The 72,089-nt window shown below is 37.0% G+C and overlaps 2 protein-coding genes across 2 annotated transcripts in view; both read right to left on the reverse strand.

The window, feature by feature from the left end:
• Nucleotides 1-4,226: 4,226 nt before the first annotated feature.
• On the reverse strand, nt 4,227-11,320 carry LOC132630769 (thylakoid ADP,ATP carrier protein, chloroplastic-like). Its single transcript, XM_060346357.1, has 10 exons — nt 10,875-11,320; nt 8,490-8,546; nt 7,441-7,503; nt 7,289-7,345; nt 7,123-7,206; nt 6,816-6,884; nt 6,636-6,748; nt 6,366-6,535; nt 5,282-5,360; nt 4,227-4,679 (listed from the first exon to the last, which is right to left on the reverse strand). Exons 1-10 carry the CDS (start codon nt 11,199-11,201, stop codon nt 4,577-4,579), a joined length of 1,122 nt encoding a protein of 373 aa, XP_060202340.1. The 5' UTR covers nt 11,202-11,320; the 3' UTR covers nt 4,227-4,576.
• Nucleotides 11,321-67,971: 56,651 nt separating this feature from the next.
• LOC132630770 (vacuolar cation/proton exchanger 3-like) overlaps nt 67,972-72,089 on the reverse strand; it is a 7,423-nt gene continuing 3,305 nt past the window's right edge. The window contains exons 5-11 of the mRNA XM_060346358.1: nt 71,104-71,322; nt 70,293-70,424; nt 70,064-70,180; nt 69,907-69,960; nt 69,109-69,225; nt 68,894-68,984; nt 67,972-68,328 (exon numbers count right to left, since the gene is read on the reverse strand). Coding sequence (XP_060202341.1) covers nt 68,273-68,328; nt 68,894-68,984; nt 69,109-69,225; nt 69,907-69,960; nt 70,064-70,180; nt 70,293-70,424; nt 71,104-71,322 — 786 coding nt within the window. The 3' untranslated portion in view covers nt 67,972-68,272. The remainder of the gene's footprint in view (nt 68,329-68,893; nt 68,985-69,108; nt 69,226-69,906; nt 69,961-70,063; nt 70,181-70,292; nt 70,425-71,103; nt 71,323-72,089) is intronic.

Here is a 72,089-nt window from a genome sequence, read left to right on the forward strand (position 1 = left end):
GCTGTGTCAACCGAAATCATGCCAGCTTCAGTCGTGCAGAATCCTGACAGTTGGAACCTTACTTTCTTGATCAAGAACCCTACCAATGATCATACTTTCTTCTATGATGACTTTGATGCTAAGATTATCTACAATGACACAATTCTCTGGCAAGCTAATGTTTCTGCTAAGTTTTATCAAGATGGAAATGCTCAAAACTTTATTGATGCAACTTTTGGTGCTTTGCCTGAGATTTATGGTGATTGGATGGTTGATACTACACTTACTGATCTTGCTTCTGGCCATCCCACAAAATTTTCACTAAGTTTATATGGAAAAGTGCAAATAAGCCATCATGATGCACAACATGGCTTAAACTGTGGAGAACTACACGTCTTTTGTGAAGGTCTAGAAGTCGAGTTCTCACGACACACCAAGTTTGGAATGTTAGCAGTTTCTTCAAATACATGCGAGCTAATTTTGCGGAAATTAAGTTGTTGAAAGAAGTTTGGGGCTATGAAGACATGGATAGAATTCGTGTTTTAGATAATTTTTTTGTTTACTTTCAATTAAGGATAATATATATATTTTTTTTTAATTGCGAAGTTTAAGAAAATATGTATATTCTCTTTTGTTCAAGTTCTTGTTTGCTTCTTTTGCTATGATTTGCAAATTCTAACTACACAAAGATGGTCACATTTTTTAAATGCATACGCCATTTAGCAAATCTGTGGTGTCTCTCTTTCTTTTTTTTGTCTAATGTTTGAAGTCACATATCTAATTTTAAATGTATGACAGAATATTTTAACATGTGTAAACAAAAAGGATTTAAACCAAGAGCATGATGTTTCAAAACTTCGTATACCATTCCGTTGTAAATAATCGATCCTATCATAGGTCCATTGGGTCAACGGGTACTGAGAACTACATGAATATGGATTGTTTGTCAAAATTCACAATGTAAAATTAACTACTAAAATTTAAGCAAAATTTGCATATAGCCAAAAGTGTCAAGTTAATCTGCTGCGATTTTGTTTGGGGAACAAAGGTCTAAAGTTTCATTCCACGTTTGAGATTTCTGAAGTTTATCTATGAATAGTGTCTAACGAAAGTTTGTCACCGGATGTAACAAAAAATTACTTGTTTAAATTATAGCACTGTGAATGTAAAGATTCAGTCCAAAAAGTTACAGTAGGTTATTATCTTATTTTTCAAGTTATCATATTAGGATTGATATAAAAATTTACTTATATTATATATATCGTAAATAAGTCTTAGAAAATTATATGCCGTAAAGTAAAAGTGTTACTACATGACTAGATTTCCAACTAATGGATATTTGCTTATATGGATTTTTTTCTTTTATTGTACTTATCTTTCACGAAGTTTACATTTACCACAGAAAATTATAAGTTATTCTTCAATACAACTTCCTTTTAAGTGGTTTTAGGTCTATCTTGTCCCTTTACACACAATCACTCATCATGATTTCACATCTACAAACCGATGCATTTGGTTGTCGATGTAGGACATGTCCAAAATATCTCAAACAACCTTTTATTATTTTATACTTTATATATGTGTGCTACTTGAACCTTTTCGAAATGTGGTCATTCATAATGTCGTCTAGTATTGTATGAGCACACATCCATCTTAGCATCCGTATCTTTGAGACACTCATTTTGTACATATGTCGGACTTTGAAGGTCCACCATTCACTCCAATATAAAGTTGTTGGTCTTATAACTATTCTATATAACTTACCTTTCACTTTGGTAGGAACTTTTCTATCACATAACACCTATATAGCACTTCACCTTTTCAACATTCATTTTGATTATATGTGTAACATCTTCACCTGCCATTCCATTCTCTTAAAACGAGTTGATATCTAAATTGTTTACATTTAGACACCACAATTCCGTCTAATCTCACATAGATTTTGCTCCTCTTGTGTTGACTAAACTTGCAACATATATATCCATTCTCTTATAACGAGCCTTGATATCTAAATTTTTTACATTAGACACCACAATTCCATCTAATCTCACATAGATTTTGCTCCTCTTGTGTTGACTAAACTTGCAACACATATATTCGATCTTACTTTGTCCTAAAATCCTTACTCTAAAATGCTTCTCAATAGTATAAACTTTTGATTAACACTCTCGCTGGCTTCATCAATTATTTGTTGTGCATATATTGTGTAAACATTCTTTACGCTATATTATTACTATATATAAGGGAGAATTCCCAACTTTTGTAGTCCTCGCGTGATTTTTTTTCATTTTATCCCAAATTTAAGTTTTATTTACCTTGTAAGTTCTCACGTATTTTGGTAATTAAATAGCTATATGGGCTTTTTAAATTGTACAAGGAGTGGTGATGTAGAAAAGATGATAGTGACACTATAAAAAATCTATTTATTCAACCAAATTTAATTTGATCCAAAAGTTTGTTGTCTTTCTTTTTGTGGAAATGATTATTAAACTTGTTTCAACCAGACAAGTCAAAAATTATCGTGACATTCTCTTTCTACCTTGGTACATGCTTATATTAAATTAAAAATTATTTTTTATATATAGCTAAAATATTTGAAATGAGTAATTAAAGAAAATATGGTTTAACTCTCCAATAAAAAAAATACTAAATAATTGCAAACAAGAGTGATATTTTGGATATCGAAATATTTTACAAGAGAGGAGATATATAATTTAGGACAAATGGTTAGTTAAATATGAAATACTAAAAAATACATACACGTTTAAGAAATTACAATATATTTTTTTTAAATTAAAAAACAAATAATTTCATTAACTTTTGAATTCCTTTTGTACGATTTAATTTAAAGGAACATCTAAACTTTTATTTATTTAATTTTAAATGTTATCTTTATTAATAAGTTAACTTCGTTGACGTCATCATACGACAATTTGTAGCACCAAATATTTTTTATATTAATTGTATACCGTAATATTATTTTTTCAAACTTGGGTTAGTCAATATAAGTTTAATTGAGAAAAAAATAACTAAGTTAATCCAACATAAGACAAAACTCAATTTGAACCATTAAAGACTTTAACCCCAAATCAGTATAATGAAAAGGAGAAGAACTTTGGTGCATGCATTTGTTTGAAAATAATAATGAAGTCTCTAAGAAAATTGTTGTTTTCTAACTTACAAATTTTTTATATATGAATTTTAGAAGCATTGAGAATTTATCGAACTACCTTAACAACTGATATAGTGTTACAAATACAAAACAAAAAGCAAGAGTAGCAAAAAAGCACACAAAAAAGATTGTAAATATAAATTCTAAAATAGTTTGGACCTGGGCTTAGCACAGGCCAAATGACATTAATATGAAACGACGACTTAATAATACTATTTAAGACTTTATATTACAAAATATAAAAATATTTTTCCTTATTTACAAAATATAACTGATACTTTTCCTTATTTACAAAATACAACGGATCTTCATCTTTCATACTTTAATTTATTTATTTTTCAATTTTTAATTTATTTTATTATTATTTAAAAAAAAATGTTTTCACTCAAAGCTTAAAAGTTCACTCGATTTTTGTGTAACAAAATTGTATGACATGTGTATATGTGAGCGAATTTTTTAATACAGTTTTCATATACAAAACTGTGAGCGAATTTTTAAGCCTTGAATATTATATAAAAGTTGTATATAATGTTGTTGTAGTAATATTAATTTTCAGAAACCTAACATGAATTTTATATACTAAAAATGTGAGAAATTATAAGCCTTGAGCGAGCTATACATATTTCATATCGTTTTCATACACAAAATTTTGAGCAAACTTTTTAAGCCTTGAATGAGATATGCACATTTCATACACTAAATTGTGAGCAAACTTTTTAGGCTTTGAGCTAGATATACACATTTTATACATGTTTTATATAAATTTTATACACAAAATTTTGAGCGAAAAAACTAAAAAAAAATAAAAAATGTTTTTTAAAAGAAAATATATTTGAGAAAATAATTTTTTTTTTTTTTAAAATGACTTGAGCGACAATTTCATATATGTTTTGCAAAAAACCTATAGGTATGTTTGATAAAATAAAAAATATCGTCATACTTTGTAAATTTATCATATTCTCATGTATATATAGTTCATTCTCCAGACATAAACTCGCATTTTATTGATCCTTAAGGGTGTGAAAAGGACGCAAGTTCAAATTGGTTCCAATTTGTTGATAGATCAGTGATCAACTCATTATAACTAATAGTTTATTGCCATTCCAAAGTGGAAACAAAACAAGGATGAAGGAGACTGCAAGTCGCTTCAAATAGTACAATAATAAGGACACAAATGAATGAAGTAATTCTACATTCAACTGAGCTTAAAAAACAGAGATACTGCCACAAGGAAGCCAACCTAACTACTCTGGCAACTAATCCCCGTTTTACAAAATTGGAGGAGCTCTAGGTAATAAACTAGATTACTGGCAGCTCTTTTCTTGCTCGTCGAACCAATGCTTCAAAATGACATGAATAATGAGGATATTAATTATCTTCAATGAATCATGCAGTCATCAGATCTATTTGGTGCAGCAGCTAGGATTATTCTGCCTTTTGCCTGCGGTTTTCCTCCATAATTTTCTGGAACTCTTTCTCACTTCTTGCTATCAAACGCTTAACAGTGTCAAAAGTGGTAAGCCTAATGCTGCACCAGAAAATGAAGACAGACAGAGAACGGCATGTTAAGCTGGATGTTAAATATCATCAATGATCATTCCATGGTAATAATAGTAGTAATCTCTTTCATACGGTTCCCTTGGAGAGCGATAAGAAGAAGAAAGTCATAAGGCATAGTTTCTTTTTTCTTTTTTCCTTTTTTTTTTTGGTGGGGGAGGGGGGTCAGCAACACAGATATGATAGTCCAAGTGAAGTCTCTGGATATATAATTGGTCTAAAAAGTACGTGAACCTAGCTCGAGACAGAATTGGTAGGATAATGTTCAGTGCACTCATCTCATGGAGCAAAAATGACACACACTGATGAATCAACAATATGAATATGTTGCAGATGGCAATTATAACAGGTCTGCTCAGTATTTTTTCAAGCAGTTTGTTAAGCAAACATAGCATAAAAACTTGGCCAAGACTTAAAAACGTGCAAGCCTGACTATATCACTCAAATCAACTAATTTATAATGCCAAGAACCACCATGGAAACTCTGAGGCATAACTAACGCCTAAAAAATTTTTTGCAGAAAAAGGAGTGAAAAGAGACCAAAAAATGACAATAGAAATGAGGAAAATGCACCTGCTATTAGGGAGAGTTTTCAGTGCATTGGGAACAAAACCCCTGTACAATCCAACTATACCATCACGTGCCACTATACCTGAAAAAGAAAAGGGTGACTTAAACAATTAGAAAGAGTATTAGATTGAACATTCTTCTCAGTTTAGGATAACTCAAATCCCCTCTTGAGGTTTTTCTTTTCTTTTTCGATAACCAAGAAATCCCCGAAGGCCAGTGGCGCATGGTTCCAAACTCAGTGGGAATGGGTCCAGCCCTCCACCAGTTTCCAGTTAAATACCAGGCTTTTGTTTGCGGCAACGTTCGAACCCGTGACGTGCGCCCCTAACCCACACATCACATGCTGCACTCTTACCAATATAACAAAGCCCTGGGAGCAATCCCTCTCAAGCTTGTTAAATGTTTCTTTTTTTCTTCCCAAAGAAGCGAACTTCAAAGTCAACAAGTTTGAGGAATTGACATCTTGAAATCATATGTGATCTAACTTTTGACATTTTATACGTCTTGATACTTTAACCTTAAAGGATTTGAAGCACACATAACATCATAAAATGGAAAACTGTTTTGTTAAAACTGCTCTACAACCGTACGTGCAGCTATTTTCTTTTTCTTGCTCATACCATTTATTACGACCTATGTTGACTAGAGTTTAAGAGAAAACTGATTTATTATATCTAAGTATCTAACTTCAGTAGATACTTGTCGGCATTATTGGATGATGTGATAGGTGTGAAGATAGATGTTAATTAAGTCAAAAGCAATATAAAACAGAAGTTACATTAATTCGAGATTCTGAAATAGGTGGACATTTCTGTTTAAGGAACAAGTCATATTTTGCGACGATGTGAGAAAGCAAGCCAACAGATGGGGGCTAAGGAGCATTATAAATGCATCCCTTTAAAGCAAGGGCATCGCAAAAGCATGTACCACAAAGTTCTTCAGAAGAATATTTGAAATTTGCAGATTAAGTTGATTATTCCACGCTGCTTTTGTGGTCATCAGTGAAAGGAAGACAAACAAAATCTGGAAAAATCCACAACTAGTTACAGAAAGATACAGATAATGGAGATCTTTTAGAATTCGTTACCTGGGAAGGCATCCAAAATTGTATTATAAGGTGTACCCCTCATTTGCATTTGCCTTCTCACTGTGTCCAATGGATAGCACATTAGAGTGGCAATAGTTGCTGAAATCAAACCTGTAGCTAGCGTTGCTTCAGTTCGTTTCTGATATTTCTCTGGCAAAGCTTTCTTCACCCTGACATTCAGACAAGTGTCATTTAAGTTACAGCAACACCTGGACCTTGTCTATCTTCAGATGATATAGAAAAGAGATCTTCAAAAGAACATAGGCTCACAAGTCAAAAACACAAAAGTTCACAGCGATATATGGAGCTATGCCAATGAGAGAGGGCCCGAGACCATTATAAAAGGATGCAACGCCTTCCTCTCTCAGCATGTTTAAAGCAACCTGAAATAATTGATATATGCTTCAGATATGTACTGGTGTCATAAATTCTGAGTTATCCAATTCTTACCTCACTCATCGTTTTATACCCAGGGTCTACTGCTAATCTCAACCTGAGAACATCTAGTGGGTACGTTACCTGATAACAAATCAACAAGTTAAGGGTCTCGGAGACAGATGAAAAACAGAGTAAAATTTAACCCAAAAACAAACAACATTGTTCAGCTCAGTAACATTACTGAGATGACAATAAGCACTAATGGACTATTTCACTTATATGCCCGAGTCCATTTCTGCCAGGTCACTTGTGCAAACATAATGCCAAACGGACAACAGCTTAGAAAAAACTATCCGGTGTTCACATAATGTAAACTTACAAAAGTAGAAGTCATGCCAGCACAAGCACCTGCTGCTAGTCTTCCAATCACAGAAAGCTCCCCATCCTTTCCTTGAAGAAGTTTCTGAAAATAGAAAGTGTGAAATCAACTTTAATTCTGGCCAAACAAACTAGTGTTCAAGTTTTCTCCAAAGATGTTTCATTACCTTGTAGGTTTCATAAGCAAATAACTGCACCGCACTATAAGGTATGATCCGTATCACCTAAACCATTAACAGTAAATATCAACTTGATGCCTAAAAAGAAATCACCAAGAATTGACTAGAAATGTGACTCAGTGGGAAAATGGTGCAAACACCTGTGGAAGGTTTCCTTTCCAGTATCCTTTGATACCTTCCTCCTTCCCAATCAATGCAAACGCCTGCAATCCAATTTCAGGAATATATCAAAAACTTGAGAATCATACGACTCAATGATGTGGTAACTATCACCCTATGGGAGGCTTGCATAACACAGAAATAGAAGAAGAAATACCATAATGGCTATATAATAAATAGGATAACCCAACCCAAAAGAATACTCTATATTAGGCGGGAGAGCCAGCAGATAAACCCATTACTAGGACCCTTAATAACTCAATTGGTTCACAACAATCGCCCTCACTTGAGTACCAAAGACCTCGTTGATCACGGCTGGTGCCACTTGGTTAGAACTGGGCCACCACTCCTGGCGCCCCTCTGACCAAATTTTTCATGACATATTGACATGTATCTCATTATTTTTTTTTTATTTTTTATTTTGTGGGGAGGGCTGCTCTAATACCAATTGTTATAGGGTAAACAGGAGAGCCGGACCCAAAAGACTTGCCTATTAGGTGGGAGAGCCCATTTAGCCTATAAATCCAATACTTGTAGTCTTTTTAATTGATGAGGGACTCTATCTGTTCACAACATATAACATTACAGAGAGACTCAAAGGTTTATAACTAAGTAAATAAAAGTAACCAACAAAAGGCAGAAAATTGTATGCTACTAGACTAGAAAGATGTATATATTCATCATAATGTCCATCAGAAAAAAATTCTTTCTAAAGACAACTTTGGAAACTGAGACCCACACCAAATTCTGCAACTTTTAGTAGGCGGTACAAGTGACAAGTAGACTGTATTTCTACCCTCAAATATAGAATGAAAGGGAGAGCCTTCGTCTTCTCGAATAAAATGGGTTTTAACTATGATACTGCAGATTACTCCCTTACTCTTTTGGATCAATCATCGTAATACTAAAACTCTGCACAATATAAACGAACAGAGAACAAGAAACACCAGACTTCTGGAAACTCAATAACATAGCTTGTCTATGTTGTATATTTCAGAAAGCAACAACAGGCAAGACAGCAATACAATACCTCAATGAATCCGATTCCTTTCTTTGCAGCCTCTTGCCCAGCTCTTAGTCCATGTGTCTAGCAACCAATGCAAAAATCAGGAAGAAATAAGTGCAAGGTAGAAAATGTAAAAGTGATTGTTGTTGACTACAAGAAGTCTACAACATGCATTTGAAACTCATAATACCATGGTGTCACCATACTATTATCCTGAAACGATGGGTGTATGCAGAATTTTTACAAGAAAAGGTGTCATCAGCTGAAGATAATAGATAGTACAGAGTACACAATCGAGGCAATATGTATATGGATATAATAAGAATGAGCTTAGGATTTCCGTGTCGGCTACACAGCTGCATAGTGAGAAAGGATGATTGCATCTCAAGTTCCAACACAGAAACTTTTGTTATTCTCAAATGAAGCTCACACCAGAGTAGTGGCGGGGTGAGGGGAAGTAACCCCAAAAAATAATTCTTGCACCGATATCAGGCAAGTCATTCTTATCCTCCTCCTCATAGTACAGAAAAATCAGCAGTAATTTGTACATTGTTCCTTTAACATGTTAACAGGTCAATAGCATAAACACATTGCAGCTGCACCTAAGCTGATAAAAAGTACTCCCACAAGGGATGTGGCATTTTTTGGTTACCATTTCAGAAATCATATACATTTAAAGGTTATAAACCCTTGAAAACAAGTAATTTAGCAAATTAACCATCCTTCAAAACTCTGAATAAGTAATGCATATACTTGCAAAAGTCAGTAATACCAACAGAACTCATGCGAATTGAAGTACCAGCACACCTGCCAAAACTAAGTCATTAATCATTATTGGAGGATGACTTATCTGGCTATATCTCATGTTATTTTATCCAGTCCACTAACCAAATATGCTCCAAAGTCATTTTGCACTCCACTCTTAGTTACTGTAATTTGATTTGAACATACAGTACTACTTATAAAGTATCATTATATCCATATGAATCACCTATATCTACTCATCTCTATTTTTTCTAGCAACTGCGAAATCTGTAGCGTTGCCACTTTATCCTATACTAGACTTGGTTCACGCCAAGATTCGAACTCGTTCCTGCCACACTTTCCATGCTGCACTATCTTTATTTTTGAGTCAACACCCCTAGAGGAATATTCTTCACTTTATTGGGACCCATTTTATTTATTTATAAAAAGTGTAGAAAATGATCTCATCAGGGTTCTTACTGAAAATTGTCCCTTATCTATGGAGTAAGTTTATTTTGGTCCTTCAAAATATAACCTTAAGCATCTTTAGTCTCTTAAGTTGGTTAAAGTAGAGCACCTTTGGTCGAACTAACATAATGGACTTAAAACTAATGGTGACTACCAAAATAGTAGTACTTCAAAACAAGCAACTTTCGGACTGAGCGAAAAAACTGACCGACTCGACAGGTTTGATCCCAATTTTTTTTTTAATAATTTCTTTTTGCGCCAAAAATTGGGAAAACAAAAAACTGACTGACTCGGTCCTTTAAATATTCCGCGAAATTTTTTGTAGTATAACCAACCAAGCTCAATCAGTTTTTTATTTTCCCAGTTTTTGGCGGGAAAAAAATGACTGAATGCAGTTGGTTGGGATCAAACCGATCGAGTCAGTTTTGCTGTGTTTTTGGGTATTCACTGTCTGTTTTTTAATCCTCTTAGTTGGACCTAAGGTGTTCTACTTTCGCGAACTTAAGAGACTAAAGATACTCAAAGTTATATTTGAATGACCAAATAAACCAACTCCCATAGATAAGGGACAATTTTGGTTAAAAACTCATTTCGTCGGTGTGGGAAAACTGAAAAGTTTTCTTCAACTGTACGAACAGAAGCCTAAAATTCTAATCCTGAAAAACCTTGTCAAGAAATTAAGCCTAAAGTTCACCTAAAAAACTAAATTATCCAAAAACACAGCACCAATACCGAAAACACCCAAAACAATTACTCCCTCTGTCCCAATTTATACGAGGCTGTTCGATTGAGCACAAAGTTTAAGAAAGAAAGGAAAACTTTTGAATCTTGTTCTCTAAAACAAGCCAAAACAATTTTTGTGGCTAGAAATCATTTCATCAAGAGTAAAATAGGAATCTTATAGTTAAATTGTTGATAAATATAGAAGCGTATTACTCCCTCTGTCCCAATTTATATGAATCACTTTTCTTTTTAGTCGGTCCAAAAAAGAACACATATTTCCTTATTTGGAAACATTTTAGCTTTAATCTTTACCTTTTTAAGAAGGTCATTTATAATAACACAAATATCTTTGGCTTTATTTTAAACCACAAGTTTCAAAGACGTCCCTTCTTTCTTAAACTCCGTGCCTAGTCAACCTATGTGACATAAATTGGGACGGAGGGAGTTATTATAAAAGGGGTTTCAAGAAAAAACCTGCATGAGGAGCTTAATACGGTCAAGAGGTGCAGTAACAGACTTAGCAGCAGCACCAGCAATAGCACCTGCAGCAAACAATGCTGCTTCTCTTGGTACCAAAGCTACCATTGCTAAAGGGTGTTTTAGTAATTGTGCTGTTGTTGGATTTAACCCTTTGAATCCAGCTTTTTCATCCAAATTCTCTGATAATGAAATACAACCAAAATTGGAGAAATTACACCCAGTTTGTTTAGAACTGACCCATTGTTGTGGTGGACTGATGGTGTTAGATAATTCAAGACCCGGAATGGATATGGATACTAAAACGGGTCGGTTCTTCTTCATGGTTGGGTATAGAGCAATCGAAGCTTTTGATTTTTTCCTCTGTTGTGAAGAAGATAAGAGGGGCTTTTAGAGTGTAAAATGAAACCAAACTTTGGGATTTTTAAAAAAAATTAGAGAGGGTTTACTCTGTTTTTATATACTTTTGTATTTGCATTGCAGTCAAAACTCTCCGTAACAGCATCGTTAAATTCAAAAAATTTCATTCTTTATAGGGAATGGCTGTTATATAATAACATTGAGATTTAAATAATACTTCATTATTATAGCCAAAAAAATATATAAAATCTAATTTTCATTTTTGATTGTCACTTAATTACACTTTGTATAATGAAGGAAAATAGTTTAATGATGAAAATATATATATTCATACGATATTTTTTGTCATAAATAGTGTATTAAATGATCAAATATTTGGTTAAAATCTCTACACTTATTATTGATAATCATAGATATTCTATTTTTATAAAGATGATTAATTATTATATTTTTAAAAAAGAAGATAGTTGTTATATGGGGGTAATATTACAAATACCGTATTATTATAAAGTTGGTTGTTACTGTTATAGATGAAATGCTGTTATAGAGAAGTAAAATATAACATAAAAAATCGATTCCGAAAAAATTTAGCTGTTATAAAAAGGTGTTGTTATATGCGAGTGCTATTATAGAGAAGTCTGACTGTATTATATTGTTGGTTCCTTTTTTAAAACCAACATTCTTTTGTAGAATATTTGTATACTACAAACCCAATAACTTTTTTTTTCTTTTCTCAACGTGCTATTAATATTGACTTACTTAACTGTATTAGCCAAAACTTGGACAAACAAGAACAAAATCGCATGCTCCCTTTATCTCAATTTAAATGTCTTATTTTTTCTTTTTGTTTGTCTAAAAAAGAATGTTTTTTTCTATATTTAATAAGTTTTTCAATTTCAACATTTTATATGGCAAGTTTAAAAACGGAAGATTTAAAGGGCTACACACATTTTTAATTTAAGACTACAAGATTCAAAAATTTCTATTTATTTCTTAAACTCAATAATCAAAGGGTGTTTAGTAATTGAGCAGTTGTAGGATTAAACCCTTTAAACGCTATCTATTAGACAGTGGCGTACGCAGGAATTTTTGTAAGCGGTGTCGACATTTTGTAAGCAGGAATTTTTGTAACCTAGGAATTTTTATAACCTCGGTTGAATCCTAGTCGGGCTGGTTTTGTTTCCCCTTACCATACAGGAAATTGCAAGTTCGAACCCGGCTAGGCGCTAGCAACCTTTATTTTTTAAGTACAATTAATATTAAAAAACCTGAAAATAGGTCAGATTAATGCACTTCCTGAGGCTCGAACACGGGTAGATCACTGAACAATCCGGGCACTAAACCAACGGACTAACCCATTCCACTTGTGCAAGCCCTTGGCATAGAGTGGGTCCGCCCCTGCTATTAGACTTGGACAAATGGAAAAAAATCACCCGTGTATTTCACTACCTGAAATACAAGCAGTTTCTTTTTTTATTAAAAAAGATAATGCAATTTAACGTAGCTAAATTATGAACATTACAAGAATTAGGTAGTACTAGTTTATCAGTTACTTTCTGCCAGTGTAAGATCCGATTCTCACTAGCCTTTTTTACTTCCATTTCCTTTCCTATTTCTCTTATTTCACACCTCTTGCACCTCCTAAAAACTATTTTAAGAAAGAAAAAAGAACCAAAATAATTATGAAATCTGATACAAGCAAGTCAAAACTCAAAAAATATTAATCCTCATAACAATTATTGATTTTAATTATTTAAAATCTCTATTTCTTCATGATTGTAGGGATTTGTGGGGCGTGTATGGGGAATTGGAATCTTTTGCCATCTCTAATAGGCAAATATGAGGTGTGTTATATTTATTTTTTAAATTGGTAACGACCATATAGATTGAGGCAAAACTACTGGTCCAAGAATTAAAAATTTAAAGAAAATCAAATAGATCCTGAATAAGAATCTTTCCAATCATGAAACCATTTTTACTTAAATAAATGACGTTAGGTAAAGTAAGTACTATATGTGTTCCAAAAAGATTGTTCTACTTTCCTTATTAATTTGTTTTAGAAAGATTGACACTTTTATATATTTATAAACAATTTAAATTTTTAAAATGATTTACAGCCACACAAATTTCTAAGATTTGTTTTGGACAATACATTTCAAAAGTCTTCCTTTATTTCTTAAACTTCATGCTAAGTCAAACTAGGACAATCTTTTTAAGACGAATGGAGTATATTATTCATGCAAATGTGCAATTGAGGAGAATCCACAGCAAGTTGTGTCCATTCTTGTTACATAGTGCCGACTTGATCTAATCTCTAGCAATTACGTACATATTTTTCAAGCTCATCTTTCAAAATCAATCATTTAAAACGTGTCTATTCATTTATCTATATATAATATAAAGTTAGGCAACATAAAAGTGATGTGACATCTTTTTATGGTCAATGATTTTATTTCTATTTATCTGTTTTTTTTTTTTTTTTTTGGCAATTTTTCCTATTTCTCAATTTCTTTTTCTAAATAATTCAATTAACAAAAACCTAATATTAATACCCCGTTACAATAAATTCCAAGAGAGCCACTAAGGCAACCCACGTAAGTAAAACCTTTTGATGGGAAAAAAAAACCCACGCAGTAGAAGATTTATAGTGACAATTCATTACAAAATTAATTACGGGTAATTATGTTGATAATCCATATATACCTTTACCTTTTGATACCCACTAAGTCAGCCGACGTAGTAGAATATTTATAGTATTCATTAGGGATGTTCATGGTTCGGTTTGGGTCGGTTATTGATTAAAACCATAACCAAACCAATTTAGTCAGTTTTTAAATGTCTAAAACCATAATCAAACCAAATAAAATAATAACCACCGGTTTGGTTATTGTCGGTTTGGTTCGGTTTGGTTCGATTTTTCGATTTATGACTAGCAGCCATGAGACTTATTAGTAAAACATTAAAAAGTTGAAAAAGACATGTCCTTTTTTTTTTTTGTTCAAACGATAACTTTTATTTATAGTTTAAGGTGGAACATACATCATACAAACACTTTCACTATTAGTGATAGTGTAGTACTCAAGTTACCCAAGGTTGCTAAACTATTACATATAGAGCTAAAAACTAACTTAGTAGTGGCTGCACTATTTTTGTCATCTTAATACACATACATGGAAATAAAGTAGAGCATAGGAGTTTTTAGTTGTTGTTACAAACATACATAATAATTAAACATAAAGACTACCTAAAATTAAAATGAAAATATATGAAATAAAAAAACCTTGTGTAATGATCACAAACTTTGGGGTAGTACTTTCATTTTTGCCCTCAATTCTCCCATTTTATTAAAAAAACTTTGTGTAATGATCCAAACTTTATATGTTTTTCTACCATTATCCCCAAGGCTAGGGTCTCGATTACGAGGAGTTATTCTTTTCTGTTTTTTAGGAAGATTACCCACGGAAGAAGTATTAGGACATTACCATGTGCTTGAGTTGCAACAAATGCTAATGTTACTGAAGTATCTTCTATAATCTCCAAATCTACAACCTCTGTCATTTTCATAAGAAAAGCATTAGAAGTTTAGGACCCATTCAGACAAGAAAAAAGAAAGGTATAAATTCGAAAAAAGAAGAAGAAACAACCTAAAATCAAATGGTTGACAAAGAAAAGCTAAAAATTTAAGTTAAAGACATTAGACTCTAACGTGAGCTTCTGTTAGTAGGTTTACACTTAACACTTAAAAGAGTTAAAAGACTTAAAGACATGGGCTTGGACATATTCTTAAAACATGGGCCTTAAACAATCATGTGAAATAAGTAGATCAAAAATCAAATTAATGATTAAAAGGTATAAAATATTTATAATTATTTATGAAAAACTAATATTATACATAGAAATAATTATAAAATTTATGTATATAATTTATCGGTTTGGTTCGGTTATTTATTCGGTTATTTTTTAATAGAACCATAACCAAACCAAATATAATCGATTTTTAAAATTTAAAACCAAATCAAACCAAACCAAACCAAATGTCGATTTTTTTAATCGATTTGGTTAAATTTTCGGTTTGGTTTTGGTTTTAACCAAAACTGTGAACAGCCATGGTATTCATTACGATTAATTGCAGATAATTATGTTGACAATTTATACCTTTGCCTCTTGATACTCAATTTTTTGCCTTATATAATTGGTTGCTGGAGGTCCGTGCTAAGCCCGAGCTCAAACTTAAAATATAAAAACAATAATTTTTCATGTTTTTTGTGCAGAATTCCCTTCGAAGGCAATGATCTTTAATTTTCGCCCCTCAAATTGGTGGTCTTTAATTTTTGTCCTTTGCTAAAAGCCCTTGGTTCCCGGTTCGAACCCCCGCTCAGTCAAATTTTTTTTTAAAAAAAATCACAAGGTAGAGTTTGGATTCACAAGGCATAAGTTGGGTTTCAAACTCTGTCTTAAGCCAGAGTTTCTAACTCTGCCTTAAGGCAAAAAAAAAAAAAAAAAAAAATTACTTAGCAGGAAACTTGCAAACCTCTGCCTTAAGGCCTAACTTTTGCCCGAATAAGCCTAATTTTGCTACAACCTTTACCTAGCAATTTTTTTTACTGAGCCTGCGTTCTAACCCAGGACCTCGGGGTATTAAGCGAAGGGAAAAAATTAAAGACCACCAATTTGAGAGGCAGAAATTAAATACCAGTGCCTTTAAAGGGCAATCGTGCAAATGACCCATAATTGTTTTGCGCATATTTCTCTTCATACGGATCGATCTTTAATTTTGCCCCTCAAATCTGGTCTTTAATTTTTGCCCTTGCTTCTCATTTAATGAAAACTTTTGTGTCAAAGTACCCTTATTCGCTGGTTTACAAAACTAGAGATTCTGAGTTCGATCCCCAACAAAGTCAAAAAAAATCGCGAGGCCAGCATAAATGAAGTTATCGGGCAAAAGTTGTGAAGTAACTAATTTGTTCGGCATAAGTTTATAAAACTTTTCCTTGTCCGCATAAGTTCTGTAGAAATGAAGTTATGCCGGATAACTTCATTCCTACAGAACTTATGCCGGACAAGGCAAAGTTTCTATGTAACATTTAAAAAATTCATTAGATTATGATAAGGATTAACATTGAGCAAACATATAACATGTGTGTTGAACAATAAATAGTAGCCTAAAGAAATGCAAATAAATACATTTTGCGTTATTTCTTGATATTAAAATAGTTTGGGTCATAGAAATAGATTTAGTCATTTCACCATGGATGCAAATATATAGGAGTATATTAGTACATAAATATATCACTTATCTAATTTTAAAATAAATATCTTTTGCGTTATTTCTTGATATTAAAATAGTTTGGGTCATAGAAATAGATTTAGTCATTTCACCATGGATGCAAATATATAGGAGTATATTAGTACATAAATATATCACTTAATATAATTTTAGATATATAATCCTATCTCTTTAAAGGAGAGGTACACAAAAAGTCATCGCATCCAGCCAAACAAATATACAATGAAAACGTTTGAATCCTTCTCAGAGTATCAATATTGTTTTCTTTTAGAAGGACAAAAATTAGGGATGAAGAGATAGAGATCAAATGAGGTCCCCAATTGGATATTCTTTTTCTTTTACACCCCCAACCCCTAACCCAAAGGCCTGGAGCTCCCCCTTTTTGCTCCATTGATGACTCAAACCCACAACCTTCGAGTTGGAGGTGGAGGGTGCTCACCATCTTAGCAACCCCTCATATCTTCATTTGGTTATTCAATGTTGCGGTTAAAACTTTTTACGTGTTGTACATGTATTGGCTAGGTGTCACCACCCAATTTACGGCTCATGCAGGTACTTAGCCTTTTCTCACCCAGTAGGCGAACCTTTACCAATCAACTAGGTGGAATGTTTAGGGAATTCTACAAAGTGGGACCCACAGTCCACTATGGTAAAGAAGCCTCCAATACTTTAAATTGATATATGTTTGCAAAGTAGAGGAGGGCAGCAACAAAAGTATACATAAACAAAACATATAGTTCTATATTTGGAGGATTAATTAACATGACTTTTATTTTACGTAGCAGCAACACAAATGAATATAGCATCAACTCGACTTTCAATTGTAGTAGCAGCAACATGAATTGGTATTTTGCGGAAGAAAGGTGTAATTTTTCTCACGAACAATATTTGGGTTTTGCTCACTACTTCGATGTCGTTGTTCCTCTTTGTTGTGTTGTTGAATTCGGTCTTTCTTTGAAATGAAGTAAGGTGGAAGAAAAGGAGTTCTTGGAAAATAAGGTAATAATTCTCCTCCTCTAGATGAATATGAGTCAATCTAGTTTATAGCTAAGTTGCTAAATGAGAAAATACAGAAATTATATCGCAAATCGTATTTTGATGTTGTTGTTGTATGGACTGTTTGGTAAATTTATAAGTTGTGTTGTGACTGGAATTTGGTATGATTGTGGTTGTGTTGGTTGTTTTGAATATGGAGAATATGAGATAAACAGGGAAAATGCTGTCCGAGTCATTATAAGATAAGTATACCACCCCGATATACATGATATACCAAGTGCTTCCTTGGCCTAACGAGAACCATTATCGTTATTATAGGATAAGGAGTGAGATGAGCTACGGTTGACTGGATTGACTAAAAGGCAAGCAAGGTATGTAAGGTTTTCCCTTCTTTCCTTTCGGCACGAATCCAACAACATTAGTTAACAAATGATTCCATAAGAAGAATACTCCATTCTAATGTTTATAAGCTTCATGTTCTTAGTATGTTCCTTTATTGCTATACTTGACTCTAGTTTTAGATGATTCACATGATGATGTTGCAAGTTACATAACGTGTTCGGAGGTTACTAACCTTACGTCACTCCAAAAGATTCTGAATGTCACTTCACGAGTCTATCATGCATTATATATATATATATATATATATATATGTGTGTGTGTGTGTGTATGTATTACTACACCGTGCCGCGCTATAGTCGGCCCGGGACGGCACCTATTGTGCACACCATTGTAGTTGGGTACATTATGATGATGTTAGCCCTAAAGAGCGGCTTGATTATTAAACGGATTATGTATATGTTTTCAGACTAATGCATGCATGTCACAAGTTCTCATTAGTACTCAGTACATTATTCTGTACTGACGTCCCTAGCTGGGATGCTGCGTTCATACCAGCAGGTCCAGATAGCCTGACAAGAGGACCTTTGTGATAGCTGTCCCAATTCAACATTGATGGTCATACTCCGCTCTTCCCGGAGTTGCTGTAGAGGCTGGTATACTAGGTGATTCTTGAGCATGTATATATTTGCATTACGGGTATGGCGGGGCCCTGTCCCAATCAATATGATGTGTATGTATGTTTTTAGAGGCTCATAGCCATGTGTCATGCATATAGTCATTGTATGCGGCCTCGTCAGCCCTGAGATTATGTACAGCTTCTCATGATGGCTTCATCGACTTATATATGTATCATGCATACTTGCGATATGTTGGGCTCTTCTGCGTGCAGGTTACTTTCCTCACACATATGTTTTACTTTCCCATTGATCTGCAGGATGGCCATGATATAGATGTAGTAGTGTCATGTGGTGCCGGGCCAAGATGGTTGGTCTTGAAAGTGCAAGAGGGGGGGGGGGGGGGGGGGGTGAATTGTTAAAATTTTTCGATCTGTTAGTCGACTACCTACTCAGTGAATACTAAGGCAAGGTGCAGAAAATAAATGACACACGTATTTTATAATGGTTCAGATTCAATGTGAATCCTAGTCCAGTCCCCTTGGGTTGCAAGGGTGTTCTCTGCAGCTCTTTTATAAAGTTTGGTACAATGATGGTTTTGAATGAAGTTCCTACGCCTACACTCAAAACACTCTTATTCTTTTTGATACAAGGCCTCGCAAACTATAACTCTCTTTTCTCTCTTATTACACTATGAATCTCTCAGACTAACAATGTTTATTTGAAAGTAAAGCAGCGCAATAGAGATAATGAGACAATTGCATGAGTCTTGCGTTTGTGAGGCAGCCCTTTTTATAGTGTTTTAGGCTCTTCACGCAGAGAGATCAACCCAAGGGATTTGATCCTTGGAAATGGAATTAGAGATCCTATTTCCAAGAATAAGACTGATTTTTTACTCCTTTCCTTGTGCGTCGAGGCAGCAGCAGATTTGTTACACTTCATGAGATATGCCTTTGATGTTTTTCTTTCTTGAAAACGATTTGATGCTGCTGAAATATTGCCTCTTTATTTTGCAGATATCTTTTCCTTTCTTGAAAGATTTTATACTGCTGAAGAATACTGCTGTTTGCACCGTTAGGGTTGGGAAGACATTTCTCGAGTGAGCCCAGCTCGTTGGGGCTGTTCTGTGGGCTTCCATTTTGTTGAAGCCATTTCCGAGTGAGCCCAGCTAGTTGGGGCTGTTCTGTGGGCTTCCATTTTGTTGGGGCTGTTTTGCGGGCTCACATATATTCCTTGTGTGATTTAATTACTATACTTGCACAAGTAAAATTGTCATCATAAAAACTTGACACTAACAATCTCCCCCTTTTTGAGGATGACAATTTTAGGCAAAGTGTAGTCAACTTCCCTGTAACGGATGCTCCCCCTGAATAGGTGGAGGCTCCCCCTGACTAGTCGACTAGTCCTTGTAGGCTCCCCCTGAGCAGTTGACTGTCCTTCTCCCCCTTTGGCATCACTCAAAAAAACAAAAGCAAAGAAATAGCAACAACCAACAGCAAAACAGGCTAAACGAAAGAACAAATAGCAGATAACAAATAACAACTAGCATCACAACCAAAACATATGTCCCACAAAAAACAGTGTTTAAACAGTTCAAAAAAAACAACCAACTAAGAACTATTCTTGGCGGCGGAAGACTGGACGACGAAGAAAGTAGGCTAATGTATTCACAATAGCATCCTTCATTTCAGTCAACGGAGTAGTAAGACGTTCAGGCATGGCGGCAACACTGGCTTGAAGCTTGGCGGACAGTTTGATCGCTTCCTTAATAACAACATCCAGTTTCAGCCGCAGCTTAGAGACATCAACACCTGTTTCCTTAGTCACATCGCGAATCTTCTCTACTTGAAACAATGTGGATGCCATTAATTCTTTAATGGACTCAATTTTTTCATCCATAGAAGAAAGTTTGGCGAGAAGTTCTTCATAGCATTCAGTGGAGACAACATAAGGATCTGATTTTTTCCCTTTGGTAGAGGGACCAGGTTGAGATGCCTCACAGACGTCCTTTAACAACCAGGAATCATTGCTCAAGACATATCCCATGCTACCAAAAGCCCTAGAGTTGTAGCATTGCTTCACTAGAGTGACGGGATAGTCGACTAAGTCGATTTTGTGGACTTCTAGTATGCGGGAGATAAGCATACCATATGGAAGACTAGATGGATTTCAAGCACACTCAATCATGTAATTGATAATGATGGAGGACAAATTTATTTTTTTCTTGGACAGAAGGCAAAATGCAAAAATAGCATCACGCTGGGAGATAGTAGAGTAGGACCCAGCACGAGGAACAATGGTAGTTGCAACCATATGAGCAAGAACACGAGCCTCAAACGAGATATTGGACGGACCAATTTGAGCAGGAACCGAGGTGGAATTGGAGAGGGTTTTCTTAACATCGTCAAAAGACACTTCAAGAGATTCAGGCCAAATTTTTTTGGGTAATTCGGAAAAACCAGAGCAGACGCAACCAAAAATAGAGTCAAGGACAGAGCAATTTAGCACAATGTGAGTGCCAAGAACTAATGTTTCGAGTTCATTAGCTTTAGAAGACCTAAGATTGGCATAGAACATGCGAACAGGAATTTCATATACCTGAGGAGGAGTTTTAAAAAAGTTTTCCCATCCTTGATAGACAAATAATTGTTTAACCTTACAACTTAGAGAAAGCATAAGGTCAAGATCGACAATCCTACCAGAAACGATGGTTTTGTCCTCAAGAGACGAGAACAGTGCTTGATGATGGTCATCCCAAAATTTCTTCTGGAGATCAAGAGGTTTATCACAGATTGTTTTGGGTTTCTTGGAGGAGGTGGAGCATGCATCCTCAGAAAGGGCTCGCTTTCCAAGATGACAAATGGGAACAGAGTCGGAGTCGTCAGAGGAAGCAGGGTCATCGGAGATGACGGGGTCATGAGGAGTAGAGGGGAGAGATTTACCCATTTCCTGGAGCCTTGAGCTTTGACGGGTGGAGAGGGTGGGGTTTTTCGCGGTTTTCACCATTGAAGAGATGAGAGGATGGACGGAAGGTTTGAAAGGGAAAGGTGAAGAGGAAGATGGAAAGGGTTTATGGGGATACAGGTAAAAACAAAAGGTTTTATGGGAAAGGTAAAGAGTAAATATGGGAAGATGGGAATGTCATAAATTTGATGGGAATACAATTTATGGCACAGATTTGAGTAGCCGAAAATCTTGGCACAGATTGTTAAGAATTTAGACAGATTTATCAATAATTCCCAAAGACCTTCTTAGCATGCAGAAACGTTCCTCAAGAAGGGGTTTAGTAAAAATATCAGCCAGTTGCTTTTCAGTGTTAACAAAAACTATTTCAAAATCTCCCTGAGCAACATGATTTCTGATAAAATGATGCTTAATATCTATATGCTTGGCCATAGAATGATGCACAGGATTTTTGGATAGACAGATAGCACTCGAATTATCACAGAAAATTTTTACCGGTTTAAAAAACAAATCATAATCACTTAGTTGATAAGACATCCAAATTAGCTGTGTGCAGCATTGACCAACAGCTATATATTCAGCCTCAGTAGTTGATAGAGAGAATGATCCCTGTTTTTTGCTATTCCAGGAAATAAGAGATTTTCCTAGAAGCTGGCAAGTACCACTAGTACTTTTTCTATCATCTTTATCACCTGCAAAGTCTGCATCTGAAAAACCTTCAAGCGTAAAATCAGTGGTGTTAGGATACCATAAACCATAGTTAGTTGTTCCATGAAGATATCTAATGATACGTTTAACAGCAGTAAGATGAGATTCCTTTGGAGCAGCTTGGAATCTAGCACACCTGCACACATTAAACATAATATCTGGTCGACTAGCAGTTAGATAAAGTAGTGATCCAATCATACCGCGATATTTGGTTTCATCAACAGGTTTTCCTTTTTCATCCATATCAAGAGAGCAAGTAGGACTCATTGGAGTTCCCATAGCTTTGGAGTCAGACATCCCAAATTTTTGAACGAGTTCTTTAGCATACTTAGCTTGACATATAAATATTCCAGTGTCAGTTTGATGGATTTGTAGTCCCAAAAAGAATTTTAATTCTCCCATCATACTCATTTCGAACTCGCTTTGCATAAGATCAGAAAATTCCTTGCACATAGAAGGGTTAGAGCTTCCAAAAATAATATCATCAACATATATTTGTATAATGAGATTTCCTAAGGAGGATCGTTTAATGAAAAGAGTTGTATCGATCTTTCCTCGAAAAAATCCATGACTTACCAAGAAAGAGCTTAAGCGATCATACCATGCCCTAGGTGCTTGTTTAAGACCATATAAAGCTTTACTTAATTTAAAAACGTGATAGGGAAATTTTAAATTTTCAAAACCTGGCGGTTGTTTGACGTACACTTCTTCTTCAATGAACCCATTTAAGAAAGCGCTTTTGACATCCATTTGAAAAAGTTTGAATTTTTTAAAAGAAGTATATGCAAGCAAAATTCTAATGGATTCCAACCTGGCAACATGAGCAAAAGTTTCATCATAGTCAACACCTTCCTGTTGTGAATACCCTTGAGCAACGAGTCGGACTTTGTTTCTAACTACTTCTCCAGTCTCATTTAGCTTGTTTCTGTATACCCATTTTGTGCCAATAATTGAAGTATTCTCAGGTTTGGGAACTTGATTCCACACTTTGTTCTTTTCAAATTGATCAAGTTCCTCTTTCATAGCCTTGACCCAGTATTCATCTTTTAAGGCATCACCAACTTTCTTTGGTTCGTATTGAGAAATAAGAGCAAGATTTACATTATTTTTAGTGGATGCTCTAGTTTTCCTCCCTTCATGGATGTCTCCAATAACAAATTTCTTTGGATAGTCAGGTTCACTTCTCCATTCATTTGGAACTGTTCCAATGGTAACATCAGTCGACTGAGGTTCATCAGAAGTCAACTCATTGGGAGCCTTTTCTTCAGTGGGTTTTGTAACCACTGCAGTGAGTATTTGACTGTCTTCTTCATCTGCAATTTTCCTTTTCTCGGCCAGGTGATTAGTATCATCAAATACAACATGAATAGACTCTTCAATAGATAAAATACGTTTGTTATAAATTCTATAAGATCTACTAGTAGGAGAGTAACCAAGAAATATACCTTCATCACTTCGAGGATCAAACTTACCAAGATTTTCCTTCCCATTATTGTGAACAAAACACTTACATCCAAAAGGATGAAAATAACTAATATTTGGTTTCTTACCCGTCTATAGCTCATACGGAGTTTTCTTAAGAATTGGTCTAATTAAGCATCTATTCAAAATATGACAAGCTGTACTTACCGCTTCTGCCCAAAAGTGATGTAGTAGGCTTGTTTCTATGATCATTGTTCTTGCCATATCTTGAAGGGTTCTGTTCTTTCGTTCAACTACACCATTTTGTTGCGAAGATCGAGGTGAGGAGAAATTGTGTGTGTATCCTTGATCATTACAGAATTCTTCAAAAGCTTTATTTTCAAATTCTCCTCCATGATCACTTCTAATGGAAGTGATGTAATATCCTTTCTCACGCTGAATTTTCTCACAAAAAAACTTAAAATTCTTTAAAGTATCATCTTTATGAGCAAGAAATATTACCCAAGTAAAATGAGAGAAGTCATCTATTATAACAAATGCATACCTTTTTCCTCCAATGCTGGCAGTTCTAGTAGGACCGACTAGATCCATATGAAGTAATTGCAAGGGCTTTGATGTAGACACAATATCTTTAGAACTAAAGGAGTTTCTAGTTTGTTTACCTTTTTGACACGAATCGCATAAGTGATCTATTGTGTAGTTGAGTTTTGGCAATCCTATTACAAGATCATGTCTTGCTAGTTTTTCAATTAATCGTAAAGTAGCATGCCCAAGCTTCTTGTGCCACATCCACGGATCTTCTCCCATTGATGCCCGGCATATATGACCTTTAGGATTTTTGACAGAGTCCAGAGTGTACACATTTTTATTTCTGCTTCCAGGAAGAATTTTTGTCCCAGAGGAGTCTTCTATAACACAACCTGATTTACTGAATTTTATCTCAAGATATGAATCACATAGCTGACTTACACTTAACAAGTTATACTTAAGTCCCTTCACCAACCAAACATTTGAAATGTCACAGGAATTATTAAAAGCAATAGTACCAATACCAATTACCGTTCCAGTTGAATTGTCTCCAAAAGTTACCAATCCTCCATCAAAGTCAGCGACTGATTTGAATAGATTTTTGTCGCCTGTCATATTTCTTGAACACGCACTGTCTAGATACCATTTTCCCTTTTTCTTTTTCTTGTGGTGTTCCTGCAAGACAAAGTTTTTATTCTTGTTTAGGTACCCAAGAGTTCTTGGGTCCTTGATGGTTAGTTTCAAAATATTTAATTTTCTTGGGTTTCCATATCCAACCAGGTGCAGTTGAAAATCTAAATCTACAGTTATAATAGTTATGCCCGAGTTTTCCACAACAAAAACATGTTTGAAAAGGTTTTCTTTCCACAAAATAGGAATCGGTTGAACTATGCATTCCAGATTTCCTTTCAGTTCTTTTAAGAGTTCTAGTTGACTTATCAGTGTTCAAGGAACCAGTTTTCTTTCCTTCAAAATTGCTAGTTATTTGCACAACCTTTTTCCCAGTAACTTATGTGTATAAGTTGATTTGTTTGACATGATATGGTTATGGTTGGAAGGTTTCAATAAAATATCTAATCTAGATTGTAGATTGTAAACTTCATTTTGAATAGAATTTTTTTCTTTCTCACAAATTTCTAATCTTGATTCCCATTCCTTTTTCTCTCTCTTCAGTTTTCTATATTCATCAAAGACATTATTTAGGTCTATAAGAGTTTGATCTAATAATTCTTGAGTTTCTTCACATTTGGCACAGGAATGAGAACTTACCTTACTGCTTCCTTCGAGAGCCATGAAACACATATTTTCGCCTTCTTCAGATTTTTCATCTGAGATCTCATCTTCACTCCAACTGCTGAAGGCTCTTTGTTTTTGATAACCTCTGGTTGGTTTCTTTCTTATCTCAGGACATTCAGATGCAATATGGCCATATTTTCCACATTCATAACATTTTCCGTCATTCTTTTGCTCTCCAGTGGGGATCTTGCCTTTTCTAAAATTTGAGCTTCCTTTTCTGTTATTTCTTGATCTTCTCATGGCTTCTATCACATGCCTCGAAATCATAGCTACTTCTTCTTCTTCTTTAAAATCATCATCAGATTCCTCAACTTGAGCCTTGAAGGCGACCACTTTCTTCTTTTCGTCCTTCTGGTATCTTTGTATATGATTCTTTTCAAAAGCTATAAGATTTCCTCTTAATTCATCATAGGTGAACTTATCCAGATTTCCGTCTTCAAGAACAATGGCTTTGGTTTCCCAAGTCTTTGGCAGACTTCTAACAAGTTTTCTAACTTGTTGTGAGTTGGTATAGGTTACTCCAAGCGATTTGAGTTCTCCAATAATCTTGCTGAATCTTGTGAACATTGATTCGATGTTTTCATCGTCTTTCATCATAAACGCTTCATAATCGTGTCTTAGAGCATCAATTTTTGTTTCTCTTACTTTTGATGTTCCTTCATAAGTGACCTCAAGTTTATCCCACATTTCTTTGGCAGTATCACAATTTGAAAATTTTGCATACTCTTCTCCACTCACTGCACAGTAGAGCAAGGCTATTGCCCTTGCATTTATTTGTAGTGTCTCTTGTTGTTCTTTAGTAATGTCGTGTGACTCTAGATCAATTGTTGAAGTTTCTGCATCTTCTTTGTTTTCAGTATCCGCTCTGGGAATAGGTTTAGGTCCTTTTTTAATCACGACCCAGGCTTGATAATCAGTTGATTGCACGAATATTTTAAACCTTTCCTTCCAGTGGCAATAATGTTCACCATTAAAGTATAGTGGTCTTGTTGTGGAGTGCCCATCTTGCAATATTGCTCCAGGAATTTGATATCTAGCCATTTGATCTTTTCTCACGTGCGGTTAAACACTGAAAGTGAGACCTTGCTCTGATACCAATTGAAAGTGCAAAAGGGGGGGGGGGGGGGTGAATTGTTAAAATTTTTCGATCTGTTAGTCGACTAGGTTAAACCAGTGGTCGACTACCTACTCAGTGAATACTAAGGCAAGGTGCAGAAAATAAATGACACACGTATTTTATACTGGTTCAGATTCAATGTGAATCCTAGTCCAGTCCCTTGGGTTGCAAGGGTGTTCTCTGCAGCTCTTTTATAAAGTTTGGTACAATGATGGTTTTGAATGAAGTTCCTACGCCTACACTCAAAACACTCTTATTCTTTTTGATACAAGGCCTCGCAAACTATAACTCTCCTTTCTCTCTTATTACACTATGAATCTCTCAGACTAACAATGTTTATTTGAAAGTAAAGCAGAGCAATGGAGATAATGAGACAATTGCATGAGTCTTGCGTTTGTGAGGCAACCCTTTTTATAGTGTTTTAGGCTCTTCACGCAGAGAGATCAACCCAAGGGATTTGATCCTTGGAAATGGAATTAGAGATCCTATTTCCAAGAATAAGACTGATCTTTTACTCCTTTCCTTGTGCGTCGAGGCAGCAGCAGATTTGTTACACTTCATGAGATATGCCTTTGATGTTTTTCCTTCTTGAAAACGATTTGATGCTGCTGAAATATTGCCTCTTTATTTTGCAGATATCTTTTCCTTTCTTGAAAGATTTTATACTGCTGAAGAATACTGCTGTTTGCACCGTTAGGGTTGGGAAGCCATTTCTCGAGTGAGCCCAGCTCGTTGGGGCTGTTCTGTGGGCTTCCATTTTGTCGAAGCCATTTCTCGAGTGAGCCCAGCTAGCTGGGGCTGTTCTGTGAGCTTCCATTTTGTTGGGGCTGTTTTGTGGGCTCACATATATTCCTTGTGTGATTTAATTACTATACCTGCACAAGTAAAATTGTCATCATAAAAACTTGACACTAACAGGCCTCGGTCTCACCCTTTCGGCTAGGGATGTCTATGAGCCATGTCTAGTAGAGTCTTGTTTATGGGTTTGTGGCGTGCCACACTCATATGTTGGAGGCTACATGACATTTAGGATTGTTTCCTTTCTTTCTTGATCTAGATTTTGCGATAAAGCTGAGTCATAAGAAGTTCATTCCTAATCTTCGTTATTCCAATATGACGGTATCTACAACTAGAAGTGGGCGACCAGTAAGAAATTTGATGGGGTTGCAAAAGGATGGAATCATAAGGGCCCAATTTTGTTTATGTTCAAAATGGAAATAAATATAATGAACCATCGGATCAGGCGTGCATTAGGCGTATGAGCAAGATGTTAGGACATTACAACGTGGGCATTTATCTCATCCGTACGGAAAGGAGCTTATGCCCTATCAGGAAGAAGATTAGAAATGTGAAAGGATAAGAGGAAATGAGGAAAGGGCGCAAGGTGCCTGAATAAAGAAGACTGTAGAGTTACTGGAGCTCAGACAAAGCAACACAAGCATTATGGTTCTGCTTTCGACAGTAGCATGAGCATAGCCAGCAACATCTATTCCAACTCATGACTTATTGGCTTCAATGAACATGACTTTAGGTAGAGATAGAATCTAGGAATCTAGTAAGGGCTACAACAATTTGTATCATTCGATCGATTGTCGAGCTAGAAGATATTACTGAATAAGGTTACGAACTTGTTTGTAGATCCTTCTTAAGCAATGTATAAGTATGACATATCAATGGATGGTATTGTCATAAACGATCCTTAGAATATTTAGGAGGTGTAGAGGTCTTGGTACCGAATCTTTAATTACGGAATAAGTATTTTCCTCGAGGTGACACGTATTCCTGAGAAGAAGAGATATCGAACAACTAACGGACAAGCCTAGTTAAGGAAGAACTGAACTGGAATTGGAAAGAATGTTTTGCTAAGAATCCTCCAATATAAGATGAGATGGTAAAGTTAGAAAATGCTGGTAGGGTAAGTGAAGTATTAGAAATAGATGTAAGAAGAGAATGAATGTCATGGGATAGGTATAACAGTGGGAAAGGATTCATGGTCGGGTAAAACGAAGGGCCAAGGGAAGACAAGTGTAGCATGATAAGTTAATAGCAAGAAGCATATAAGTCACAAGGCTGTACCTTCATTATGAAAGGCGAACTGACCCTTCCAAGTAGGAGTTGTCAGCAGACTAACTTAATTCCCAACCTAGGAGATACCAGCGTTCAGTAAGATAGGACCTCGAGAAACCTCGACAGTAACGGATATTGTGATATATGGCAGTAAGCAATTGGGCAACGAAAAGGGGCGTACGACAGAACAGCGACCTCGAGAAGTTATTAAAGGTGGTCAACTAAAACACGCATTATGAGTTGGAATTGAGTTCACTGTACTTGAGCCGCTGTTTGCAACAAGTGTCACCCTATGCGTGGAATGACCAAGCTGTTCCTAACAAGTATAGGCTATAGTAAGGTGAGTAATAAGTGGCTGGTGCAAGAGGAGTTGGTAAAAAAAAGAGAAGTAGCAACGTGACTCGGTAGGAACAGAGTCTTTAAGTAAGGGGCATTGAAAAATGAAGTGGTAAAACATCGAGAATGATTATGCATTAGCTTAATGATAGAGCGATAGGAAGAATTGTAGTTAAGGGATAGTATTAGTTCGAACTCTATAGAGGTGCAGCGGCTTTGGAATGATACTGTCTGACCCCAACTGGCGGGTCGTGCAGACACCTACCATGTTACTAATTAGTAGGCGAACTCTTACCAACCAACCCAAATACTCATCCATTATAATGAACAAATTCTTAAAATTCACAAGGATTAACATAAAAGCTTTATACAAACTCTGTAGCAAATACAATAAAACTGAAAAGAATCCCCGGGATCTAGTTTAGACAAGTACAAGAGCTCCTACTACACAAGGAAGACAAAATAAATGACCCAACCTTAGCCTGGAGTGAGATAAGCGAGGCTGTAGAAGGATGCTTGGAATCCACATGAAGAAACTTCAACTTTAACCTGCAACATATCTACACCCCAAAAGGGATGTAGCAAGAGTAGTATTAGTACACCACACATACTGGTAAGCATCATAGGTTGACTAAGATTACTTCACGCGACACAATATAAAGTTAATAAGATGAACATACAAGTCAAAGGCTCTCAGGATTCTCAAAATAGGTTCCTTCTCTACCACCCTCTTACCTTTCTACTCCAGCTATTCACTTCTTTTATTTCCAAGAATTACATGTGTTCTAATTAATCACAACCATTCCCTTCCTTCCATCCAACTTATAAAATCTCGTCTCCACGTTCATCCTATCCTCTAATTTCTACCCTTTTTATCTGTAAAGTTTATCTACTCAGTTTACTTACTTTGATGTGATGCACCATGGAGTGGCTTACTATCTGAAATCCGCTACTACGCTTACCCTTGTAATATCCACCATCCCACACACAATCTCAATGAAATCATAAAGATGCATAAGCAATATCGACGAGCAGTACACACATGCATAACGTAGAAATATGAGATGTTGTGCAATGCAGAATGCGATGCAAGGACCCAACCACGCTGTACATACATACTAACTAATGTCATTTCTCAGTAATCATGACCTGCAGGGGACCCATAGTGTCCATGTACCACTCGTTCTTGATACTCATCGGACCCGAGCCATAAATCCTCCGCTCCGGAAAGAACCTCGAACGCGGATCCATATCATATAGATTTCCCATATTCAACTCAAACGACCATAAGACCATATAACACAACTGCCCATACTCGGTCTTTCCTGCTCCATGTATTTCCTCATAACCCATGCAATGCGATGTAATGATGCAATAAATCAACAAGTCATAAATCATGCCCTTGATGGGCGTAGTACTAATCCCAATTTACTTCAGTCTTCTAAATACAAATCTCTTGTTAAAAAGAAAGAGAATCACGTGAAAATTTCAATACATTCGGGAATAAAGACGGAAATCACATACTCCTAGGGATGCAAAATCTAACAACAAAGTACCCCTCAGTGATGATAGCACTCCCCATTCAATAATTATTTAGTGTAACCCTAGCTACTATTTACACACGATTTTAGTTACGTTATAGAATATATCTATCCAAACTCCATGTTCGAAGACCCAATCATGCAGTCTCCCGTCAACTCTACAAGTATATACGATTCGCTAATCAAAGTCTAACTCAAGTAAATCATAACCTACCTCGAAGACGAATAGCTACATTGAATTTCCATGAATTGCTTGCCTTCTTAGCCCTTATCTGAATCCATGAGAGATATTAGTCACGAGGAAAGATGTGGAGAAGGAAGGGTAAAACCTCTTCTCTTTATGTCAAGGGTTTTTCTTCTTGTGCCAAACATAATAGCAGCCTTGGGAGGCCTTTTGTTAAAAGGGAGGGTGAAAAATAAACTAAGTGAACAAAAACGCAGTCACTACCCCGCTTCGACCGCTGCATCGGTCGTATGTCCGTTATAGTGGTACTACTATGGATAGCGGTCTACTTCTAGCCCTGGCCCATAATTTTTAGCTCTATTCGAAATTGATGTTTTTTCCACTATCAATCCTTAAGACACCCTATAGGGCTTATTATTTACGATCATAGACCTAGATTGGGCATGGTTTCACGGAATATTAAATAACGACCGGACGGGTTGTTACACCAGATACTAATTGAACCACCATTCGTCCCCGAATAGAGTGGGGTAAGGTAAGGGTCACACTCCTGGGCCCTACCCCATAGGAGGCACGATTTCGAGTTTTCGATATGGGAAGATTTTTCAACATCCGAACAATTTTTTTTCACTGCCACCGCTATAGCGACTAGAGGACCGCTATAGTGGTACCGCTGCAGCGGTGGATTTGCCGCCCGCAGCGGTCTTCGACCAGAATAAAAAATAAATAGGGTGAACTCAGTTCACCCCTTCCACTTCCCACTTCTCCCCCAAAACTGAAACCCTCCCCCCTCCCCTCTCCCACGAAAATTATTCCCCCTATACACTACTCAGTCCTTTCATCTCCCTCCCCACTTCCTTATAACCACCCTACCTCCTTCCATTTACAAAAACACTACACAAAATCTGATAAAAGAGAAAGTTTTCTCTGCACCCAAAGTTCACTTTTTCTTGCCAGGCTTGCAGATCTCTTGTTATTTCAAGGTATGTGCTCTCTTTCACTGTCCTATAACTTGCTTATGGCTTCCTATTTCAAAATTTTCATGCTTGACTTGCTAGAATAGAGAAAATCTTGGTTTCTTGTATATGGTTTTTTATTTCTTAGGATGGGAAGCTTCTTTGATCATAGAGGTTATTCCGTCGTTCACATTGTTTTAGCAATACTTTATACTGAAGATCTGCTCAAAATGGGGTAGTTTATGTTAGGGTGAGATGTTTTGTAGTGGTGTAATTTTTCGATGTTCTTGCTCAAAATTTTGGTACCCATGGTAGTTGGAATAAGTTGTAAAAAATCACGCATGCTATCATACTACTTGATCCTTGACAAAAATGGGAAAACCATGGTGAAAATTTTAGGTTTGCTAAAGGTTGGGTTAGGGATTTTTTTTTGGACTGGGGAAGATGGGCCCGCTACAGCGGTCCTTCCATTGCTACAGTGGTATTGCTATGGCGATGGCTTGATCGCTGGGAGCGACCCTTCTGTTTAGGAGGTAACCGCTGTAGTGGTCACCTGCTCGCTATAGCGACGAGGCAATGCTATGGTGATGACTTGTCTGCTGTAGCGGCCCTCTTACTGCTATAACAGCTTCGCAGCGGTCATCCCACCGCGCAGCGAAGCTGCTTAAGGTAGAACCGAAAGTTTGGACTTTTCTACTACTCTATGTATGGTCTATCACTACTGACTCTTAGTGCCACATTATTCTAACTCTTTTTTTTTCCTTTTTTCAGGCTAACTCTCTCACTCTACTATGGCGGATTCAAAACAAGGACAACAACCACCAGCTTCCCCCCCCCCCACCCCGCGCGCGCGCGCGCGCATACGTCAAGTTCCCCACCCATGCTTGTAAGAGGCATTACATGGAACAACAGACCAAAGGCTTACGAGTGGGCTTTCATTATGGACTTAGTGGAGGAGCTGGCCCCGGATTTCTATCAGACTCTACACCGCATGGGTTGGGGTCAGTTAGTAGAGAAGCCTGGGAATATCAACTGTAACTGGGTCAGGGAGTTCCATGCTATGCTCCCTACTATGGATTAGACTGTCCCAGAGCCGTAGATTACTATCAGAGGGGTCAATGTAAAAGTGGGTACTGTGGCCCTCAATGTTGTTCATGGGCTGCCTAACCCTTCACAGGCTGAGCTTCAAACCAAGGACCATGATGGAAACGGGCCGTGGTTGGTGAGGATGCTGGTGAAAGAGTCAAAGAGAAGGAAGGCTACCTAGGTTGTCACCCATTCGGCTATTAAGAGTCGACACTTTACTGTTGAGGCTCGGAGGTGGTTGAACCTTGTTGCCCGTCGGGTTCGCCCTTCGAGTAATTTTACCGATGTCACTTACCTACGGGCCTTTGTGGTGGCTTTCATCTTGGATGGCGTGCTCGTGAATGTGGGGATGCAGGTGATCGAGGAGTGGCGGGGTTTTATGGCCAAGGCTGGCCCGAGTTTGATGTTTCCCTCCCTGATTACCCATCTTTGCCGTAATGCTGGGGTGCCTATAGAGCCTGGGGACAGTTATGTAGAGTGTGATGTCACTTTTGACCCACTGAAGGTCAAGGAAGCATAGGGCAAAAGTAAAAGAAAGAGGACTGGCTCGGATGATAGTGATGGCCCACAGGGCGGGAGTAGTCAATCACACACCCCGGGTACCCTGGAGCGCATGGAGGCAGATATGGCTATGATGAAGGCGGCCATGATTGGGTTTGCGCGACCTTCCATGGGGGCCAGGTCGTCTAGCAGCGCCTGCGGGTACTAGCTATTTTACTACTGAGTAGATAAAAAGCTACATGGAGACCCAGACCAAGATGGAAGAGGCTGTGGATACTTTGCAGGGTGCCTATGGATCCTTGGCTATGGCCCATGTAGATCTCCGGGATGACTTGGACAAGGAGAAGAAGAAGAGTCGGGCTAGGGACAAGCTGTTCATGAAGATGTGGAAGGGCGTCAAGAGTCTCTTGAAGGCCCTAGTCCCCAAGGTGAAGCCTCCCAAGGTGACTACCAAAGATGCCTCCTAGTGCGCGTAAACTTCTTCTTGGTCAGACCTAGGTATTTATAACAATTGAAGCTCCACATATCGGTGACAAAACTTTTCCTTGTTGGACTATAACACGCAGTAAGGTTTTGTGTTGTACTTGGATTCTTGCCTTATTGAGTCGACTTCTTTTACTTATAGAAGGCTTACTAAACTTGAAAAATATGGCAAGGAATCTTGTATACTTGACCGCCACGTCTTTACCATAATTCTTCTACAAATCCTTGTTGCTGTAGGATTTGTGTGGAATATGTTCACGAACTTATCCATCTGATTCGTCCATCTCTAATATCTGCATCTGTATGAGCTGGAACATGTTCATATACATGTTCCACCAATCTCTTTCATTCTGCATTGGCCTTTGAACTGCTTCTAAGATACTAGCTGGAACATGTTCATATAATTGTTCCACCAATCTCTTTCATTCTGCATTGGCCTTTGAATTGCTTCTAAGATATTGGCTGGAACATGTTGTCAAATGATGTGCCGAGAATTTTGGCACATCTAATGCTTTTTAACTCTAAGTTTCACTTGTTTTTGAGCAAGTTTGTGTTAGTTTGATATGTTTTGTGTGTTGTGCAGGTATTTTGAAGTTAGAATGCTCGGAAAGCGAAAAAACGAGAAAAAGAAACAATCTGTTCTGATAAGCATAAGGACGGACCGTCAACATGCTCGACGGCCCGTCGAGTTGCCTCATCGATAAGTTCCTGCGAAGTGACAATTCATCATATCATCATCAGATCGTCGACTTGCACCGTCGACATGATCGACGGTCCATCAAAGTGCTTCAACGGTGGAGTTCCTACAGAGTGATAAAAGTAGACTCAGATTGCCGAGTTGGTCGTCGAGCATGTCGATGACCTGTCGAAGTGCAAGCCAAGATAGAACAGGACTAGGATTGATTATTCCGAGTTTTGACTTGTATAAATACCTGTTTAGGTTTTATTTTTCAGACATCTGAAGTTTTAGACTTGTAGTAATTACTTTTGAGTTGTTATTGCTTTTGAAGATTTCCAGACAATTACATTCATTACTTTCAAGTTTTATTCGTAAGTCCAATACAATAATTCAATTATGCAATCTTCAATCTTTTATTGTTTTCTTGTTGCCATGAGTAGCTAAACACCTTTACTAAGGTTGTGAACCCAAGAATGGGTGTTTTGTGATTGGGGATCGTGAAAGATATACGTATAATGGATTGTTAGGGTTTATTTGTTCTTCGTATTCATCATATAGTTAGTGGTTGTAAACATTAGCTCACGCCATAAAATTTAGTTTATTTGGGAAAATAGCTAGGGTTAAGTAAGAACAAATAACAAGAACTCAGGGCTTTAAACCTTGTTTAATAAATTCACTTAGGAATAAGAGGAATTTACTTGACATAATTAACCGTTCTTCATGCATACTTTCATATCTTTGGAAAAAGCATAGAAAGAAATAATATTTTCTTATTGGGAAATAGTTTAGATTCACATCGTGGTTAAGTGCATCCATACAAACAGTCCATTAGAAGTATATCAAGATCGAGACCCATGATCATACACTATATCTGACGGGGACACAACCTTGATTCTTTTTACCCATATATTTACAACCTTAAATTTCCAGTCACTTTAAATTAGTCCACAAACCAAATCAACTATAAAACCCTCATATGGAATACACCAGGACCGCAAGATTAGTACAATACTTATTTAGTAAACTTTCACACCATATTATCTGTGGGATTCGACCCCAACCTCGTTGGGTTACTATATTTGACAACGTCCGCGTTATACCATTAATAGGTGTAATTTGAGCGTATCAAATTTTGGCGCCGTTGCCGGGGAATATAGTTTTGAAATTACTAAATAGTGTTTACTCTTCTTAAAGTCTTTGTCATATTCCAACACACCTCGTTTGCTACCTTGTAAACCAGGTGATCATGGCCGACAACGAACTTCCAGTGGAGAATGTTTTTGCTGATGAACCAGAAGCAGATGAAGACTTTGCATCTGCAATCGTTCATCCGAGGGTAACTGCTACTACTATCAAGTTTGACAATTCCCTTTATCATATGCTCAAACAAGAGGGATACTTTCGGAATGCAGCCGATGATGACCCTCACCACCATATAACAAACTTTCTGGATGTATGCTCTCAGCATATCTAACGGGGTGTGACTCAAGAAGCAGTCCGGCTAAAACTCTTCAAATATTCGTTAGCCGGAGAAGCAAGAAAATGGTTCACAAAGTTTCCCCGGAACTCTATTGCTACATGGGAAGATATGGTTAGAGTTTTTCTCAGGAAGTGGTACCCCCCAAGTAAAAGGGCTGAAATTCGTGATCAGATTTACGAATTTAAACAACGTAATGGGGAACAACTTTTTGAAGCCTGGGAGAGGTACAAGGAATATTTGGATAGGAGTCCAAACCATGGTTTTCCAGAATAGATTTTGAAAGAGAAGTTTTACAGAGGTTTGGATCCTATAACCCAAGTAATAGCCAATAATGCTGCCAGCGGGTGTTTCATGAATAAGTCCTATGCTAGTATTACTGATATACTTAACCGATTGACTACCCACAGCCAAGCATGGCATTCAAGTAACTCTGATGGACTATCACTGGGAACACCGTTGATTCAAAACATTGTGAAAGATAGCCAGGAAACGCAGTAGACATTGGCACAATTAGCCACTAGTCTCTCTTTACTGACAAAAAGGCTTGATGAGAGAGAAGCGAAGAAGGTGAACGTATATGAAGACATCGCAGGCATGCCGCCTGGAATGTACCAAGTGTCAGAGGGTTCGTATCAACAGGGCCCCCCTTCGCAAGTTGAGAATGTTCAGTATGCAGATTACATAGCGAAGGGGGAGATTCCCGGGCCAATTCAGAGATACTGGCGACCCCAACAAGGGCAAGGGTCATAAAATCGAGGGAACTATAACAACAACCAAGGGAACTAAAACAACAACTATGGTGGCTGAACCAAGGGAGATACAATAACAACAATGGTAATTTTGGGAACAGAAGTTCCAACCCTTACATTCCACCAAAAGGGCAATCTAATGATCAAGGTAGTTCGAGGTTGGAGTCAATGCTTGAGAACGTGTTAGCAAGTCAGACGAACACTGAAAAGACATTATCTGGGCTTTCAGAGACGGTGGTCTCTCATTCAACAGCTATTCAGAATCTTGAGCCGCAGATATGTGATCTTTCTAGAGAACAACATCCTGCTAGAAAAGGAGGGCTTCCTAGTGATACCATTCCAAACCCGAAGAATGGTGGGGGAGTGGAACGTCCTTTTGCTATTAGCACGAGGAGTGGTAAAATACTTCAAGGTGCTGACAAGAAGGTGGTTGATCTAGAGCCAATTATTGAGGAAGAAGGGGTGCATTATGATGTGCCTATTATTGATGAGGAAGTCTGAGGTGAAGAAAAAGTTCATGATATTCCAGAAGTTCCTGTTGATACAGGGAAACACACGATAAAAGGGGCTCTTCGCCCTTTGACTCAGATGTACAAAGCAAAGCCTCCATTTCCGCAGAGGTTGGCAAAGAAGAATGATGATGCTAAGTGTCAAAAGTTCTATGATTAGTTGAAGCAGTTAACAGTGAATTTTTCCATTCTTAGATGCTGTCAAAGAGATGTCGGATTTGCTAAGTTTGTGAAAGACCTACTTACAAAGAAAATGTCTGTTCAACATGAGACAGTGAATTTAACTCATCGAGTGAGTTCAATTATCACTTCCACCACAGTTTAGAAGAAGGAAGACCCAGGGGCGTTCACTATTCCGTGCAATATTGGGCTTCATGCATTCGCCCGTGCTCTGTGTGATAATGGGGCGAGTATTAATTTGATGCCCCTTGCTATTTTCAAACAATCTGGATTGAGGACTCCTAGACTGACTTCTATGCGATTACAGATGGCATACAGATCTATCAAGAAGCCAATTGGAGTTATAGATGATGTGTTGGTGCAAGTGGGTAAGTTATGTTGCCTGCTGATTTCGTGATTCTGGATTGTGCGGTGGATAGAGATATTCCCATTATCTTGGGAAGACCGTTCCTTTCTATGGGAAGTGCGCTTATGGATTCTAAAAAGAATGAAAATAAGTTCCGAGTGAATGATGAAGAAGTAACTTTCCAAGCAAGCAAGGGGATGAAGTTGCCAAGCGCTTATGAGAGTATCTCGGTTATTGATTTGTTTGATGGGATTGATGATGCTGTTGAATATAAAATGGAAGAAGAAAGTCTGGGAGAAGCTCTCGCTGCAGTTCTGATAAATGTTGATGCTCGTGATATGGAGGGCTACGTGGAAACTATAAACGCGCTTGAGGGTCGAGGTTCCTACACTTATCACCCAAGAAAGCTTGATCTTGATCTTGCAAATAGAACTACTCCACCAGCTAAGCCTTCTATTGTCGAGCCTCCAAAGCTTGAGCTCAAGCAGTTCCTATCACATTTGAGGTATGAGTTTCTTTGTCCGAACATGACATTTCCGGTAATTATTTCAGCATTATTGACTGAGAAATAAATTGAGCGTTTAGTGGAGATTTTGCGTGAGTACAGACGTGCTATTGGGTGGACCATAGCAGACATTCGGGGTATTACTTCTGGCATCTATAAGCATAAAATTCAGCTAGAGGAGGACAGCAAGCCAAGTGTTGAGCATCAACGGAGATTGAACGAGAACATGCAATAGGTCGTGAAAAAGGAGATCATCAAGTGGTTAGACGCTGGGGTAGTGTATCCGACTGCAGACAGCAAATGGGTAAGTCCTGTTCAATGTGTACCAAAGAAAGGAGGCATCACCATGGTGCCTAATGCAAAGAATGAGCTTATCCCCACTCGTACAGCTACTGGATGGCGTGTTTGCATGGAATATAGGAAGCTGAATACTGCCACTTGTAAAGACCATTTTCCCATGCCATTCATTGATCAACATTGCTTCCTAGATGAATAATCGGGCTATAATCAGATCAACATTGCCTTGGAAGATCAAGAGAAGACGACTTTTACTTATCCGTATGGGACGTTTGCATTCAGCCGAATGCCCTTTGGGTTGTGTAATGCACCATCAACTTTTCAGAGGTGCATGATATCGATATTTTCTGACATAGTAGAGGACTTCTTGGAGGTATTTATGGATGATTTCTCTGTTGTTGGTGATTCGTTTGATGATTTTCTTGACCATCTAGGCCAGGTGCTGAAAAGATGTGAGGAGACAAATCTGGTGCTAAATTGGGAGAAGTGCCACTTTATGGTGAAGGAAGGGATCATCCTCGGTCACAAAATCTCTGAAAAAGGAATAGAGGTCGATCAAGCGAAGATAGATGTGATTGCGAAACTTCCTCCACCTATCTCAATCAAAGGTATCTGAAGTTTCTTAGGACATGCTGGGTTCTGCAGGTGCTTCATCAAGGATTTCTCCAAGATTGCTAACCCGATGTGCAAGCTTCTTGAAAAAGAAGCTAGGTTTGTGTTTGATGATAAGTACCAAAAGGCGTTTGATGAATTGAAGGAGCGCCTCACTACTGCTCCTGTGATTGTTACTCCGGATTGGTCAATACCTTTTGAGCTGATGTGTGATACTAGTGGGTTTGCAATTGGTGCTATGCTTGGTCAGAGGCACAATAAAATTATGCATCCAATCTACTATGCTAATAGGACACTTAATGCGGCGCAAATGAACTACACGGTGACCGAGCAAGAGCTGCTTGCAATAGTTTATGCTTTTGAGAAGTTTCAGTCCTATTTGCTGGGGTCCAAAGTTGTGGTGTACACTGACCATGCTGCGATGAGGTATTTGATGGTAAAGAAGGAAGCTAAGCCGTGACTGATTCGTTGGGTCCTTCTGTTACAAGAGTTTGATTTCGAAGTAAAAGATCGAACGGGATTCGAAAATCAAGTCGCAGATCATCTCTCTAGGCTTGAAGAAACTAGGGTGCCAACAGAAGAACTTGACATTGGAGATGCGTTTCCAGATGAGCAAGTTTTGGCGGTGTCTGTGCAGGTGGCACCTTGGTTTGCCGATTTTGCTAACTACTTGGTGACTGGTGTCATTCCTGACGAGATAAAATCGTATCAGAAAAAGAAGTTTTTGCGGGATGTTCGTCAGTACTATTGGGATGAACCATACTTATTTAGAACTTTCCCTAATAACATTATTCGGCGTTGTGTCCCAGAGAGTGAGGTATTGGAGATTTTGAAGGCTTGCCACGACTCTCCGATTAGGGGACATCATAGTGGTACGAGGACTGCTGCAAAGGTCCGCGAATGTGGTTATTATTGGCCTACTCTCTTTCATGATGCTAATTTGATGGTGCGTTCTTGTGATCAGTGCCAAAGGCAGGGGAATATTGGTAGGAGGCAAGAGATGCCTATGAACTTTGTAATGGAAGTTGAAGTGTTCGATGTTTGGGGAATTGATTTTATGGGTCCCTTTGTAAGCTTTTGTGGATTGAAATACATCTTGGTGGCTGTTGATTATGTCCCCAAACGGGTAGAAGCAGTGGCATTACCTAATAATAAAGCGAAGAGTGTCATGGGATTCTTGAAAAAGAACATATTTACTCGTTTTGGTACCCCAAGGGCAATAATCAGTGATGGTGGTTCTCACTTTTGCAATAAAGCCTTTGCGGGATTGATGGAGAAGTATGGAGTCAAGCATCGGGTGGCAACCCCGTATCATCCTCAGATAAGCGGGCAAGTTGAAGTCTCTAATCGGGAGATAAAGAGTATTTTAGCAAAGACGGTGAATGCAAACAGAACTGATTGGGCTTATCGGACTGCCTTCAAGACTTCGATTGGGACTTCACCCTTCAAGCTAGTTTTCGGAAAGGCATGTCACCTGCCAGTTGAACTTGAACATAAGGCCATATGGGCCTTGAGGAAGCTGAACATGAATTGGGAAGAAGCGACCAAACTCAGGTTGTTTCAGCTCAATGAGATCGATGTGTTCCGCTATCAGGCATATGAAAGTGCAGCACTATACAAAGAGAGGATGAAGCAATATCATGACAAGATAATCCTGAAGCGGGAATTCTACAAGGGTGACCCCATCTTGCTGTTTAATTCTAGATTGAAGCTGCTTCCGGGCAAATTGAAATCAAGGTTGTCAGGTCCCTTTGAAGTTGTAAGTGTTTCACCCCATGGAGCTATTGAATTGAAGTCCGAAGACGGAACTCGGACATTTAAGGTGAACGGGAAAAGGGTGAAGCACTACTATGGTACGATTGACGAAGATAGAATTGTGGACCGATATCGGTTGAAGCAGGTTGGGACGAATGCTGAAGCGGTGAGTCCCGCCAAGAGTAAACTGATAACACCGTCGTGCTGCGACGTTAAATTAAGCGCTTCTTGGGAGGCAACCCAAGTTTAAAATTTTGTAATTTTTTTTCTAGGTTTTAGATTTTTTTTTTACTGGTGTCGAGAGCGAGGGAACTGAAACTCGGAAAAACCAGCAAAGTTACACCAGAGCCCAAAGACAGGACGTCGACAGGTCGACGCACCGTCAATGTAAAATGACGGTATGCAGAGCTGAACTTCTAAGGATTAGCAACTGTGCATCTGCAGGTAAGTAAATCGACGAGCATGTTGACGGACCGTCGACATGTTCGAAGACGCCGTCGAAATGCTCGTCAATGGGTAGACTCTTCTCTTTAATTTTTGTGTCGTCTATACGCTTTGATGAGTCGTTGACATGTCGACGACTTGTCCAAAAATTTGAAAAAAAATATTAAGGCGAACAGTCGCGTGTTTAAATAGTAATAACGGGTAGACCATATCAGTTATTTCCCACTCAACCTCTTCAAAATCCATAACTCCCTCCATAACTCCTTCCATAACTCCCCATACTTTCCTCCATTAATCAACATAAATCACCACCCACTGAAATTCTCTACCCTAAAGAGTCATTATTCACTGAATTTCTCACTTCTGCCCTAGTTGCTTTGTTTTTTTTAATGGATTTTTAGTCAAGTAATCTTCTACTTCTTCACCCAATCTGGTATGTTGCAATAATTTCGGCCTCTTCTTGGTTTCACTTTAAGTAATACTGTCGAAAATTCCTAATTAACACTACCTAGGGTTCCTAATTTAATAGGTACTGAAATTGGAAATTTGGTGTGTGTTGTTAGCATGATTAAATCAGTTGGGGTTGTGTTGATTGGGTTGGGGTAGTGATATATGAAATGCATAGTGCAGAAGGTAGAGATCATGACCTAGGGTTTGTATTTGTTGAATGAAATCTATGTCTGAAGTGGCAAAAATTGTGAAATTATGGTTGGGGGAAGGGGATTTGGTATGATTGCTGTTAAATGGACTCGTGGGGATAAGATATCGTGCCCCCATTGAGTCAGCGGGAATTTTGATCAACTTGTTGGTTCATTATGCCCGCCAATGGTCCGAAGAGGAAAAACCAATTCTCTGTTGAAACTTGATGCTTAAGGAGTGAAGTCTGAGTAACTCCAACGGGTCGGAGGGTATTTCGATTAAAAATCTCGGTTTGAAATCGTTATACCCACCAAACAAAACCCAGGTAATGGCCTAAAGCCCAAAAGGTAAAAATTGAGGGTGAAGTCTGAGTAACCCGAAACCCCAAAACCGCAAATGTGCCTAATAATGAAAAATTGGTCTCTGATTAATTGAAGTGGAAAACTCAAAGCCGAAACAAATATTTGATGTCTGTTAACTGATTGTTGCTGTTGCAGGGCCGTAAACATGTCGACAGCACCGTCGATAGGTCGACGAACCATCTTTGTACAAAGACAGTCCCGTCGAGCTGTTTGACGGTCCGTCGACAGGTTGGACGGCCCGTCAAAGCACATTTATTTTTTTAGAAACTAAATGTTTAGATTTCACTTGTACGAATTGACTAGATTGTAGTTTTTGCTGATTACAAGTATGGCGCCACCCAAGTTGACAACCACCCGAGGGGGTGGCTCGAGGCAAATGCAAAGAGCAACGGGTCGAAGGAGGCTCGGTGGCAAACCCACACTTAGGGCCGAGGGCTCGGTTGATGAGCCTGAGGTTATGCCCGTGAATAAGACCAGGGCTGCTCCTCCCCCGTGGAATAGGCAGGTCACAGTACTGGCTCCTACACCTCCCCGTTCCTCTCGGTCTGACGAGAAGGAATCATCTACATCTGGGTCCGGTGATGGATCCGAGGAGGAGGGATCAGAGGCTACATCTAAAGATGCCTCACCTGCTGCGCGAGCACAGTCTACTGAGAAGGCTGCTTAGTCCTCTCAGTAATATTAAATGTTTCACTCTTTTGATCATGCAAAGACTGTCAAAAGTCTGAGGGGTCTACATTTTTGCCATATCTGGCATGAGAGAGGGAAAGACAAGGGGCGACACCTTAAAGATAGGAGAGAGAGGGAGTATAAGACTGCGTTTGTCTAAGAAAAAATGAAAATGGGATGAGAGAGTATTGCTCCCTTCCTTATCTGGGCGTTTTGGGCCAGGTCTGGTCCATTGGGTGGACTGGGCCTGGTCCGATTTTAAATAAAATGAATATGGCCCTTTTCTCCTATGTATATCACACGTGTATATTTATGTATGCCAGATGTATTTACGCGTATGGAGTAAAGTAGTTAATTTAATAAACGGGCAAAAATTAAAATATTGATTATTGGTCATAATATTTTAATTATAAGCAAATTAGGACGTAGTTATTCTATTTAAATAATTTAAGAGTGGCAGTTGTGTTAATGGGCTTAATTTTGCGAATATGACCCTAATTGATTCTAATCCAACTGATTATTTCAATTATGGCTATATTTGGCCTAATTAGAAAATTTTAAAATTAAATTGAATTAATGACCATAACTAATTTGGACAAATGAATCTGGTTATTTCAATTAAGGCCATTAAGAGGCTAATTTTGCAAAAATAACCCCAATTTCCTTAAACCGTGAATTGGTTGAATTAATTGTGGCCATAACCAAAATAATTAAAAATCAATTTGCAATAAGGACCACTTAATTGACTAATTAAAACATTTATAGACAATTATAAATAATTTTGACAAATTACACAATTACCCAAAATTGAAGATTGAGGGGTGAAATGATTAATTATTTAAATTACTCAAATTCCTTGGATTGAAGGGAATAAAGCATTTGCTAATTTTGATTTTTGACAATTTGAACAATCAAATAAATACAAACAACAACAATATACCCAGTAGAATCCCACAATGTGGGGGCTGGGGAGGGTAGAGTGTACGCAGACCTTACCCCCACCTTGAAAGATACGGAGGCTGTTTCTGCAAGACCCTCGGCTCAAGAGAGAACAAGACAAAAAGGCCAGATAAGGACAAGCATATCGAAACAGTATGAAAACGAGAAATTACAAAAGCGAGAAAGTCATGATAAAATAGTCTGGAAAGAAAGGAGCAGTAGTTACCATAGATAAATAAGATAATCGAAGTACAAGACCCAACAAATATAAGCAGAAATCAAATAGCAATACACGAATGAGCAAAACTACAACTAATAGGACAAGGGAATAAGAGAGACTGCCTCCTAGCCTTCTATCCTAATCTGAGTCCTTCACAACCTCCTATCTAAGATCATGTCCTCGGTAAGCTGAAATTGCGCCATGTCCTGTCTAATCACCTCTCCCTAATACTACTTTGTCCTTACCTTTACCTCTCCTGAACAATCAAATAAGTGATTATTATTTTTCAACGAAATGCCCCTTTTTTCTTTTGATTAAATCTAACAAATACCTCATAAATGTCATGAAAAGTACCAATTAATTTCTAAATAATTTTATGATGTCACAAAAATCTTTTTACCAATTTAAAGGGGTACAATATGGACATGAACAAAGTTATATAAAAATCATTTAAACCCTTCAAAGTGCACAACTCATTTTATTTATTTTCCAAGGACTCTAAGTGATTAAAATAAATTACGGGAGGTAAAAAATTAGGTGTCAACAACGGGTTCTGAAAGCGGTCTTAGGAATATCAACTTCCTTAACCTTTAACTGATGGTAGCCTGATCTGAGGTCAATCTTGGAATAACACTGGGCACCCTGAAGTTGATCGAATAAGTCATCGATTCTGGGGCGAGGATACATGTTCTTAATGGTGACCTTGTTCAACTGATGATAATCTATGCACATGCGTAAAGATCCATCTTTCTTTCGGACAAACAAGATCGGTGCACCCCAAGGTGAGACACTTGGTCTAATAAATCACTTGTCAAGAAGATCTTTCAACTGAAATTTAATTATTTCAACTTTGTTGGAGCCATTCTATATGGCAGAATAGATATCGGCTTAGTGCCAGGAAATAGATCAATTCTGAATTCGATCTCGGGAGGAATTCCTGGTAGATCATCTGGAAAGACTTCTAGAAACTCAATGACAACTGGTACTGACTGAAGAGCTGGAGTCTGGACATCTGCATCCCTGACTCGAACTAGGTGATAAATGCATCCCTTGGTAATAATCTTTCTAACTCTAAGATACGAAATAAACCTATCCTTGGGTACTGCTGAATTACCCTTCCATTCTACAAGTCCGTCAGGAAAATTGAAACTTACTATTTTGGTTCTACAACTCACTGACGTGTTACATAACTCTAACCAATCTATGCCCATGATTACATCAAAGTCTACCATCGCTACCGGCCTCTGTATCATGACGACCTTCCAGCGCATACAAAAAGTTCTGACCACTGCCTGTATTGCCGGACTTTGCTGCTCCATGCCCCTACTAGGCCTGATTGTTATGAAGAGCTGCTGAATTTATGGACTGAGCCACATTGCCTCCGGTACCTTGCCTAGCTGACGGAAAATCTCTCTGAGTATGGCCCCTCTAGCCACAACCATAGCATACATCCATACCTATACGACACTCACCTGGGTGTTACTTACCACACTTGCTGCAAATCAGATTAGTATAGACCCGCTGATCCACACTAGCCTGAGAGTAGGAAAATGCTAGTCTGAAATTCTATTTCTTTTGATCATTCAAGAACTTTGGGGCTGGGGCACTAGGCTTCATATGGAGCGGGTCCGGCTGACCTGTTCTTAAAGAACTGCGAACCTCCACCGTGATTAAAGTTACTTGAAGACTTAGCTCTCTTGCTGAATTCCCTATCCTTCTGCTTCTGCAGTGCTTCTTCTTTCTTCAGTTTCTCCTCATTACCTTGCACAAATGCCAATAACTTGAAAATAGACATCTTTTCATTTTGAGCAGCCGTATTAGCATCCCTGCACAATTCGGGTCTAAGCCCGAGCACAAACTTTCTAACCACGACCCTCATAACGGGAACCATGTGGGGAGTATGTCTGGACAACGATACAAATTTGAGATAATATTCTTGAACAGTCATGTTATTTTGCCTTAGCCTCTCGAACTCCATAGCTTTTGCTTCCCTAACCTTAATTGGCATAAAGTGGTTAATGAAGGCATCAACCAATTTATCCCAAGTAGCGGGAAGAGCATTCTCCACTCAGGACTGTTCCCAAGTCTCATACCAAATGTGAGCCACATCATGCAACTGATAGGCTCTAAACTCTGCTGCCTCTATTACTGTGGAATGCATAACACAAAACACCTTCTGCAGCCCATCAATGTAATTCTAGGGATTCTCCTACTTCTTAGACCCCGTGAACACTGGAGGCTTCTGCAAAAAAACTCTTGAGTTCTAAAACCGGTTAACCCACCACTAGTGCCTGAGCTAGGAGTCGTTTCCTATCGCTGTGCCTGGTTAGCAGCGATCTGAGTGAGAAACTGAATAGCTCCCCTAATATCCGTATTTGAAGTATTAGGAGGTGTAGCCGTAGCATTAGTTGGGGTGGTCGTCTGGGCTTGAGTGTTCTCTTTTGTAGCTGCATCAATGGTAGCTCTCTGGCTAGTAGGCGTATTTCTTTTGTTGTACTTCTTTTGGAGCCACTTCTGAAATACGTAATTCGCACGAGTCAGAAGAATTCCTAAAAATATTGCTCTTACTGCACGATCTAAAGTATGAAAGAAGTGAAACAATCCTGAATGTCTTAGTAGTCAACTATTTATATGTGCGGGGCCCTCACACATATAAAACTTGCTCCACTGGATGCGGTTTCATAGATCCCTAACAAACTTGAACCTAGGATCTAATATCAAGCTTTGTCATGCCCCGAACCATGGCCTAGGTGTATTACGACACTCGGTGCTTGACTGCATGTGATCAGGCGAACCACATGGCTTGCTGAATCAACATGGGGCATAAACATGAGCGGAATGTAACATGAAACATGGCGAGCCTTAACAAAATATGAGAATTCATGATATATTTAATAAAATACTTGTATAAAACGTGAATGTGGAAATATCGCAAACTGAGCCAAAGATGGCTACACATCTCTGAGTTTCTGACATAATTGACTGATTAGTCTATGAAACCTCTATCATGAATCTGAACTGTCAAACATACCTGCTAGGACAAGGACCCCAACATACCTTAACTTGCTAAACATGACATGGAATAAATAAGGATAACACCTCGAATAAGATAGGGCTCACAAAAAGCTGATATGTGGATGATCTTACTGAGCAAAACCGTCGTCCTATAAGTACGTACCTGCATCGTGAAATGCAGGCCCCCGGGCAATAGAAAATGGACATCAGCACATTGAATGTACTAGTATATAAAGTAACTTAATGAAATAAGCATGGTACATGAGATAACATGATAAGAGCTGAAACTGAAACTTAAACCTGGTCATGAGCATGAACTCAAATACATATATATAACATGAGAAAGTATCTGTGGGAGAGTATTAATGTAACCGACATGAAACCACCACGTTAGTACGTGGCTTCTGATCTCCGCCCGATCATCTAATCCATCTTGTACCTTGTCGGGGTACAAGACATGAGCATAACATGAATGGATCCAAATCCCTCAATGGGGAATATATGAAGGAATCATCCTACTGGGTAGAGTGATCCTTATTTTTACGTTGGCATACGTAGTTTCAGGTATAAAACTTTCTCCGTAATCAGTGCAACTCACAAAAGCATGAACATGATATAGTCGGCTAAGAAGCTCATGAATTTCATAAAAACATGACTTGTATTATAACATGGATAAAGTTATATATTTTATTTGCATTAAAACGTGTGGACATGTAGGATATTCATGAAAGTAAGCATAATATTTAATAACTTGCATGTAGGAGCCCATGGAATGCAATATATGGGTTTTCATGGATTATGAACAGATTCACAATAAGCATAACGAAAGATTAGGAATACAACAACGAATATATATTTCAAGCATGGTAAATCATAGTGCATGAACTTAGGGTTATCATGGACTTAGCTAAAAACCCTAGTTTAGTGAACCCTTGCATGATCATGGAAGAACGTGGTGTGGGGAAGAACAAATATGTTCCCACACGTAGATAAAAGCCCTACATACCTAGTCATGCTCCAAACTTGTAATAAAAATCTGAACTTTGAAGAAAATTCCAAAGCCTTAGTATTGAATCCTTTAAATGGGTTTTCTTGAAAACCCTAGGTTAGGAACAATGATTTCCTTGTTAGATTATGAGAATATATGTTAGAATTGACTCGGAATGGCTTACCTTGTTGTTTTGGATTGATGGGAGAAGAAAACCTTCGTTCTAGGGCTTAGGAGCATGAAAAATGGAATTAGAAGACTAAACTGATGTATGTATACTTAACTGCGTCGGGAAGTTATACAATCCATTTATACGGTGTGTATAAAGTTATACGGCCTGTATAAACTGACGGTGTTGAACAATGATAAAAATTCCAGAAACTGCGACTTTTACCTAAAGTTATACGGACCTGAATTACGGTCCGTATCGAATTATTTAGAACTTTGGCAGAAACTTAGAATCTCCACCTATCAATTACAGTCTCAAAGTACAAGCCGTATAATAATATACGGTTTTTATAGATAGTCGTGAAAATGGGATTTTGCTGAACTGCGGCAAATTAAATTCCAACACTTCCCGTCTGATATTATAAGTCCTAAATTATGAATCATAGCGTAGTTGAAAGGTACGAGGTGTTACAGCCAAGTCTTTACCATAATTCTTCTACAAATCTTTGTTGCTGCATGATTTGTTTGGAATATGTTCACAAACCTGTTTCATCCACCTGATTCGTCCATCTCTGATATTTGCATCTATATGAGCTGGAACATGCTCATATAATTGTTCCACCAAAATCTTTCATTCTGCATCTGCCTTTGAACTGCTTCTGAGATATTAGCTAGAACATGTTGTCAGACCTATTTCATCTATCTGTATAGCTCTGTCTGTAATTAGTCAACTCACTTCTAACCACTATTTGACTCTGATGCGTTCTTACTCTGTATTGGATCAGACTTGCAAACCTGGTTCGGCTGTTAACCTGAGTCGTGTGCTTTGTCTGTAAATCCTTTGATTGAACAATTTCTTTCTTCTCAACATTATCTTCAGAGTCTAAGTCACTTAAGCTTTCCTTCTCATGATCTCCTTACTGCTGGGTCATTGATCCACTGCACCAGATGATCGGAGAACATGTTGTCACGTTTGCAATCTGTGCTCATGTGTCAGCATCTATCTCTATGATGGTACATGTAATTCGACCAATTTTATTTACCTTGTGCGCTCATATAATCTCTCTGATATGCTTCTTGGAACTTGACTTTGTATTGACCCACATGTCTTTGGACCTGGTTAATTCACCATGGTTTCTTGCTTGGAACATTATTGTCATTTTTCATCTGCTTTAGTTCAATTTTCAACATGCCTTGTAAGTTGGTTTTCTTGTTTCATGTCATTTCTTTTTCAATCACCAAAACTTCACATATGGTTTTATGCTAATAATGGGTATTTTGAACCACCTGGCTCATTGAGCAAGCTCCAAATCATGGGGTGACCTCGGAATGGGCCTCGCCCAGTGCTCTATAGCAAGGTCATACCTCGCTTTGAGCTTCACTCAGCAAGCTCAACCGTCCATTTTATACATAGTTAATTTTTCTGAAATTTTTCATTTTTGAACCCTACACCTCACTGAGCGAGGTCTATAGCGTGACTCTATCTTGCTTTGAGCTTAGTTCAGCGAACTCCTAGGTCAATTTTCACACTGAGTCAAAATTTTAAGTTTTTCAACTTTAGCGACAATGTTCAGTAGAATAGGCATAACCTTTTGTACAGAGATATATTTGAGCTCCACCTTATATGGATGGAAATATATTTCAAAGGACAACAATTTCATATTTTAAGTTTTCTCCGATACTCAATGGATTTTCACGTAAATAGTCTAGAAGTCAGACCTTTCGTAAACTTAGTCTATTCTATCGAATCGTATGCACTTCACTATTCGCCTTGATTTCAAAATAGTTATTTCCACCCAAGCTCATCCTAGTGGGACTTCATATGGAGAAAATGTCACACTAATACTCATTTAACGCATACACTCCTAACCCAAATTTACAGAGTTTACTTTGCATCTCAACCTGAACCATCCCACCAAGTCCATAAACATAATACCAAACTCTCCAAGGTATCAAAGTACAAAATATAGTACAAATGCTCAAAATAGGGGTCTAGATGGTTTCATTCTCCCCCATTTAAGTTGATGTTCATCCTCGAGTGCAATTCATGCGGTCATTCTTATGCAGAATCTTCTATAAATAGAGTTGCTTGAACACTCGAACTGAAATATGTTCTTCAACAGCAACCCAAAGACCAGATTTCTTATATTCATACTTGAAGCTTTCTCAAATAGCTGATTCTCATTAAAAATCATAGTCTGGATGGCCGTGTTGGAGTGAGAAATACGCTTTGCTAGGGTAGTCATCTAAATACCAAATATGTCTATAATCATAGCATGATCCTGAACTGTATCAATGGTCTGAAGTCATATTTATACCGATACACAAGTTCATAATCGACTTTGTTTGTCTTCAAAATCATACCTTGCCTTTCATGATACAAGTAAAACTCCTCAAGAACATGCGATCATTCACCTGAAATCAAAGCAAGGGTTTTTTCTATGTTTTCAAAGGACTTTTACACACACTGAGACGATATTAAGCGTTTCTATTTCAAATCGAACTTACCCAAGGCCGTTTCAACTAATTTCGAACTGTTATCTTTATTTTCTTGAGTCCAAGCTACATCACTAGTAGAAAACTCTTGTATCCATGCAAATACTCAAATGACATGCTTTATGCTTGGCACACCTGTGTGTAAACTCAGTTGAACCAACCTATCAGTTCGACGACTATCCCATTAAAAGTAAAAAATTCTCAACAAGTTATCCAGCATCAATATACATGTCATGCCCAGAACCATGGCCTGGGCATAACACAGTACTCGATACCTGACTAGATGTGATTGAGCGGACTATATGGCTAGCTGAATAAAAATGGGACACATACTGATATGATATATAATATATATACACATAAAGAGCTGCTGAAATGTCTAACTGAATACTCATAAATGTGAAAAAAGTCTGACGTGTAAAGACGTAGCCAACATGGCTAACATAATGACCTGCTAAACACTTACTGATTGTTGTTCTAATCTATGAAGCTTCTAGAGAATAATGAAGTACAGACTATATTGTAATTCATAACACTGGAATACTGAACATTAATATGCTGAGACATGTATTCATGAGTTGATTATGGAGTTTTTTTTTTTTTAAAAAAAAGCATTACCTGTTCATAACATACTTAGTTTTCATGACTGAGACTCATGGTATATCAAACACGATTCTATACTAATTATGTATTGAGTTCACGACATTTGGAATGACACATTACAAAACTATATCATTTAGAGGATAAAAGTTCTGAAGCTCTTTATGAAATTAAGGCTTATCTATATTTCTGAGGCAATTCATTATAGTCGTAAAAGAATGTGGCGTGGGGAGAATCATCAACATTCCCACACGTAGAGAGTTAGCCTTACATACCTCAATTATGGCCTTTAAGCATAATACAATGTTCATCACCTTTTCCGAATTTAATCTATAGCAATACATGTCAAAGGGAATCAATATTAGTAAGAATTCTCATGTTTTGGTCATCTAAGCATTTTATCAGACATTTGGTGGGCATGAAGCTCCACAACCCTCATCAATGATGTTTCTACACCCGAAAACCCGTCCTCTTGATTCTACATGATTCTCTAATCTCTTATTGATACAATTATCATCACCCTTCATCACCCAATAAGATAAACAACCCTTAATCAACAACCCAAATACCGTTCATGATTTTCTATCATATCCATCAACTTATAGGTTGTAATCACCAATACAAGGCTATACCCGATTAAAGTAGGAAAGCCTTAACTTATTAATGTTCAAGTCACTTGAATTCAGAGTCTAAAGTTATTTTGTCCAAGACGAATCTATGCAATAGATGAGGATTCTAGTGTTAATCCATGTTAGATTGAGGTAATAATCAATGGGGTTTGAGTAGGAACTCACCTTGGATGTTTTGGAGAAGCCCTAGAGTGGTTTGTCTCCAAAAATACGGCTTAGAACGAAGTGGAAAAAGTTTTTGAAGTTGGGAATATGTAAAATTCGGTAAAAATCGTATCAGGCAAAAAATGGCTAGGCACAATGCGTGGGTCGTCACGGCCAGTGCCACGCAAGGAATTTTTCAGAGCCTGCAAGAAAAAAAAAATCAAAATTCTGGAAATTATACCTGGCACGTCGCGCCCTGAGACGTGCCACGCACACGCCTTAATTTTCACTACACTGACGACGTTCAGTAAAATGGGCATAACTCCTAGCACAGAACTTCGATTGAGATGGTCCATACATGTTAGGAAAGGTAATTCAAAGGGATACTACTTTCATATTCTTAGTTTTCTCAAATTCTCAACGGATATTCACGTAAACATGATGGAAGGCAGACCTATCATAAACTTAGTCCATTCTATCGAATCTTATGCACCTCATAATTCGTCTGGATCTTAAAACAACTATTTCAACCCAAAGTCATACCGATGGAACTTCATATGGCTAAAATTTCATGTTAATAATCATTTAACACATTCACACCTAATTCAAATTTACAGAGTGTTACAATATCTCCCCCTTAGGATCATTCGTCCTCAAATGATTGTCCTTGGTTTAACTATGGCTAATTTTCATCATAAATGTCACTGATGGAAACATATGGACACTGCACTGACATTAACACATGAATATTGAACTGAATGAATACTGAACCTAATAAATACAGAACTGAATGACTACTGAACTGACTTTATATTGGGAAAGATGGAGATTATAGCATGAGGTTTGAATGTAAAGGTTAGTTACCTTCAACATTTTCTATGTGCTCTTCAAATAGATGCGAGTAGTTAGAATTCATGTCCTCTTTAGCTTCTCACATAGCCCCTTCGACTTTCTGATTTCTCAATAGCACATTCATTGAAGTTACTTCCGTACTTTTCAACTTGCAAACTTGAGGATCAAGAAGAGCACTGGAATCTCTTAGTAAGACAGGGTAAATTTAACCCCAGTGATCTCAATAAAGACAATAAGAGCCATTTCCCCCATGAATTTCTTCAGCATGAACACATGAAATACTGGGTCTACAACAGCCAATTGTTGTAGCAACTCTAACTCATAAGCCACTTGCCCAATCATTCGTTGAATTCTGTATGGCCTGAATCAACTTGATTTTTTTATAGCCTAATCAACTTGTGCCTAATCCTTTTTGAAAGGATTTCCAAAAGTTCACAGTGAACTGAGCACCGCGATCTGAAATGATGGACATTAGAGTCCTATGTAACCTGAAGATTTCCTGGATATCCAACTTGGCATAATCTTCTACTAAATCAGTGATTTTCACTGGCAAAAAGTGTGTTGACTTAGTAGATCGGTCTACGATCACCCAAATCAAATCATGCTTCCGAAATGAGCGAGCTAAACCTGTTAAAAAGTCCATATTTATCATCTCCCATTTCCAAACGGCAATACCTATGTTCCAAGCCAACTCACTAGGCCTCTGGTGCTCGGCTTTCACCTGCTAGTAATTCGGACACTTAGCCACATAATTTGTCATGTTCTTCTTCATGTCGTTCCACTAACAAATCTCCCCATGATACATTTTCTTATAACCTGGATAGATTGGGAATCGTGAATTGTGCACTTCCAACATAATTCTTTCTCGAAGTCTATCTACATCTGGGACCCATAATCTGCTTTGGTACCCTAAAGTACCATATCTGCCCCTTGTCCGAAAGTCAATATTTATGCTCATGAATGCCTCACTTTAACACATAATTTTGCATGATCTTTCATATTTTTATGCGATTTCTAAATCTACAATAACAAAGGTTGACCCAAATCGATTGACGATTATTCTACTCATTTTCCCTTTCATACACACACAAGGCATACTCCTTATGGTTACTATATCACTTTTCCTTATTACGGAGCTGAGTTTTCTTTTTATATCCCACCCAAAATTTTTGGGGTCAAATGTCCAATTAGACTTACTGACAAATTACACCTCCCTCTTAGACCAAAGGTTAAGGTCTTATATCGGCAAATTCCTTTGTTTTGTTGAGATCAAGTTGTCTTCCCTTTAACTTCTGCAATTCTTTGTATGTTACATCACTGACGACTCATCTTTCTACTCACTTCAGAGTAATCTTTCCTTAATAGGAAACCTGAATTACTTACATGAACGGAAAATCATGTAGTTGTAACTGTCATACACAATCTTAATGACTTAACTATGCTCACACTATCAATCTTAGGGAAACCCTTTTTTGATAACTCTTAAAGTTTGTTCTTTCGTAGATTGTTCTCATAATTATCTTACTGCTTAGCTAATATTTTCTTCCACTTATCACTATACTTCGACTTTTAACTTAAACCCTTTGGATACTAACACGTATTCGGGTGTATTTAAGTTGTCACCCACTCACTAGTGTTCTTCTGACTAAGGAAATCAAATTGTACTTCTAATAGTTTTGTTGAAACTCTCAATTCACTTTTCATAAAGAAGAAAAAATCTTAGGACTTATACACTCCTTATAATCCTAGTACTCATCTTCATTCGCTTTTTCTTCCTCCTAACCAGGAACTTTGTCACACCATGATACTTGGCTTATGACTGCTACTCATCTTCTACCCAAAACATAATCATTATTCTTCTACTAATCACTTGCTAGCATCATATTCTCTTATTCTGCTCTGAACAACTAAAGTGAAGGATAAGGTTAGTTCTAACTTTCCCTCATCATCTAAGCCTATTCTATGGTCGTATACTATCTTTTCTGAACAATTGACATGGATCACACTTGGGGAAATTACATCTCTCTTAAAAAAAATATTGAAATACCTGGCCTCGAACATTCTATGCACTTCAAAATCATATCACGCTATACACATCTAGGGTAAACACTTACTCACATAACCTAAGAGGAAACTGTCATATCTTATTATCTCTAAATAATATTTCCTTCTGGTAGTACCTTACTAACGGCGTACTCTCGGGTTCTAATCTGACTAAACTTAAACAAACTAAAACTATTCGCAGAAATTTAATATATTCTGCTCATAGTTCTAGTGTCTTACACCATCTCTTCTTTGTCATGTGCATGGGTTGTACGAAAGTTATACCTCTTTTGTAAAATTAAACATTTTAGAATCATAGGTAACTTGCCCATAGGCTCTTTTCTGTTCAAAACCATGGTATTAAATTTATGCCCGTTGTGGATAAAATCATAACGTGTTACCTCATGGGGTCTTACATTGGAGTTATCATCATCATACCTGTCACAAAATCTGGGGATACCTTTGAGTCCTGACGACCTGCTAAAGCATACAAGTAATTCTTACGGAGGCTTGCATTACCAACTTAGCTGCATTACGCCTTGCTTGGGTTTGAGAATTAAGAGCTATTGAATTTATGGATTGAGCCAACTCTGGTACCCTATTTCACTAATGGGCATTCCCATAGATAGGGACCCTGCTGGCCACACCCAAAACACATATCCATGCCAGAGCGATACACTCATTGGTATGCCCTATCACACTTGTTGCACATACGATTCTCAGAATCTTTGGGGCCTACACTGGCCTGTGACTGAGAACCTGGTACTCTGAAGCTCTATTTCTGGCTAAACTAATCTTTATGATCATATCTAGACCTCGAGACTAGTGCACTGGCTGCAAATAGAGCGGGTCCTGATGACCTCCTGTTGAAAAATTATCTGCCTCCACCTCCCTAGGATCTTCCATGGTTAAAGTTACGTCAGACTTAGCTCTTTTGATTATCTTTCTGTCCTTCTCTTCTTACAGTTTCTCATTCTTCTTCCTTAAGTATTTCATTGTTATTCAACTTCCAAATCCATGATACAATACCCCTTCTCAGGCTACGTATACTTTTATTCCCTTTTCAATATCATCTCAAGTCTCATTCGTTACTAACAAGCACTTCACAATTATACCCCAATTGCTAATCATCCTCACTTGGACATTGAATTCCTTGCTCATCGCTTGCGCATTTGAAACTTACAGAATTCGATAGGAAGAGAAGGTTACTTACTGCTCTAAGCTTCATGGCACAATCCAAAGTAGAAAAAAATAAGGCAGTCTTGAATGTCTTGCTAGTCAACCATTGCACATATATAAAGGAAACTCCACTATACATGGCTTCATAGAATCCCTAGGACACTTGAACCTAGTGCACTGATACCAAGCTTTGTCACGCGCAGAACCATCGCCTGGCATGACACAACACTCGGTTCCTTCCTACATGTGATAGAACAAACCACATGGCACCACATGGCTAGCTGAATAAAAATAGGACATATACTGATGCGGAATATAATATATAAACATGCTGAGCTTCTGAAATGTCTAACAAAATAATCATAAATGAAGAATAAGGCTGGCGTGTAAAAACGTAGCCAACATGGCTAGCACAAAAGCCTTCTAAACACTGACTGACTATTGTTCTAATCTATGAAGCCTCTAAAGAATAATGAAGTACTGACTCTTTACTGGGATAAGTCTCCCGGCATACCTAACTGTCTAATATAAATAAATGATTGTAAGATAGATAACTCTTTAAAGGAAACTGGGGCTCACCAAGCAGCTGATACAAGAATCCTAGCAAGCAGATTCATCATCCTGTAAATCAGTACCTATATCGTGAAATGCAAGCCCCCAACAAAAGGGACGTAAGTACATTTGAATTTTACTAGTATGTAAGACCAACTGAAAGAAACAATAGTGGTGAGGTGCTCGGGGAAAGACCAAACAAAAACAATAAACATGGAACATACTAAAACTGAAACTGAAACATATTGATAGCTAAACTGAACAAGAGAAGTACAATCATAAATACTCCCTGTTCTAAATATGAAATCACATGTTTTAACTTAGTTAATAATTTGTGGCCTCAGGCCCAATATAAGTGCACAAGTCTGTGGCCTCGGGCCCAAGTATACGTATATATAAGCTGTGGTCTTGGGCCCAAAAAGAGGTGTTCCACATTTAATAATTTATATTAAGGAATTGAGTATCATACTGTAATCCATAACCCTAGATAATTGAACATTACTATGCTGAGACATATATTCATGAACTGATTAAGGAGTTTAAAGCTTTAACTGTTCATAATCATACTGAGTTTACCGAGACTCATGGATATCAAACATGAAAATATACTGATTACATACTGAGTTCACAACATTTGTAATGGCAATCATGAACAAATTACGAAACTATATCGTTTAGAGAATAGAAATTCTGAAGCTATTCATGAAACTAAGGTTAACTACATTTCTGAGGCAATTCATAACAATTCATAATAGTTGTAAAAGAACGTGGCATGGGGAGAAGCATCAACATTCCCACACGCAGAGAGTTAGTCTTACATACCCCAATTTCGACCTTTAAGCGTACTACAACGTTCGTCACCCCTTTCAATTTTAATCTATAGCAATAAATTTCAAAGGAAATCAATATTAGTACGAATTCTCATGTTTTCGTCATCTATGCATTTTAATTAACACTTGGCGGGCATGAAGCTCAACAACCCTCATCAATGGTGTGTCTACACCTAACAACCCATCCTCATGCTTCTAGATGATTCTAAAATCTCTTATTGATACAATTATCACAACACCTCACCACCCCATAAGATAAAAACAACCTTTAATCAACAACCTAACCATATAATCCGCTCATGCTTTTCTATCATATCCGTCAACTTATATCTCAAGAACTTATAGCCTATAATCACCAATACAAGGCTATAATCGATTGAAAGTAGGAAAGTCTTACCTTTTTAACATTCAAGTCACTTGAATTCGAATTCTAGGGTTCTTATGCCCAAGACGAAGATTCAATCGATAATATATGGAATAGATGAGAATTCTAGCATTAATCTTTGTTAGATTGAGGTAATAATCAATGGGGTTTGAGTAGTAACTCACCTTGGATGTTTTGGGAAATCTCTAGGGTGATTTTTCTCTCCAAAAAGATAGTTTAGAACAAAGTGAGAGAAGTTTTTTTGGAGTTGGAGATTATACAAGTTCGGGAAAAATCATACCAGGAGAAAAATGGCCTGACGCGATGCGTGGGCATCGCGGCCCGCGCTGTGCTAGGCATTTTTTAGAGCCTAAATATTTTTTTCAAACTTCTCAAAATTATACCTGGCGCGACGCGCATGCCTTAATTTTCACTGCACTGGCGATATTCAGTAAAATGGGCATAACTCCAAGCACATAGCTTCGATTGAGATGGTCCACATATGTTTGGAAAGGTATTCAAAAGGACTACTACATTCATGTTTTAAGTTTTCTCAAATTCCCAATGAATTTCACATAAACAGGCTAGAAGATAGACCTATCTTAAACTTAGTCTAATCTATCTAATCTTAGGCACCTCATTCTTCTTCTTCTTGATCTTAATACAACTATTTCCACCCAAACTCATCCATTTGGAACTTCATATCGCTAAAATGCCATGTTAATACTCATTTAACACATTCACACCTAACCCGAATTTATAAAGTGTTATAGTAACCCACCCGAATTGATTATTAGTTAGTGATGTAAATCTACACTTAACTCAATCCAAGTAACCAAAACTCTCATTAAAACTGATATGGATGAACTTTTATCTTTCTATTGACAGTTCGATGTGAAAAGGTAACTATTGAAACTTTATAACATTTCAAGTACTGTGTTTATGCAACTACTGTGTTATATAAGTAATCTGATTTAGTATGAAGTACAACCTATCAAAGGTCACTCAAAGTATGCTTCGACTAACTCACTCGAACTACTGCCTAGCATATAGCAAGCAATAGTCGAGGGATCCTAACTCAAAAGAGAAACTAATCATCATAACTCTAGTGATCGTATGGTCACTTCATTCTAGTGTCTTCCACTTTCTTTATACTCATTGTTGTTGAGTTTTTTCTAGTGGACATTATACATGTTCATGGTTCCTCCAGAACTATTTTCAGTGATCGCGATCCTAGATTCTCACTAGTCTTGGGGAAAAAAATCATTTGAAAGGGACCTTATTAGCTATTAGTACAACTTATCACCCACAATCAGATGGACAATCTGAGGCTCTTAAAAAATGTGTTTAACGGTACCTCCACTGATATGTACAAATGCACCACATAAGTGGGTCACAATATTGTCTAGGGATAAGTATTGGTAGAACACCTCATACAAAACTTCAGTTGGGTGACCCCCTTTAAGGATCTGTAAGGACGCGTACGTGTACAAGTGTCACACCCCGAATCATGACCTGGGCGAAACACGACACTCGGTGCCTTACTGCATGTAACCGAGCGAACCACATGGCTTGCTGAATCATCATGAGGCATACTTGAGTGGAATATAATGTAAGCATGATGGACTTTAGTGAAGCATGAGAGATGATGATATATAATAAAAAATACTTATTCAAATCATAAATTCGGAAATAACATGAGCCGAGCCAAAGACGGGTAAACACCTTGCATGTCTAACATAACTAAACTGACTAGTTTATGAAACCTCAAATCATGAGCCTTGACTAGAAAACGTATTTGTTGGGACAAGGCTCCCAGCATACCTTTAAATGCATAACTAATAAAACAAAGATAATTGACTAAAACCCCGAATGAGATGGGGCTCACCAATAAGCTGATACGAGCGAATCCTACTGAGCAGATATGGCGTCCTGTAAATCCGTATCTGCATCATGAAATGCAGGCCCTTGAGAAATAGAAAGGGGACGTCAGCACATTGAATGTACTGGTATGTAAAGCAACTGAATGAAAATAACATGGGACATGGAAATAACATAATAGAGACTGAATTGAAACATGATCATGAACATGAGTACATATACATATATAACATGTGTAAAGTATCTTGAGTAGGGAAAGCAGTAAATATAACTGACAACATGGTCTGGTACTTGCGTCCTACCAGCAGAACACTCATACCTTGCAAAGTACATGAGATTTAATAATATTATGAAAGGATCCAGTCATTATGAGAGATCGTTCTAAGCATGGGAGGAGCGATCCTCATCCTACGGTGGCTACGTAATTTTAGGTTGTTTGAAGCCTTCTCGGTAATTAATGCAACTCCCAAAAACATGAACATGGAAAATAAGTGGCACTTGCTGCCCATGGCTTTCCATGAATCATAACTTGCATGTACATGGATATCATTTGTGTTATTCTTGCACGAACTTATAAAACATATATAGCTTTCTTTAAAATATCATGATAGTTCATAAATTAGCATGTAAGAACCCATGGAATGCAAAGTATGGGTTTTCATGAATGACGGATAGATTCCCAATAATCATAATGATGTATCAAGAACAAAAATGAAGAATTTATAACAATTTAATACATAATATAACATGGGGCATGGACCTAGGTTTGTCATGAACATGGTTAAAAACCCTAGCTTTCGTAAAGCTTCATACCTAATGGGAGAAGAAGTGTGGGGAAGAACAATTATGTTTCCACACGTAAATAGCAACCCTACATACCTGGTAATGCTCCAAACTCGTAATGACAATCTGATTTTGGAAGAAGAATTCGAAGGTTTAAGTCTTGCGTCCTTTAAGTGGGTTTTCTTAAAATCCCTAAGTTAAGAACAATGATTTCATTGTTAGATTATGAGAACACATGTTAGAATTGATTTGAAAGGGCTTGGATTGACTTACCTTGATGCTTTTGATTGGTGGAAGAAGAAAACCTTCGTCCTAGGGCTAGGAGAATGTGAAAAGTGGAAAAAGAACTGTACATGACGTATTTATACTTAATTGTGTCGGGAAATTATATGGTCAACTTATACGGTTTGTATAACTCGACCGTATTTGACAGTGATTAAAATTACAGAAATTGGAATTTCCCAAATGAGTTCCACGAACTGAAATACGATCCGTATAATTTTATACAGTCTGTGTAACATCATACGGTCTGTATCAAAGTTTTTCACAAACTTGGCAGAAACTTAGAATCTCCACCTGTGTTTCACGGACTGGTTATACTGTCCGTATAATAATACACTGTCCGTATAACTGGTCGTATAACAGAAATTTTACTGAACTGACACGAATTATTTCCCCCACCACTCTTTTGGTCTTCTAAGTCTCAAATCATGAACGTAGCCTAGTTTAAAGGTACGAGGTGTTACAATACACAAATCGTATAACTAGTCGTATAACAGAAATTTTGTTGAACTGAGACGAATTATTTCCCCCGCCTCTCTTCTGGTCTTCTGAGTCTCAAATCATGAACGTAGCCTAGTTTAAAGGTACGAGGTGTTACAAAAAGTCATGCCAATCATTTTTAAATGTTGAATCTTTGAAGTTGATATTATTGCACAATCAATAGAATTCAATGTCGTTATCGAATATGAATCCACATCATTTTTTTTAAATCTTCACGATGTGTGAAGCCTAGCCTATTTATAATACAAGTTGATATTATACAAGGACGGAAATTCTAGCGATAAAAACGAGTGAAAAATAGCACACCTAAAGGAAGAGGAGGAGGAGGAGGAGGAGGAGAAGAAGAAGAAGGAGAAGAATGTCACGACCCAAAATTCAAAAATGGCAGTGAGGGAACGTACTCTAACCCATAGGCGAACCCAAGTAAAAGCTTAAGTCTTCTAACAATCATAAAAGCGGAATAACGTAAGAATAACCCATAAGTCAATAATAAAGTCTCATAACTCATAAAATGCGAAAATCTAAGTCATATACCTCCCAAAACCTGGAGCCATAAGTACAAGAGCCACTAAATACGGAATACAAGTCTGAAAGTCTACAACAATTTTCCGAAAAGTAACGACAGGAAAATCAAATAGATGTGGCCATAACTCCAAAAGATGTATCTCAACAATCGGCCATAACTCATCCACTACTAAAACTCAAAATAGAACCTACACACAGAAAAGGTGCAGCAAGTGTAGACTTAGTACGAGAAACACGTGTACTCAGCAGCATCGTTGACCGGCCCTAAACTAAAGCGATGGGGAGGGTTGGTCTTTCTATTACTTACTTCAACATTTCATTAGTATCCAATTCAGCAAGTTATAATCACTTAATAAAATAAAAAGTAGAAAGTCCATAATCAAGTAAACTACCGAAATCCGGTTCTTCCAAAAATCCATATACAAGTCAAGTAATGAGAACACAAGCACGTGAGAATAATATGCAATGCAAATGTGATGGCCAATACGCACCAGCATAAACACGCTCCTGCAGAAGGTTTCACGTGACCTATGGGGGACTCATGAGTTCCATATAATCACCCAGAGTTCTAGATCTTCCATATCATGTCGGGTATCCAACCAATAGGCTATATTGTCATCATTACTCCATCCAGTACCATATCCAGTCGTGTCACTCGGGTCCATCCCATATGATTCATTAAATAAATATGCCCATGATATCATATGAAGTATGAAATGAATATGCGTACAAGAGCTAACTATACAATACCAAATGAATGTTAAAAATAGCTCATTTTCATAATTTAGACGAGAATTGGAGAGATGAATGTACTATCAATCAATATCACAAAGATTATCATGTTTAGCTATCATAAGACCATTTCACCAAAGCAATCAAGTAAGTTAGCAACTACCAGTTAATGCCCATATGTGTTGGCATTCTCTACTTCACAACAATTATTTATTTTCATTAATTTAATCATATCATGACACTGATACCCGCACAAGTGCTGGTCATCTCACAAGTACGAGACCCCCATTCCTCATTACTCCCCTTAATTAAGTTAAATCAACACAAAACACTTCATAAAGAGTCTAGTAAGTCTCAACTTGTCTTAATTCTGAAGCCCAAATGATCAATCTGCGGCCTCGCCCTTCTTTTGAGCTTCCGAACTAGCCCATATATTCAAATATGGAATCTACATAAGCATATGAGTCTATCAATACTCATATTTCTATACTTATACTTCGGGTCCAAAAATTCAACCCAAAAATCAATGTCGCGCCTAGAAGGCCAAAACTGTAATTTTGTCTCAAAATCAGCTTACACATAGTGTAAAGGTTAAGAACCCCGAAAATCATCAAATCGGATCACAAATCGACCTTCAGTTCAACATTTTACTTAAAACCCCTTTTCCATGGAAAACCTAAATTTCTAAGATCAATTCATGCATGAACTCGGTAAATAAAGGATGGAATTATAGGGGAGATACTTAGATTAAGATTAGAAACTTAACCCCGAGCCAAAACTTGAAGATTTCCTTTGAAATCACCCAAAACCGAGCTCCCAAAATTGATTTATGAAAAATGAAATTCGAAGTTGAGATTTTAATTTGTCCAGGTCTCATTTGTTCTTTGCAATCGCGGCCCAAGTCACGCAATCGCAACCCCATCCGGCCCAGCACTGCAAGCCTGCATGACTCGGCCAGACCCCTTCCTAACTTCACGAACGCTAGCCCAAGCCCATGATTGCGATCCCCTGGTCCCCATCCCATCGCGAACGCGATGCCTCCCACGCGATCGCCTAGGAGGAAACCATTCCGGTGTCTCCCGAATTTTGATCCAATACCGAAAACTCCCAAACACAAACCAAATATGCATTTAAATCATAAAAAACGCTACAAACTTGCTCTCCCACTCAAAACTCCTCAACGGGGTCATCTTGATCCGATGTTGACGTCAACTCCAAATCTTTAACTTAACTAGTTTCTCAACCAATTACCCAAATCACACTGGAACCCCTCGGGACCCGTACCAACTACTTGATTAGTTCATAAATCATATCCAGAACTTGTGGGATAGACGAAGCTCTGATATGGACCCATTTTCCCCCGATATAACTTCCTAATTTCTTAACTCAAGAACTTTTTTTTTTACAATTTATTCTTCAATACTCACCCGATTGCATCGGGAACTGCGCCACCCATCCCCACAAGTCAAGGATACCAGTTTAAAGCTACGGGCAGGGTATTTTGGAGAAAAAAAGTCCAAAAGCTCAAATGACCTATCAAGTCGTTACATCATCTATCACTTAAACACATGTTCGTCCTCGAATGGTAAAGGAAAGTACCAAAGTTGTCGAGCAGCTAAAGAATCTCAATTATCAATCTCATGAAAGCCTCCACTGTCAAGAATCACATTGATAGCACCGCTTGTTCACTTTATCAGTCAAATATTCCTTTGGCTTAGCTCAATAATCTAAACCTCCATTTTTCCATGCCCGAAACTTCTTCCACACTGATTCTCATATATTTGAACTAACTCCGCTCAAATTTCATAATTTTTATTATAACCACACCTCTAAACTCAATTAATTGATTTCACAAATTCCATCATACGCGCCATAATGTTTTAGTTGTACCTACAATCCATTGCTAAACTTGTACTGGTAAAATACTCTAATTCCACTTATCTTTGTTCCACGCCTTCCAAAGTCATCTTTAGTACCAAGAATCCGTAAAAACATGTTATCACATACCGCAAGTTTAAATCATGACTCCTTCTAACTAGAATAGAATATGTTCTTGTTCAGAGCCAAATCTAAGCATTTTCATCAAAAATCAACCTTATCCAAGGCCGATTGCCTAATTTCAAATCTATTAGTTTCATTTCGCTGAGCTGAAACTACTGAGTCAACAGTCATTGTACAATTCCTCTTAAACCTTAAGTAATGCATTATGCACATCATCCTAGAGATTATCTTGCTAAACTAAATCTGTAGAAAATCAATTGATCACCCCCAAAGATTTTCCATATCCATTGGTACCTCCTAAATACAACACCAAGTGCCTGCGTAAATCATTAAAACTCTCTGTATAGCTGCCATCAACAAAATATGATCAAACCCACTTGCAAACTTCAATAAGACCCGGTAATCCTGTCATACCTATATTATGACTATAAATTTACAAATGTTCGAAAATGGATAACTAGAATAACCATAAATCTCCCTAGTAATATATCCATAAGCCATATAGCATTATATGTACAAGGCCTGGAGCCTCGTACTCCCCCTTCACAACTATTGAATCTCTGATTGTAATACATCTTCACACCTTTAGCAAATCCAAAAGTATCAAATATTGCAATCCATGTGTTTTACCATTCAAAAATACTCCTAAGTCATTAATATTTGAAATACTAAACCATGGTATCCGGCCAGTAATGCTTCGACATAGTCTACTATCACGAACACAATCTCACCTCGCAAATATGAATTTAACTTTCAAACTAAAGAGATTTCAAGATTCCCTCTTATTAATCAACTCTAGCCCATTCATTCAATAATGTTATGAAATTACACACCTTGGTACAATGCAAGTCGTCTTTCCATCTATTTTATCACATCATTCATCTGAAATTTGCACCTCACCAGTCGCCAATTGCAAAACCCCATGACACTTTGTCATTACACTAAGTCAAATTCTGTAGACTTCCTTCTTCAAGCATAAATAAAATTACACCCCATCTAAATGGAGCAAGATAACGTCACCATATTCCATATCTGACTCATGTAATCTCGTTGCTTCGAATTCAAATCCTTTGTCTAAAGATGATCCTTAATGCTCTCAAATCGAAATAGAAATTTCCTTTACCCCGATTCTTCATTTTCCATAATCCATTCACAATGACGTTCACTATTATCAACTGAAAACCATACAAACCCACTCGAGGGGTGTATCGAAATAGCATAACCTTGCAAATAGCTAAGCTAATCACAGAGGTAGTAGTTTGAAAGTTTTGCTTGTCTCACTCGAACCTTAAAACTGAATACTCCTCTAAATCAAGCACATCATATGTACAGTCCTTCATGAAGACTTTCTACCAGAAAGTAGCAGCCAACCCTGGTTACCCTAATAAGGTCAGCTATTGGCGATGCAATTACTTGAACCATCACTGCACTGGTCCATCGTCTGTAGGGGGATCCTTACTTACCTTGCACACAATTCTACTAACGTTCTCATATAGTTCCATACAAGTATCCTTGCCAAAAATACATTAAATGAATAATCCTTCTTCCATCTTTGTTTACAAGGTTACCAACCCAACATCGATACCCAAATGTACTATAGTAAATCCATTTCTTTTGGTTTCAACCGGTATTACGGATCCTTAATTCAACTTCCTAAATTCTCTTTACAACATGAATTAGTTAACATCTACCATTGATCTACCACTTTAAATGTCCTTATTGACGGACACTTCGCTCGAGGTTCCTTAAGTGAAGCTTGCCAATGAAGAATCACCTCTTGCCTTGTTTTTCAGAACCAGAATGCCTCCAGCAAATCATGCGATTATTCCTCTCATTTGGTCAACTCCACCACATCACCAGCAATTGTAGAAACTTGTCGAGTCCTAGGCAACTGATACAATGCCCACATACTTCCTCGAAATCTTAGTGCAACATTTAATAGCACCTCAAGTAATAAATTTTTACACTTGTCCATCACTAGAGTTATTTCCATTAGTTGATCAGTGTCCCCATAGTAGCCTACGACGTAGTCATACATACCGACCAATTCGTGTTCCTTTAACATTCACTTCAAAAATAGAGTGGCCTCATTCCATGACAACTTAATAGATTCATCCCACTTCTGACACTATAACCTTTGAGAACGCCATGCTAGTGTCACTCGTCATCCTTGCACTTCAACAACTATGGTATATCTCACAAAATCAACAAATTATTGGCCCAAAATGACCCTTTTTATTAACATCTTCGAAATATCAAGAAAATCGGCAACGCGCCCTCTACTGAAGGATTACAACCGCCTATTCTCATAAGATTCAATCACCATGGGTAACTTCCCCCACTGATCTAAAGCCAATAGACATTTCTGTAAAGAACGACAAACCATTTGTGCTTGATATACACAATGCCATCCTATCGACACTCAACTTAGCCTTTCATACTCACATGCAATATCAGACTTAGCACACCTCATGCTCCCATGAGATGAACACTTTATGGTTGTGACCGTCGTGTCACCAAACTTGAACTATTCAAATTTTCTTCAGTACATTTCCACTCCATAGATAGAAAGAAAACTCTTCACACGAACCCCATAACAAGTCCTATAGGAGTTTTCAGAATTAATAAACTTAGAATGACTAATTTCAGGATAAGAAGGAAAAAGAAAGGCATAGGCTATGACCAGATTAACATTTGTTCTGGTTCTTTTTTGGTGAGCTTGTATTAAAATGAGATAGCCCCTCATATTTTTTTTTTATCTTCTTTAATTACTGTAAAGGAATGAGATGATCATTCCTCTTGCTGGTTTACTATATAACCTCCATTGATGTAATCTTTTGTTAGATAATAAACAGGTAGCGGTCATGCCAAATCTCTCTTCACCACAAGAAGGATTAAAAAAAAACTACATTTCTGAATGATATAACTAGGTTAACATATACTACTAATAGTATAATTTGTTTTTACACTCTCATTGTATATAAACGACTATTCATCTTTTGTTGTCTGGTTACTATTTAGCTTCCATTGATGCAATCTTTTGTTAGATAATAAACGGGGAGGGCGTGCCAAACTTCCTTCACCATAAGGAGGATTTAACAAAAATTAATAATAATTAGATTTCTGAATGATTTAAAGTTTTAAACAGGTTAAAATATACTAACAACATAATTTTGTTTATATACTATCGGTATAGATGAACGATAATCATATACTATAAAGTTTGAGTTGAATAATAATTTTGTTTGTATACTATCATTACGTGTGAATATATATATATATATAATAACAACATTTCCAGCACATTTATATGAAAAAGTCTAGAAGCTAGCCCAGATATTTACGAACTAAACAACTGCAATGGAAATACTCATTTATTCTTTTAAAGCAGTAAATAAAGTGAAACTTACAACCAGTTGCTATTACAAGAAACCCTCAGCAACGTACAGAATAACACAGCAGGGAACTGAGAAATATATATAGACATCATTGACTTATATGATCATGATTCAACCATACCATTAAGCACACACAAAAATGAAATAGTACATCATACTCTCATGATTCAATAATAAAACCCAATATTCGCAATCAAAGAATAAGATATGCATCCAATTTTTGTTGGTTTCCATCCTTTTGTTGATAAGTTTGTGACCATCAAACTCTCATGATTCCCTCAGTTGATGAGCCCAAGTTGACAGCATTTGGTTGTGCTATACAAAAAGAGAATTTTAATTAGCGAAGTTTTCAAAGAAATGAGAGTTGGAATTATTTTCTACTACATGATCTGCTGAAGTTGATGAAAAAGATATGTTGTACTCAAGAATGAGTTCTTGCTACATAAGAAAAGAAGAAAAAAAGAATTTAACATCTATATATACTGATAATATAAAAGCTTTTCTTTTACACTATCAAATCCTGGACGGAGACACAGTCAAAATTGAAGTAAGTCCGTGATTCAAGCAAAGGGCGTATAATGCTATAAAAAATAGGAATTAGCGACGGATTAGGGCTAGATTATCAAAAACATTGTTAGCTTCGAGCTATATAGCAACAAATTAGCGATGAAATTCGTAGCTAATATAATTTTAATTTTTGTAGTGTAATTTAAGATAATTACATATAACTATCTATAAAAGTGAAATTTATAACCTGAACTACAAGGTAAGTTTCATTTTATAGCAGGTTCAACTACACTGCACTGAAGTGTAAAATTTTCATTACATTGTCAGTGGATGTAAATAGAGAAAGAAAAAAAAAACTAGATCGAAATCTTACTTTGTGGTCTGTTGGAAACGAAAAAGCATGCACTGATGACAATGTAACAGAGCAGGAGGACTAATCCTTTAATATAGTGAGATGTTCCATCCTGCAAGTTTAATTGTAAGTGTCATTATTCACATTTAGTCTGATTAATAAATATGAATTCATCAGTTTTGCATATATTTTTCTCTTAATTAGGAGCTATTACAAATATAGTGACCCAAAACTACCTGTAGAGTGAAAGCTGTGACAATTATTGCCAAAGCAAGGGAGCCTGTCTCAAGAAGATTAAAATCAAGATCCATTCTCACACCAATAATCCATGAAACAATCACACATAATGGCACCTGAATGATGAAAACCACAAGATTATCATAATTAGTTGAAAATGAAAAATGAAAAATATAAACCTTGGGTTAGAAAGATTACTTAATTTAATACAACTGGAAATGAAGAAATAGTTATTATATTCTGGTGATAAAAGAGTAAATGTCAAAGATTTAAGTGGAAAAGTAGGTGAAATAAATGGATTTAACTTATAGTGTACATATTGACAACGTAATAATTTTACATTATAAGTATATTTTAATTAACATGTTGTAGCAGTAACCTGCCTTATTTTTTAGGTTACAATTACAAACTATTCCTCTATCCTAATTTATGTGGCATCATTTGGATTTCGAGAATCAAAATTTTTAAAATTTGACATGGAATCTTTACATTTTTTAAAAATAAATTTTACATTTTTTTAAAATAAATTTTACATATTTGGAAACAATGTAAAAAGTATTATAAGTTAATATAATTGATAATTTAAAATATTTAAAAGGCATACGAAAAAATCTCAGTCAGAGAAAACTTGATTTGATTCTCGAAATCCAAACAGTGACACATAAATTGAGGACGACGGAAGTACTATTTACTTGTAATTATCTTTTAAGTGATCTCGTAGTGTAAAAATTTTACATTACCAGAGTATAGAAATTAAACTCCAAAAAAGAGGGTATATATTGGAGTAAGATACTCACCACAAACATGGCAATTTGAGTTGCTGAGCCAAGGGCAACTCCCAAGGAAATGTCCTGCATTAATTATGCATAAAATCCCTTTATAAGTTTTCTTATTATGAGAGCATGAATATGAAAACAATATATGGATCTTTTTCATTATTGAAATTCTACATACCAACTTGTTCTTGAAAGCAAAAATGACAGCCCCAGCATGTTCTGCAGCATTTCCAACAATTGGTAACAAAATAACACTGATGAAGCTCACAGATATTCCCCAAGAATCTGATGCTGCCTGTTTAATTTCAATATTGCCAGGACTTCACAATTCAAAAACTCTTCCTTTTTTTGTAAAAAAAAAAAAAAGATTCTAATTTATGATGAAAAGATAATTGTTCATTACTGACCTCAATGGTACCAACAACATATTCAGATAATAGAGCAATGATAAGAGTCATTCCCACCAACCATGCAAATGCACTCCAGAATCCAAGCACTGCTTCCTCATCCTCTGCGTCATCATCTTCTTCATTAACTTCCTGATTATGATATATATTTTATAATTTAGTCAAATTCAACATGAATCGAGTCACAAAATAGCTAAATGAGGAAAGATTTAGCTTATATATACCGACACCAGAACTTTTACACTATCATTGTATTTTAACAGGTGTAATGTGTTTGTCCATTTATAAGATACTAAAGTTAAGATAATCATCAATTGTTAGAGGCATATGTAGCATATTATTAATAGGTTCTAACTAATAAATCCACAAAGAAAGAAAACTCTATTATCAAAGGGATGAGGAAAGGGGCGACAATTTGGCACCATATATCCGGAGATATGGAAAGAGCATAAATATACATGTGAAAAAATCGCTAAAGTTCAACAAATATTAAACTCTTACTCCCTCCCTCACAATTTATTTGATACATTTTGAGAGTGAAACTTATTTATTTTGACCGTGAATTTAGACATACAATCTTTGAGTTTTTTTTTTAAAATAATTTACATATTTAGATACTACATATAAAATACTATAAGTCATAATAATTAATAATTTAAAATATTTGAAGGACGTACGAACAAATTTAAAGTTTAACCCGTCAAAATTTAATTGAGTTCTGAAGTCTAATACGTCATGTCATCTTTACTTAGCTGTGTAAAATTGTGTACCGTCAGTATATAGAAATTAAAGGGAGAAAAGTGATACTTACGGCTTCTGCATCAAAAAGTTGGCGGTGAGTCCACAACTGGAAAATAAGGTAAGCAAAGTAGGCAATGAGCATGACTATGCAGCTGGCTCTTGATAGCTGCAATACTGCTTCTGCTGTTATTTTTGCTGATTCTCCAACTCCAGCGTAACGGAACAGTAACGGCAGTATGTGACATAATAGCCCTAATAGCAGAAGCAGCGAGTTCACATCCGCTTGTTTCTGCTCAATCACATAAAACCAAAAAATATTACTTTAACTTATATGTGCAACTTTCATAGTAAGGCATTACAACATGTTAAAAATATATTATTAGAATTAATCTATATGCCCACATAATATAAATCTATTATTTTATCCATTTTAATTTCTTTGTCTAGTTTTGACTTGACACGGAGTTTAAGAAAGTAAAGAAGTTTTTTGAATCTTGTGGTTATTAACTAAAGATAGGTAGGATGTACCAAAATACCCTTTCATCTTGCGGTCTTTAACATGTCATGTGAAAAGTTGAAACTAAAGAGTTACAGAATAAAAAGAAAAGTAAACAAACTAATTGAAACATGCATATGGAGTAAAAGATTGTTGTACATAAGTTATCCCTTAATCAGAATTAACAGAAATAGTGAGTGACAGAATTCATAATTTTAAGGTACTAGTGCATCGGTAGATATTAAGATTACTATGTAAAAATAATTATACTATCAATACATATAACTTAAATTCTTAAATATTGTTGTACATAAGTTACGTTTTAACTGATGAAACATAATAATGAGTGACATAAACCGATTCAGAATTTTAAAGTACCACTAGTGCACCGCAAAATATAGTCTGACTTCAAGATAACACGTGTGCACGTGCATTTGCACCCAATCCTTATAGTATACGGAAAAGGGCCAAAATTATCCCTGAACTTTGAAAAATAGTTCATCTATATCCTTCGTTATACTTTAGGGTCAATTATACCCTTACAGTTATACTATGAGGTC

This window comes from Lycium barbarum, chromosome 3, assembly GCF_019175385.1.
Source record: "Lycium barbarum isolate Lr01 chromosome 3, ASM1917538v2, whole genome shotgun sequence".
Taxonomy (NCBI): Eukaryota; Viridiplantae; Streptophyta; class Magnoliopsida; order Solanales; family Solanaceae; genus Lycium; species Lycium barbarum.

Excerpts from the sequence above, each read along its gene's own strand:
- LOC132630769 (XM_060346357.1), bottom strand. The coding sequence starts at position 11,201 with ATGAAGAAGAACCGACCCGTTTTAGTATCCATATCCATTCCGGGTCTT. Across the intron at positions 7,207-7,288 it reads TTGCTTATGAAACCTACAAG|AAACTTCTTCAAGGAAAGGA; the intron begins GTAATGAAACAT and ends TTCTATTTTCAG. Across the intron at positions 6,536-6,635 it reads AACTTTTGTGTTTTTGACTT|GGTGAAGAAAGCTTTGCCAG; the intron begins GTGAGCCTATGT and ends TCTGAATGTCAG.